At 42.0% G+C, this 72,089-nt stretch overlaps 3 protein-coding genes across 4 annotated transcripts; 2 read left to right on the top strand and 1 right to left on the bottom strand.

Annotated features, from left to right (window-relative positions):
- The first annotated feature begins 27,103 nt into the window (after positions 1–27,103).
- LOC105029938 (cytochrome c1, heme protein, mitochondrial) lies at positions 27,104–39,290 on the top strand. The gene is made up of 7 exons (XM_010903517.4): positions 27,104–27,230; positions 28,694–28,884; positions 30,635–30,761; positions 31,412–31,569; positions 32,066–32,226; positions 35,759–35,859; positions 38,787–39,290. The coding sequence occupies exons 1-7, from the start codon at positions 27,150–27,152 to the stop codon at positions 38,889–38,891; spliced, it is 924 nt and encodes a 307-aa protein (XP_010901819.1). The 5' UTR covers positions 27,104–27,149; the 3' UTR covers positions 38,892–39,290.
- Positions 39,291–40,041: 751 nt separating this feature from the next.
- On the top strand, positions 40,042–65,075 carry ergic3 (ERGIC and golgi 3). Of its 2 annotated transcripts, XM_010903515.4 has the most exons (14): positions 40,042–40,186; positions 40,427–40,497; positions 40,790–40,877; positions 41,136–41,255; positions 41,386–41,479; positions 42,148–42,313; positions 53,932–53,989; positions 61,098–61,112; positions 61,962–61,993; positions 62,079–62,175; positions 63,678–63,742; positions 63,938–64,074; positions 64,181–64,236; positions 64,379–65,075. In XM_010903515.4, the coding sequence occupies exons 1-14, from the start codon at positions 40,099–40,101 to the stop codon at positions 64,456–64,458; spliced, it is 1,167 nt and encodes a 388-aa protein (XP_010901817.1). In that variant the 5' UTR covers positions 40,042–40,098; the 3' UTR covers positions 64,459–65,075. The 2 variants fall into 2 exon arrangements, with proteins under 2 accessions (XP_010901817.1, XP_010901818.1); XM_010903516.4 differs by lacking the exon at positions 61,098–61,112.
- Positions 61,754–63,458, bottom strand: romo1 (reactive oxygen species modulator 1). The gene is made up of 3 exons (XM_010903514.5): positions 63,314–63,458; positions 62,738–62,868; positions 61,754–62,473 (listed from the first exon to the last, which is right to left on the bottom strand). The coding sequence occupies exons 2-3, from the start codon at positions 62,866–62,868 to the stop codon at positions 62,365–62,367; spliced, it is 240 nt and encodes a 79-aa protein (XP_010901816.1). The 5' UTR covers positions 63,314–63,458; the 3' UTR covers positions 61,754–62,364.
- Positions 65,076–72,089: the final 7,014 nt, after the last annotated feature.

The following is a 72,089-nucleotide window of genomic DNA, read 5'->3' as shown; positions in this document are numbered from 1 at the left end:
TTGCTAGTTCCTGTTAGTTAAAATGGTGTAAAGGTACCCAAATTAATATAGTAAAGCATCAAGAAACACAACTTCTGGTGCAGTGGGCATGCCAATCAAACATGCCTCATGGTGGCACAATTGCCTGTGAAATTGGACATTTTAAAGGTTCACCACACCCAGCCCTTTTGACCTAGTCTTGGAAATCAGTCCGTAGCTGTATCTCCTCACTATGAAAATGTTTGCCAACGAGACCCAAATAAATCGCCATCATGGATTTTCAGCCATCTTAGTTATTTTGAAAAACACTTAAAACACTACTCATATGGCAGCAAATTACCAATCTGGATGTAGTTTGACATTTGGTATCTATGTATGAAGATCTTCAAGTGTTGTATAAACCAGACCGGTATGTAATAACACCATTGGACGGGAAAAAACATCCAACATTGGGTTAATGTTTATACACGTATGCAGTTTGTCTTTTACCCTACATACCATGTTGCATACTTTTCATGCTAACTAAATGCTGAAACCCACAAATGCTGCTTGCAGCTTTAATTGAAGTTGGAAATTGTTGGAAAGACAATTGCTTAGTTACAGTAACATATACATTCCAAGGGGTTTCAATGTTTCCTTTTGTCATTACCTGGTCCCCTTAATCGCTGCTTGCAGCTATATTAATAATTAAAGCTGCAAGCAGTGTTTCAGGGGGCCAAGCGGGGCACAGGAAGCATCTCACTGCATGCTCTCATTAGAGAAATGTTTTGCTATTTAAAAATGGCCAATGCCGCTAGTAGTCAGGATGTCCAATCAAAGAAGAGGAAATCAAAACAAAAAAAAGACCTTGAAACCAGAAAAGGAACCAGGCAAACCTAGTTCAGCCGATTAGGAGGGATGAATGTTGTTGTCGTTGGCAGGTTTCAATCCCTGGTTATCTATGTGGCAGACTGTCATTAATCATTACGCTATTTCTCAATCCGCGGAAAAATTGCATACTGTATATTTCTATTCGTAGAATCCGAATGGTTATAGCTATTAACTTTCAGCCTGATCCATCAGTTCAGGACAGTCCACTGAGCTTATTCAAGCTCTTCTTCAGTGACTCTGTGGTCAACACTTTGTGTGAAAACACAAATAAACTGGCTGCGAGGAACATTGAAAGCGGGATAAAGTACAAGTGGACTCCCCTCACCCCCCTGTATTTTTTCAAGTACCTTGGACTTGTTGTTTATATGGCCATCCTCAAGTTGCCTGCTGTAGCTGACTATTGGAGACAAAAACACATGTTCAGTGTCCCTTTTCCAGCCTCACTGATGCCAAGGGACAGCTTCCTTGAGATCTCCTGGAATCTGCACCTGAGTGACCCTGCTGAGGATGTGATCAACGACCGTAAGAAGGGGACACCTGAATATGACACGCTCTTCCATGTGAGGCCACTTATGGATGACATCAAAATAGCATGCAAGTCATTCTACCAACCCCGGCAGAATCTCGGATCAGGGTACCACTTGTATTGTGATAATTTTTTCACCAGCCCACATCTGTTCAGACACCTCAGGTCCTTGAAGTTTGGAGCCTGTGGGACCATCCGTGAAGGAAGAAAGGAGGCTCCAAAAACCAAGGTCAATGCCCTGACCAGGAAGTCCCCAAGAGGATCCCTGAGGTGGATCAGAGACGGCGACCTCCTCTTCACAAAATGGATGGACAGCAGGGAAGTGTCAATGTGCTCCACCATTCATACTGCATACTCAGGTGACACAGTACAGAGAAGGCAGAAGAACAGGGAAGGACACTGGGAGACAAGTCACATTCCAATCCTGACCCCCATCATAGAATACAATAAGTACATGGGGGGTGTTGACTTGTCTGACCAACTCATCCAGTACTACTCCGTGCACCACACAACCAAGAGGTGGTACAGGACCCTCTTCCCCCATTTCCTGGACATTGTTATTACCAATAGCTACATCCTCCACCAGGAGCTGTGCCAGAGTGCACAGAGTCGGCCCCTGACACATAAGGCTTTTGTTGAACAACTTGCAGCTGAGTTGTGTGGGGTGACATTGTTTGCTGCTGCCACACCAAAACAGACCGGACATACCCCTGTGCCTACCAGAGAGACAACTGACAAAGGCATGAGGGCCACAGCTGGACGCCTCATGTGTGAGCTCTGCAAGCGAAATGGTTTGAAGAAAGACACTCCCTGGAAATGCGGTGAATGCGATGTGCCACTCTGTTTGATTTCAGACAGGAACTGCTTCCATCTGTGGCACAGCTAAAATGACAATTTCTGCTTGCTCATTTATTTTTGAGTAAGAACTGATTCATGGGAAATTACCCAAAAAATTTAAATAGTTATTTTTTTTCTTATTTTTTTTTAACAGAACAGTTAGGAACTGCTTCCACCTGTGGCACAGCTACAAAATACATTGTAAATTTTCTGTTTACCTATTTATTTTTGGGTAAAAAAAAGTATCCCAGTAAATGTGCATAATTCTATTTCTTTATTGTTATTTGTGTTAGAAACAAAACCTCATGGAGATTTTCAGTTCTTGTATTTATGGATAATAAAAACCACAAAAAGATGCACGTGTGTTTTGCATTCATTCCATATATACAGTATAATGAGTTTTTCAGAAGGCTGTTATGATGTAGTTTTTTGGGGGATTATATCTAGACATATTCGTGAAGCAATCCGTTTGTGGATAAACAAAATGAACGTTTTTCCCTACGGGAATAAACAGCCAAACAGACTCCACAGAATGGTTGCCAACCAAAGCGCATATCGTAGGCTACATTTCCATAAGTATCCTGAAAAATTATCGACAGGATCTTATGGCAGGCTTTTGCTAATATCTAGGCATCCTAACGAAGCGACTGGAAAAGAGTTTGTATACATATGGATAATAGAGTCCGCCTGGTAGATATGGACCAAACCGGTCACCATTACGCATTGAATTAGCCAAGTCTTCCTATGTTTATTTGTCGCCCGAATCACAAATAGCCCTTGTACCATACTTGTTCTAGGGGAAACATGATCTCTGCAACCTAGTAATGATGCGACGTCATAGAAGTCACTTCCATAGAGATGATAAACAACATTGCGAATCTCAATGATCAGTGATCAATAATGTCGATTAGTAGTTTTCGTTCCATTTATGCAAGATAGATCTTTGTTTTCATCCAAAACTTTTAGAACATATTTGAACGTAATCAAGAGGCCGAGGAAGGTTATTCTGTCCAGAAACACTTTCTACCAGGCACGCGCAATGACCAACCAGCTCAGACAGGTGACGCATCCATATTATAAGTGAGTACATCGCTATTTTTGATAAATGCCACCCTATTATGTCGTTTGTATTATAAAAATGATATGAAAATGTTCTTTTGTCAACATAGTATGAGTATGTTCATAGGTTTTTGGGAAAAGTTGGTAATATTTCTGATTTCATAAAGTCTGAACTATCTAACGGTCTCGTGCTGCCATCTGGTGGCCGTTTGGCGTCATCACAGGAAAATGGGGTGAAAAAAAGTGTTTTTTTCTAAATAATTTTATAATATCATTTCTAGGTACAAGAGCCAAATTTTTTGGGGTGCCTATATTTTTTACCTTGTATTATTTGTTTTATTCATTCGTTTCAACTCAATGCAATGTAATATGACAGTAAAGGCATGGAACTATCAGGGAATACCATTGAAACAAAACTTCATAAGGGTTTCAATCAAATTTTATCATCCTGAATGGCAGAAATGTTTTCCGAATTTTTTTTATTTTTTTGCCTTTCCAACAGATGATTTTTCTAAATGGTGATCCAGTAGTCTGTTTTTATGTGTTATTATTGTAGCTGAGGGTGTGGTGAATACCAGGATTTGCAATTATCCATGGTATCTGTTACAGAAATGAATCTAGGACCCAAAATGTCCAAGTAGTGAAATCCGGCCGGAATTCCCTCCGACCACTTAGATAATTTAGAAAGTCAGCATTCAAATACATACACATTTTGTCGAAATGACTACCTAGTTAGTAGCACTGTTTCTTTTTCAATGTACTGTGGTAGGTCACTTGTAGAACTGGCCATTGTTTTAAGTTTGCTACTCTAGCTATACAGCTCTGGAATAAATGACGAGACCATGGCACCGTATTCTTTCCTTTCCAAAAAAAAAGTTGAAAAGCAAAGTTTGAGTGAGAGACAGAAGCGTGCCATTTGCAGTGGTCTCTTAATTTTAAGCCTTCTGTTCCTCACTCAAAACCTTCCTTTCCACCCTTTTTGGAAAGGAAATTAAAGGTGCAGTGGTCTCTTCATTTTTCCCAGGGCTGTACTGTAGCTAGCTACTGTAGCTACCTATAGTACTTTAGCTACACATTGTTTATAACGAAAGTTATGTAGGTAGTTTAGGGGTACACGATATATTGAACCAATACCGTTATCGCAACATTATATTGTGCAAAATAGAAAATGTTGTGCTAAGTATGCGATATTACGTTTATTTGGTGGCGAGATGGGTCCGTTTGCTGTGTGGCTTAGTTGTGTTTGATTTAGAGGCCGCTTGAAACCGTTATAGAATGATCATGTTTCATTGAACAGTTTCCCTGTCACATGCAGATGTCAGCACAACGGGTGTACTACACGAACATACCCTATCGAGCATACCACGTGATGTGTGTGCATGTGAAGAGAAACCCTCCGTGCATACCGTCCACTCGCTCAGCTTGCAAATCACTCAATCCCTGGCGAGCTGTTCGGTGAGCCAAAACTAGCGTGCACACTGCCCGCTCGGGCAGGGCGTATCTTCCTAAACTATGCCAGCGACAACCAGTATAGGGAAACATCTGTCTCAGAAAATATTAATAAGTATACTACTAAAAATGTATTACGAGGATACCAAGACAATGATTTGTCAATGTTAAAATAGAAATTGACTTTGTTTTACGTTATAAATATCATTCACCCGTGATCCCAATGATCTCTGAAACCTTCCATGCATCGTTTAAAAATATATATATATATCTCTGCATGAATATATCTCATCATAAATAATGGGAGAACCAGACACCGCAAATATACGTTTCTCTCTCATCAATTTATTTAAGCTAGCAAGTGAGTTTTTAGCTAACGAGTAGAAAAGAGAAGGGACTTCAAGATGCAGAGAACATCTGCCCTGCCGTTGATAGTTGCCGAACTCGCTGGAAATGAGCATAAAGTTGAACATGGCCCAATCCCAATGTCCACACTCACAGACTCTCAGACTTTGAAGCGCATTCTCGCTAAGTCTGTGAGGGCTTAGGGCTGTCCCACTGTCAAATCGTCAGGTGCGCAAGGGCTATTTCGCAGAGATTTTGAGCCCTTTATGCACCCTTTTCTTAAGTCTGCATTTCTGCAGACTTTGCCTGAGAGAAACACTGGGGTTAACAGTGGAAGCCCGGATGCGAGAGAAAAATCCCGGCAAACCCGCTTTATAAGAGAACAACAGTAAATTCAGCTAAATCAACATGGATTTAAGATGGCACATAGAACACATGAAATCAGATGAATGTAATCACCTTATTACAAACCAAGTATATTCAGTTTAGTTTTTGCTTAACAATACTGTTTTGACCAAAAATAAGTGCATTGATTATTGACAAATATAGATTGTTATTGACAATTACTTCTTGTCCTCTCTGTAGGGCAAGAGCCTGCAAGGCATATAAATCAGGCAGTCGGTCTATTAAGTGCCTTGGCCGCAAAGAAAGTAAAAAACGTTAAAAAAAAAGGCCCAAACCCACAATAGTGTGCAACACGTTTCAGTGTCGTCAAGGTAACATAATAAAGTTGCCAAATGCTGTCCCATTACTATTTATAGCATTTAGAGGCCTTGGAGCCTCTTGCACTCAATTAATTACCAGGTGACGTCAGTGAGGGTTTAGGGGGGGACATTGGGCCCATATCTCAACTCTCAACTGTTGCTGGGTGATTTTGTCTCAGAGAAGCTCCGCCCGCTGTCGCCATGATTCGCTAGCTCTCGTTGGAAATGAATTAGCCACGTTTCCACCGCAGAAACTATACCCACGAACTTTACAAGGAACTGGCTGCGTTTCCACCGTCTAGAACCAGGAACTGCATTTTACCTGCAAAACAGTCCCTGCTCGGGAGGTAGGACTTTCCCCGACTACCAGAACTTTTGGGGTGGGGCTTGCGGTGCTGAACATTTCTGATTGGTCGAGTAGTAGTAGAGTTTACTCACAAGTTTTCAACCGCCATTTTAAAATTTCAGCAGCCGTTCTCAGCATAGTAAAGGAGTTAATTGTGCTTACAAACATAATTACTTTTTTATGGAGAAGAAATCGAACGATAGATGGACTGACGACAAAGTCCAGGCCTTATTGTGTTTATGCTGAGGACCAAATATAGAGGGAATTGGAAACTGCAATCCGTAATTATAAGGTGTTCGCGAAAATACCCTGCAAGTTATGCTATCTGAAAATGTTTCACACCGGGAAACAGTGCCGGGGGAAGGTTAAAAATGAAAACAAGATTAGAAGAAGATCGAGGATCACAATAACAGAAGTGACTCTGACCGGCGGAGCAAGTGGTTTGACCATCTAGATGCGTTGCTGGGTCATAGGCCAGCCTTCTCTGGCGCTGCGGCAACGATTGATTCGGCTGCTGCACATTTTAGAGTGACCTTTTATTGTGGCCAGCCTAAGGCACACCTGTGCAATAATCATGCTGTCTAATCAGCATCTTGATATGCCACACCTGTGCGGTGGATGGATTATCTAGGCAAAGGAGAAGTGCTCACTAACACAGATTTAGACAGATTTGTGAACAGTTTAGCTCGTACAAAATGGGGGCAAAAACAAAAGTTTTGCTTTCATCATTCTGTTCAGTTTATTATCTGGTTACAGTCCTAACCTGCTCATCTGTCAAGTATCCTACTTAACAATAATGATTAGTAACTTCAGCACGATGGACCCATAGCTAATAATTCTAGCATGTATGGCTGCCTAATCCTATGGGCTATTAAGCTATTGTCATTCGACATAAACCATTACATATTCACAGTAACAATGGAATAAAGAGATTTAACAAGAGGCTTATAACACTAGTAATTACGGATACCTGAATAAATGGCGAATGAAACCAGGGATGCAAGGTGGGAGGTTGGTTCCTCCCAATTTCCATGTTTTCCCGATAAAGGCTTTTCCAGTAAATCTGCCAACAAATCAATTTCTTCACCTCCATTGTGTGCTAAAAAACAACAAGGCTCAGTACAAATCTAAACAAAAAATCTAATGCAAAGCACTACATCTTACAATCTAAACCTCACTAAAGAAAGTTTAAATAAATCTTAGATATTCCTACATTACGTCCTAACTATTTTTATCTCAGTTAGATAGCTGGCTCTCCAATCAAACCACCTGAAAAATTAGCACGTAGGCAACTAGGTGAGCTAGAAGGCTGCTACGTGCCAAAGAACAGGCTCATTATGGCCAACTTGAAATCTGATTGGTTGAAGAATATGACAATCAACAACCTCCTCCCCATTTACTTTAACAGAAGATGGGATTCACTCAAAATTCTATAGGTCTAAGGATGGATTTTCACCCGGCGATAGCACATGTGGACAATCTGATTGGATAAAAGCTCTGATTTATCTGAGCTGCACTGGAAACAGCACAACCGAGGGAGAGAGAAGCAATGATACCATGTCAGTTGAGTGATGGGAACGAACTTTGTAAAATACAGTTAGCGTTAATGAAAATCTAATTCTGATTCTGACATCGCTATGCCAGCAAAAAAGGCTTCTGGTTAGCAGCAGTTTCGAAAAATATCTGCTTGTATACCAAATAATAACTTTATCAAGTCGACAATGTTTTGTAATTATTAGTGACATAAAATGTTAACTAGAGTGTCATTTCTGATATTTCCAATGTAGTTAAAAAATACAACTCCATTCCCAATTATCGTTGATCTTCCTATTTTGTTCAATTGCATTATATATATATTTTTTGATATATTTTATGTTTTTATTGATGTTGCAAATGACAGACTAGAGTGTTTTACCTACCTTACTTGCCTTTCCGGTAAATTACATGATGTTTTGTCCGTCGCACATATGGTATTTCACAATTTGTAACTTGTCTGCTAAAGATTGTTTATCATATATATATATATATATATATATATATATATATATATATATATATATAAATAAATGTGACAAGATGAGTGACTCAGAGACAGGAAGGTACTCCAGATTTGAACATCTGGTCAGATTGGTGAATCGTCTTGTTCAACCATGTTTGATCACAAATATTTGGTCCCAAGAATTCAGTCGAAGAAAAACAAAAATGGCTGCGCATGTAAACAGTAATTAGCCAAACAAACTCAACATAACTTTCATAAAGGTGTTTTTCACTGATCGTATTTGTCCATAACTAAATATGATAGAATCGGAATTCATTATTTTTCAACATCTATAGTGAAATAGTGAATAATCATGTAAATAAAGGCACTATTAACACACAAAAAATTGTCTGCTGGTTAGCATATGTTTTATTGATAAGACAAGTGGAGTGATCCTCAGGAAAATAACACTTCTTATATGGTTGCTCAATAAATATTCAATATACTCTTTAACAGTACTACTGCCCTAAATAGTTTCAAAATATAATTTTAACCAGCTGAAATCAGAATACTGCACCAGATCTAATAAGCAACATGGTGTTTATGGGCTGCTGTAGTGGCCAGATTTGTTGTCATAATATAAAATCCTGGAATTGTCAGTGCATACTGACATTTTTAAATGTACTTGTGAGAAGGTTTAAATCTGTCATTTGATGCTACAGAAGTAGCATATGAAGCATTTTTCACAAATTCTGAATTGCTGAAAAACCATGACGCCCAATTGCAAATATGTTCCTTGGGAGGAGATGGACTTATATACCTCTTTTAAAGATTTTATTTTAAACATGGTGAACATGGTGAGCTTGCAAATGTGAAAAACCTCAATAGCACCACTGTGTGGCTGATAAAATACCTTTGCAGTCATTTTTTCCATATGGTCCTTGTCAACATACGTACCAATGTGAGTTATTATAGCATTATCATTGTAGGAGATGTCTATATATGTGCAAAACCACGCCCCTTCACATGTTCATTGCTCAATAGCATCCATGTTTTTTGACATAATGATCTGGCTGATATAGCTTTTGAAGACCATGGTCCCTAGATGCCAAATATCAAAGTATGTGAAGATTGGATGTTTGGTGCCAGAGGAGTTAACCTTTCCACGCGTGAGTTTCAAATATGCCTTAAAGGCCCCCCAGCGTGAGTTTTTTTGCGCGTGAGCTCAGTACTCACTCAGAGTTCCAGAATTTGATTATGATGTCACAATACATTTAATCCGCAGCTTCCCAAAAACACCACACTGCTTACTAGTTATGCATCAACTTTATTATTTCAACTATATTACCAAATCTCTACCGGTAGTAACTGTTAAAATGTATGACTAATCTCATCTTCATCCGCTTATCTGGTATCGGGTCGCGGGGGCAGAAGCTCCAGCAGGGGACCCCAAACTTCCTTTTCCCGAGCCACATTTGCCAGCTCTGACTGGGGGATCCCGAGGCGTTCCCAGGCCAGTGTCGAAATATAATCCCTCCACCTGGTCCTGGGCCTACCTCGAGGTCTCCTCCCAGCTGGAAGTGCCTGGAACACCTCCCTAGGGAGACGTCCTGGGGGCATCCTTACCAGATGCCCGAACCACCTCAACTGGCTCCTTTCGATGCAAAGGAGCAGCGGCTCTACTCAGAGTTCCTCACGGGTGGCTGAGTTTCTCACCCTATCCCTAAGGGAGAAGCCAGCCACCCTTCTGAGAAAACCCATTTCAGCCGCATGTACTCGCGATCTTGTTCTTTCAGTCATGACCCAGCCTTCATGACCATAGGTGAGGGTAGGAAGGAAAATTGACCGGTATATCGAAAGCTTTGCCTTCCGGCTCAGCTCTCTTTTCGTCCCAACAGTGCGGTAAAGCGAATGCAATACCACCCCCGCTGCTCCGATTCTCCGGCCAATCTCCCACTCCATTGTCCCCTCACTCGCGAACAAGACCCTGAGATACTTGAACTCTTTTACTTGGGGTAATGCCTCATTCCCTACCCGGAGGAGGCACTCCATTGGTTTCCTGCTGAGAACCATGGCCACAGATTTAGAGGTGCTAATCCTCATCCCAACAGCTTCGCACTCGGCTGCGAACTGGTCCAGTGAGTGCTGAAGGTCACAGACCAATGATCTCATCAGGACCACATCATCCGCAAAAATCAGCGATGAGATCCCTAGCCCACCGAACTCCAACCCCTCCCCACCCCGACTACGCCTCGATATCCTGTCCATAAAAGTTACAAACAGGATTGGTGACAAAGCGCAGCCCTGGTGGAGGCCAACCCCCACCTGGAACAAGTCTGACTTACTACCAAGAACCTGAACACAGCTCTCACTTTGGACGTACAGGGATTGCATAGCCCTCAGAAGGGACCTCCTCACCCCATACTCCCGCTGCACCTCCCACAGTATGTCCCAGGGGACCCGGTCATATGCCTTCTCCAGATCCACAAAACACATGTAGACAGGATGGGCATATTCCCAGGCTCCCTCCAGGATCCTTGCAAGAGTAAAGAGCTGGTCGATTGTTCTGCGACCAGGACGGAATCCGCATTGTTTCTCTTCAATCTGAGGTTTGACTATCTGCAGAACCCTCCTTTCCAGTACCTTTAAGTAGACTTTCCCAGAGAGGCTGAGAAGTGTGATACCCCTGTAATTGGCATACACCCTCTGGTCCCCCTTTTTGAACAGGGGACCACCACCCCGGTCCGCCACTCCTTAGGCACTTTCCCCCTACTCCCACGCAATGTTAAAATGTATATTGAATAATTATTTATCAATCTTAAAAATGCTGTCCTTTTTTTAAAGATTGCATCGTGAAAGATACTGACACGATTCATTTGTTGTATCAATAAAACATACGCTATCTATCAGGCAATGGGTGGTGTGTCAATCATTTATTTACATAATTATTCAGAAGCTCTCAAAAGTTTGACAAATTATGAATTCCGATTTATGCATTTAGTAATGGACAAATGCGATCAGTGAAAAAGAAGATTTTTTAAGATTACGTAGAGCTTTTTTCTCAACAAAAGTAGTGCTGTAATACTGTTTTTGTTTGCTCCATCGGTTTGCTACTAGATCTGCCAATTGAGGTATTGTGTGTGAACCCTACCAAAACAAACTGACTGGATTAACCCCACGTTAGCTACATGCATTGAGTGCTGTTGAGACGGTTGATATGAACAGTCACCTTGCTAGGTAAGGAACACTACATACACTCCATTGCAAGCTTCTCTCATTGACTCAAATTTAAAGAGCTGCAAAAGCTGGTGGATGTGTAAATGTAGCTTGCTAGCAAACGTCAGCTAACCTCTAGCTAACAAAGTGTGACCTGTAATTCAGTGCAGCGAAAAAGAAGATGGGTGACGGTTCTAAATGAGTCTAATTGTATTGAGCTGTAGAAGTAAAAAAATAAAAATCTAACATATCCTTTGTTTGAACTAGTTACTGAAAGTCAGCCACCAACAACAGACTCCCTCAGATTTCCAAACACGAACTGTAGTTATTTCTGCATGATGTGTCACTGCTGAGCACTGGATTGAACTATTGTGAGGCAAAGGGCTGTGGGTCGCAATAATTTTAAACTTAAAAATGCCTATATCTATTTTCAGCACAAGTGCTTTCATTGCATGTTATTAAGATTATTGAAATTATAGGTATTTTTACAGTGATATATTGGGACAAATCATAGTTGTCCCAGGATGGCAAATCTGTCCGAAACTGGCAAATGTAAATCTTACTCAACTTTCTGGCAACTGCAGATATGTTCCTTATGAGGAGATGGACTTATGTTCGTCTGTTTAAGGGTGTATCTCAACTGGGGTGAGCATGGTGACCCTACTAATGTGAAAAAACCTCAATAGTACCACCGTGTTGTTGATAAAAAATCCCTGCAGTAATTTTTTCTATATGGTCCTTGTCAACATCCATACCAAGTACAATTATTATAACATTTTCCTTATAGGAGATGTGTCTATATATGTGCAAAACCACGCCCCCTTACATTGTCATTGGTCAATGGCATCCATGTTTTTTGACATAATGGTCAAGCTGATAAAACTTTTGAAGACCATGGTCCCTAGGTGCCAAGTATCAAAGTATATAAAGATCGGACATTTGGTGCCAGAGGAGTAAATATTTTAGTGTTTTTCAAGAAATCCAAAATGGCAGAAAATCCATCATGGCGGACTTTATGGGTCCCAATGCCAAAAATGTTAATCATGAGGAGATATACCTATGTACCAATTTTCAAGACTCTAGGTCACAAGGGGTGGGCACGGTGAGCTTGCAAAAAGTGCAACTTTGGAGGCTTGTGACAGTGCCACCATAAGACATGCATGCCACTGCACCAGAAGTTGCGACCTTTGGCCCTTTACTAGCAGAAACATTTGGGTCCCTTTAAGCCATTTAATCTCACGGGAATTTACAAAAAAACTAACAATTTAGGCGAATAATCATAATAATTAAAGCTGTAAGCAGCATTTAGCAGGTTTCAGCATTAAGGTGTTTGTGGCCAGATTGCAGATTTTCCAATAGGACACAAATCCAACTCATGTCTGTTAGCTGTAAACAATATTACATGTATGGTTTTTCCTTTTCACTAGTATCCCCATGTGGCCAAATGGAAACATCTTTCATATAAGTAGAATTATGATTAATTAATCATTATCCTTATAGGAGATGTGTCTAGATACGTGCAAAACCACACCCCTGCACATGTTTTTCCACATAATGGCCTGATTAACCTAACTTTGAAATGATGACATTTGGTGCTAGAGGAGTTTTCATTATGCCCAAACAGTTATTAGGAATAGGGAGTAAAAAAACTATAATTAATCTCCAAATAGTTTTCAGTTTGGGAGTTTTGAATTCTGATGACGGAACAATTTATGCTACACCTGTTTAGGAAAAGTCATGAAAGAAGGGTGTAACTTTCAAAATGGTAATTTCCAAATCAATTGAATTGACAAATAAATAAAAGTTACACTACAACAGTCAGGTACAGTAGGCCTGACAATTTTATTTAGATGAAATAATGAAAAAAACTATATAAAAATCCAAATGTTAAATACATTTTTAAAATAATGCCCCAAAATTTCACAACATTTGTCACGGTATGGTGAGCAGGCAGCGCCACCGTTCCGTGCACCCTCAGTTCCCATCACTCATGAACACATCCCGGACTTGTTTTGTGTCACATGTCTTTAATCATGCACACCAGGTCCCTATAACATCATTTCTAAGTGTTTAAATGTTTCCCCTCTGCTCCCCGCATTTGTGGATCATTGCTGTGTTTGATGTCGTGGTATGTTAGTGTCTTTAGAACCGTTGTGTACAGTCGTTTTGCTGCTTAAGTCAGCCCTTTTCTTTGTTGTTTGGTCGTGCGGGGTATTTGTTTAATTAAAAACCAAAACCGACCGCATTCCGCCTGCGCCTGGTTCCTTACTCCCGCAACCCGATGACAACATTATTATTTAAAAGACAATTATATTTCAGTCGCTTATTTGTCTTATCAAGTTGCCCAAAATGGCTGTTAAAATTCCAGAGTTCCAGACATATGTTTTAAAAAGGCCTTTTTTGTAAAATACCCTATACTTAAAACAGCAATAAAACAATATTTAATCCAACAAATATTTATTTAGTCAGCAAAATGAACTCTTCACAATCTCTGAACTGATTGTGAAGATCAGTTCACAGATCCTAGCTGTCGCCAGACTGCTGAACAGATTTGCATGCCGTTTGGTGTGAAGGACCTTTGAATTCTTATCTTTAAAAGTTCTATAAGAAAAGTTGATACCTTAAATAGTATGGCCGAAATCAGCAAATTGGTGGCGCTGTAGCACTTAGTCAAATGTTGAAGGTTTTAGCATGCATATCTCATTAACCGAATGTCGTAGAGTCATGCAGCCAAGTTCCATACATGCCCCTTCTCATGCTGACCAAATAAGTGTTTTTATTAACGGCAAAATTATGGGTGATATTTATAGCTCCCCCAAGAGGTATTTCTTTATGGGACTTTTTCTGTCCATTCCTGACAGACACATTTACGTGTATGTTTCGTTTCATAGCTGTTGGATGTGCCATTTGGGATTAATGGACTTCTAAAGTCATAGACCCACCCAGCTCATATTTGCTGATTTCGGCCATACTATTTAAGATATCAACTTTCCTTATAGAACTTTTAAAGCTAATGGTTCAAAGGTCCCCTCCAAGAACTGCCACCTTAACGTGGTGGAGGGGTTTGAGTACCCGAGTGACCCTAGGAGCTATGTTGTCTGGGGCTATATGCCCCTGGTAGGGTCTCCCAAGGCAAACAGGTCTTAGGCGACGGGTCAGACTAAGAGCGGTTCAAACCCCCCTTAATGAAGAACAACATTATGAGTACCGTGACGTCGCCCGGTATGGCGCAGCCGGGGCCCCACCCTGGAGCCAGGCCCGGGGTTGGGGCTCGTATGCGAGCGCCTGGTGGCCGGGCCTTCCCCCATGGGGCCCGGCCGGGCTCAACCCGAACGGGCGACGTGGGGCCGCCCTCCCGTGGGCTCACCACCCACAGGAGGGACCATAAGGGGCCGGTGCAAAGAGGATCGGGCGGCAGTCGAAGGCAGGGGCCTAGGCAACCCGATCTCTGGACACGGAAACTAGCTCTAGGGACGTGGAATGTCACCTCGCTGGCGGGGAAGGAGCCTGAGTTAGTGCGTGAGGTTGAGAGGTTCCGATTAGAGGTAGTCGGGATCACCTCTACGCACGGCTTGGGCTCTGGAACCACACTCCTTGAGAGAGGATGGACTCTTCACCACTCTGGAGTTGCCCATGGTGAGAGGCGGCGGGCTGGTGTGGGTTTGCTTATAGCTCCCCAGCTCTGCCGCCATGTGTTGGAGTTTACCCCGGTGAACGAGAGGGTCGTTTCCCTGCGCCTACGGGTCGGGGATAGGTCTCTCACTGTTGTTTGTGCCTACGGGCCGAACGGCAGTGCAGAGTACCCGACCTTCTTGGAGTCTCTGGGAGGGGTGCTGGAAAGTGCTCCGACTGGGGACTCTATTGTTCTACTGGGGGACTTCAACGCCCACGTGGGCAACGACAGTGACACCTGGGCTAGTCACAGTTTCTGTGCTAGTCACAGTGCTAGTCACAGTTTGTCCATAACGAACACCATGTTCAAGCATAAGGGTGTCCATCAGTGCACGTGGCACCAGGACACCCTAGGCCGCAGGTCGATGATCGACTTTGTTGTCGTCTCATCTGACCTGCGGTCGTATGTCTTGGACACTCGGGTGAAGAGAGGGGCGGAGCTGTCAACTGATCACCACCTGGTGGTGAGTTGGATCCGATGGCGGGAGAGGAAGCTGGACAGACTCGGCAGGCCCAAGCGTACTGTAAGGGTCTGCTGGGAACGTCTGGCCGAGTCTCCTGTCAGAGAGATCTTTAACTCCCACCTCCGGCAGAGCTTCGACTGGATCCCGAGGGAGGCTGGAGATATTGAGTCCGAGTGGACCATGTTCTCCACCGCCATTGTCGAAGCGGCCGCTCGGAGCTGTGGCCGTAAGGTCTCCGGTGCCTGTCGAGGCGGCAATCCCCGAACCCGGTGGTGGACACCGGAAGTAAGGGATGCCGTCAAGCTGAAGAAGGAGTCCTATCAGGCCTGGTTGGCTTGTGGGACTCCTGACGCAGCTGACGGGTACCGACAGGCCAAGCGGGCTGCAGCCCGGGTGGTTGTGGAAGCAAAAACTCGGGCCTGGGAGGAGTTCGGTGAGGCCATGGAGAAGGACTATCGGCTGGCCTCGAAGAGATTCTGGCAAACCATCCGGCGCCTCAGGAGAGGGAAACAGTGCCCAACCAACGCTGTTTACAGTAGAGGTGGGCAGCTGTTGACCTCAACTGAGGATGTCGTCGGGCGGTGGAAGGAGTACTTCGAGGATCTCTTCAATCCCGCTGTCACTTCTTCCATTGAGGAAGCAGAGGATGAGGGCTCAGAGGTGGACTCGTCCATCACCCGGGCTGAAGTCACTGAGGTGGTCAAGAAACTCCTCGGTGGCAAGGCACCGGGGGTTGATGAGATCCGCCCTGAGTACCTCAAGTCTCTGGATGTTGTGGGGCTGTCTTGGTTGACACGCCTGTGCAACATCGCGTGGCGGTCGGGGACAGTGCCTCTGGGATGGCAGACCGGGGTGGTGGTCCCTCTTTTTAAGAAGGGGGACCGGAGGGTGTGTTCCAACTATAGGGGGATCACACTTCTCATCCTCCCCGGGAAAGTCTATGCCAGGGTTCTGGAGAGGAGAATACGGCCGATAGTAGAACCTCGGATTCAGGAGGAACAGTGTGGTTTTCGTCCGGGCCGTGGAACACTGGACCAGCTCTATACCCTCTACGGGGTGTTGGAGGGTTCATGGGAGTTTGCCCAACCAATCCACATGTGTTTTGTGGATTTGGAGAAGGCATTTGACTGTGTCCCTCGCGGCATCTTGTGGAGGGTGCTTGGGGAATATGGGGTCCTGGGTCCTTTGCTAAGGGCTGTCAGGTCCCTGTACAACCGAAGCAGGAGCTTGGTCCGCATTGCCGGCAGTAAGTCAGACTTGTTCCCAGTGCATGTTGGACTCCGGCAGGGCTGCCCTTTGTCACCGGTTCTGTTTGTAATTTTTATGGACAGAATTTCTAGGCGCAGCCAGGGGCGTCAGGTTTGGGGACCACACAATTTCGTCACTGCTCTTTGCAGATGATGTTGTCGTGTTGGCCTCTTCTAACCAGGACCTTCAGCATGCGCTGGGACGGTTTGCAGCCGAGTGTGAAGCAGTGGGGATGAAAATCAGTACCTCCAAATCCGAGGCCATGGTCCTCAGTCGGAAAAGGGTGGCTTGCCCACTTCAGGTTGGTGGAGAGTGCCTGCCTCAAGTGGAGGAGTTTAAGTATCTAGGGGTCTTGTTCACGAGTGAGGGAAGGATGGAACGGGAGATTGACAGACGGATCGGTGCAGCTTCTGCAGTAATGCAGTCGATGTATCGGTCTGTCGTGGTGAAGAAAGAGCTGAGCCGCAAGGCGAAGCTCTCGATTTACCAGTCAATCTATGTTCCTACTCTCACCTATGGTCATGAGCTTTGGGTCATGACCGAAAGTACAAGATCCCGGATACAGGCGGCCGAAATGAGCTTTCTCCGCAGGGTGGCCGGGCGATCCCTTAGAGATAGGGTGAGAAGCTCGGTCACCCGGGAGGAGCTCAGAGTAGAGCCGCTGCTCCTCCACATCGAGAGGGGTCAGCTGAGGTGGCTTGGGCATCTTTTTCGGATGCCTCCGGAACGCCTTCCTGGGAAGGTGTTCCGGTCCCGTCCCACCGGGAGGAGACCCCGGGGAAGACCTAGGACACGCTGGAGGGACTATGTCTCCCGGCTGGCCTGGGAACGCCTCGGTGTCCCCCCGGAAGAGCTAGAGGAAGTGTCTGGGGAGAGGGAGGTCTGGGCATCCCTGCTTAGACTGCTGCCCCCGCGACCCGGCCCCGGATGAAGCGGAAGAAGATGGTATGGTATGGTATGGTTCAAAGGTCCTTCACACCAACTGGCATGCAAATCCGTTCAGCAGTCTCGGAGGAGATGTCGTTAACAAGTTTTTCACCAAATTCTAAATGGAGGAAAATCCAAGGGGCGAATTTGAAAGACCCCAGAGACTTAAGTTTAGCAATTTTCTTACCGGTGTCAATTTGTGCATCAGCGTCTTGTGAGCAAGCGTGCCGCACAAGCCCTGAAAAGTGAAGCCAAAACGTCTCGATCGCCCCCTGGTGAGTGGTCCCAGTATAGGTCATAAACCCCGCCCTCCCCAAGTTATTCCATGGGACGCGAGACCAACTAAACAATTAAATTACCCTTCAAATATCTTTTTTCCAAAGCTGGTTTCTGTCATTTACTGTAGTTTGTATCACGCTAATGTAAATTCAAGAGTTTGTTTTTAAAATAAGTTGGTTTTTAGTTAGTTATTTAATGCTCTAAAAACGGTGGTGTGACGTCGTGATTCACAGCAGTGATTGACAGCTATCTGAGCCAAGGAGCCACTGAAGCGACATCAGGCTTTTTTTGCGATCTTCGGAGGACTGAGGAGATTGGAGCTTTACATTTAATCTCTAAATTTCTATAATTGATATAATTTCACACAGACATAATGGGTTGTTCTGCAGTACATTGTGCTAAACGATCTGGCATTTCCAATCGATCTTTGAATTTTTATTTTTTTTGAAGTTAAATTTATATTTATTTATAAGTTAGGCTATAACATATCGGCTAGGTTTAACAAGCAATGGTTGTACTGTACTTGGACTTGCGATTGATTACGGTATGCGCATTCTGCGAGGAAGAGTGAGGGCGGGGCACAGGGGTGGGGCCGTTGATTTCGCGGCTTTACGGCTTTACTTCCTGCTCGCTACTGCGCATAACTACTGCGCAGAACTGGTCCCAAGATCGCTATCTGCGCAGACGCAAGTCCAAGATGTCAGCGCAGTATCGGGACACTGGCGGCTTCAGTTTTCACCAATGGAAAAGAGCGAAAGGGCGTCATCCATTTTTTTTACAGTCTATGCTTGTTAGCAACATTAAAGAAAAACTTCCGGGTCACGAAAATCTGGAATTTCTCAAAATAAAAGAGACCAATGAATTAATTAAAAACGGAGAAATTGAGTTTATTAATTGTTTGAAAACATGTACCTCTCAAAACATTGACAACAATTCAAATATGATCATATTTAAGAGAAATTTTTATAAAAAGTTGGTGTTAAAACACGTTCAAGGGTAAAATTCAGTCAATGCCAATGACACAATATGGAATACATATTGCTTCATAGCTCATAAACTATTGAATATTCCACAGAGAAAGCAGTGTAGGAAATGTCCAGGAGAATGTGTAGAGTAAGACAAATCTGTCTAATCATGGGGAACGGTGTGCTACATCTAGCAACACAATATTTCAACACCCTCTTTTTCCACAATGTAACTTAATGGATATGAAATACATATTGACTCATACAGAAAAAACTATTCTATACGCCGCAGTGAATGTATTGTAGGAAATGTTCAGGAGACTCTAAAGAATGATTATATGCAAAAAAAATCAAGGGGCACTGTGTATTTGCAATTGTTGCTGGTGTTTTACTCCGCCCACCCCATTGGCCATAATGTAACTCAATGCATATTAAATATATATTGGCCTATAAAAAAAAACAGTTCTATACGCCTCGGTGAATGTATTGTAGGAAATGTTCAGGAGAGTGGATAGAGTAATTATATGCAAAGAAATCAAGGGGCACTCTGTATTTGCAATTGTTGCTGGCATTTTACTGCGCTCATCCCATTGGCCACAATGCAACTCAATGGATATGAAATACATATTGGCCTATAAAAAAATACTATTCTATACGCCGCAGTGAATGTATTGTAGGAAATGTTCAGGAGACTTTATAGAATGATTATATGCAAAAAAAATCAAGGGGCACTGTGTATTTGCAATTGTTGCTGGTGTTTTACTCCGCCCATCCCATTGGCCATAATGTAACTCAATGCATATTAAATATATATTGGCCTATAAAAAAAATATATATATTCTATACACCGCGTTGAATGTATTGTAGGAAATGGTCAGGAGAGTGGATAAAGTAATTATATGCAAAAAAATCAAGGGGCACTCTGTATTTGCAATTGTTGCTGCCATTTTACTGCGCTCATCCCATTGGCCACATTACAAATTGCTGAATAGCCTTTAGATCCATTATTCCTTTTGTTAATGGAGGTGATTATCACCACTTGGTGATTACCTAACAATTCAGCCAATGATCTAATGTTGTTGTCAACGATATATATTAACTGGTCATTAGCCTGTTGTACCACCTTTAGAGATGTAGGTGAGTCCAAAAGACCATTTACAGTTTTATACCTTTTAGATTAGCAAAATAATTTTTACAACAGAGTCAAATCATAACCAATATCCAACTATTACATACTAGAATAAGTTCAACTTCATCAACTATATTAGAAGGATATATTTTATTGCAACTACATTCCAGCCTTAGCTTAATTTGTGAAAAGAATATGTTTTAATTGAGACGTATGAAGGCTTGTATTGTACAGTGAGGGAAAAAAATATTTCATCCCCTGCTGATTTTGTACAAAAGACACCTGTCCACAGAAGCAATCAATCAGATTCCAAACTCTCCACCATGGCCAAGACCAAAGAGCTGTCCAAGGATGTCATGGACAAGATTGTAGACCTACACAAGGCTGTAATGGGCTACAAGACCATCACCAAGCAGCTTGGTGGGGAAGGTGACAACAGTTGGTGCGATTATTCACAAATGGAAGAAACACAAAAGAACTGTCAATCTCCCTCGGTCTAGGGCTCCATGCAAGATCTCACCTCGTGGAGTTGCAATGATCAGGAGAACAGTGAGGAATCAGCCCAGAACTACACGGGAGGATCTTGTCAATGATCTCAAGGCAGCTGGGACCATAGTCACCAAGAAAACAATTGGTAACACACTACGCCGTGTAGAACTGAAATCCTGCAGCAACCCCAAGGCCCCCCTGCTCAAGAAAGCATATGTACAGGCCTGTCTGAAGTTTGCCAATGAACATCTGAATGATTCAGAGGAGAACTGGGTGAAAGTGTTGTGGTCAGATGAGACCAAAATCGAGCTCTTTGGCATCAACTCAACTTGCTGTGTTTGGAGGAGGAGGAATGTTGCCTATGACCCCAAAACACCATCCCCATCGTCAAACATGGAGGTGGAAACCTTATGTTATGGGGGTGTTTTTCTGCTAAGGGGACAGGACAACTTCACCGCATCACAGGGACGATAGATGGGGCCATGTACCGTCAAATCGTGGGTGAGAACCTCCTTCTCTCAGCCAGGGCATTGAAAATGGGTCTTGGCTGGGTATTCCAGCATGACAATTACCCAAAACACATGGCCAAGGCAACAAAGGAGTGGCTCAAGAAGAAGCAGATTAAGGTCCTGGAGTGGCCTAGCCAGTCTCCAGACCTTAATCCCATAGAAAATCTGTGAAAGGAGCTGAAGGTTTGAGTTGCCAAATGTCAGCCTCGAAACCTTAATGACTTGGAGAAGATCTGCAAAGAGGAGTTTGAACCCCAGCACAACGAGGTCTAGTTGTATCGATTACCTGTATTTCCTTAAACAAAGTGTCCTTGATGAGGGTAGCCATAATTGGCGTCTCAAAATAATTGCTCAAATGAATCTTTTTAGCCACTGCTAATAGGGCCTAGAAGTTAGAGATTTATCCCAATAATTACGTTTTTTTTTAAATATATATATATTTTATGTGCACATCCTAAAACCTTCATAGTAAATTCTGAATGTGGGCTGTTAGGTTTTATCTAAATACAACTAATATGGGAAATTACAACTCCAAACTTACATCAAACAACATGCAATATAAAAGATGATGTACTAAATTATAACAGGATAGGGTACACAGTACATACAGTTAATCAAACCAGTTACTCAACTTTCTACCCAAGTTGATCTCCTTCCGTCTTGGCTGTCTTAGAGTTTATGAAGCTTAGGATGGGCATTGTATTACGAATGTGGCCAATTCTTTGCAGTCATGACATTCCTGTCATGAATGAAAAGTCAATATTATTTCCGGCTGTCTAGAACGAGAACATTTGCTTGGAGACAAATATATTACACGACTGCAAAATGTTGGTCCTGGAAGGGCAAAACACTTTTCTGTTTTGTTTCTTAGAGGAAGTTAGCACTCAGACCAACTCAACTGTACTCAGATGGTATCCCCGTCAGTAATGTGAGAATGAAGACCTGGGTTTTGGCCCTACGCGACCAACATTCAGGGCAGACATATGCTATAAATTTGTTAACATAGAGATGTCCATGGTGCTTTAAAGACCTCTCTGGGAATATTGCTATGAATACTTTTTAAGAGTTTCATTGTAAATAATCTAAATAAGCCAATAAGGAGAAGCTGTGTGTATTGATTTGCTGTCTCTACATTTGGCTATAAAAATCATTCAATCAATCAGAATTTTGCTCAGGCAAATGAAATTAACAACACATACATACCAACATGAATCAAACAGCAAAACCAACAAATTGAGAAGAAATGTCCAACCTGATGAAGAAACTAAGCTTCTTAAAAAAATTTAACAGTGATTCAGTATAAATGTAAGCTGATCCAAGCAGAGTCCAAACAAGGACTGTCTGCAAATGGGGTTGGTCCTACTAACCTGGTTATATATTACAGGCCTATCAAATGAGAGATTTGTGAACGAGATGCTACCTGGCAACTGAAAGAACGATTGGGATAACTATAGCACAAGTTCATTTTATAGTCGCTGGGCAACACAGTCTTTCAACTCCCTCCAAAGATTTTCTATGGGGTTGAGATCTGGAGACTGGCTAGGCCACTCCAGGACCTTGAAATGCTTCTTACGAAACCACTCCTTGCCCGGACAGTGTGTTTGGGATCATTGTCATGCTGAAAGACCCAGCCATGTTTCATCTTCAATGCCCTTGCTGATGGAAGGAGGTTTTCACTCAAAATCTCCCGATTCATTCTTTCCTTTACACGAATCAGTCATCCTGGTCCCTTTGCAGAAAAACAGCCCTAAAGCATGATGTTTCCACCCCCATGCTTCACAGTAGGTATGGTGTTCTTTGGGTGCAACTCAGCATTCTTTCTCCTCCAAACACAAGTAGAGTTTCTACCAAAAAGTTATATTTTGGTTTCATCTGACCATATGACATTCTCCCAATCCTCTTCTGGATCATCCATGCTCTCTAGCAAACCTCAGACGGGCCTGGACATGTACTGGCTTAAGCAGGGGAACACATCTGGCACTGCAGGATTTGAGTCCCTGGCGGTGTAGTGTGTTACTGATGGTAGCCTTTGTTACTTTGGTCCCAACTCTCAGCAGGTCATTCACTAGGTCCCCCCGTGTGGTTCTGGGATTTTTGCTCACTTTCTTGTGATCATTTTGACCCCACGGGGTGAGATCTTGCGTGGAGCCCCGGATCGAGGGAGAATATCAGTGGTCTTTTATGTCTTCCATTTTCTTATAATTGCTCCCACAGTTGATTTCTTCACACCAAGTTGCTTACCTATTGCAGATTCAGTCTTCCCAGCCTGGTGCAGGTCTACAATTTTGTTTCTGGTGTCCTTTGACAGTTCTTTGGTCTTGGCCATAGTGGAGTTTGGAGTGTGACTGTTTGAGGTTGTGGACAGATGTCTTTTATACTGATAACAAGTTCAAACAAGTGCCATTAATACAGGTAACGAGTGGAGGACAGAGGAGCCTCTTAAAGAAGAAGTTACAGGTCTGTAAGAGCCAGAAATCTTGTTTGTTTGTAGGAGACCAAAAACTTATTTTACAGAGGAATTTACCAATAAATTCATTCAAAATCCTGCAATGTGATTTTCTGGATTTCTTTTTCTCATTCTGTTTCTCATAGTTTAAGTATACCTATGATGAAAATTACAGGCCTCTCTCGTCTTTTTAAAGTTGGAAAACTGGAACAATTGGTGGCTGACTAAATACTTTTTTGCTCCAATGTAATTACATGTTGGTGTTTTCAGTTCTGATGGAGCTAAAAACTGGAACAAAAATTTCTTACAGAGAAAGTATGCAAACATACCCTTTCTTTTCAGTATCACATTCACACATTAATTTTATATTATTACAGATAAAATCCTACATCTACATCTCTAAAGGTGATACAGCAGGCTAATGGCCAGTTAATATAAGTAACTACATTAGATCATTGGCTGAATTGTTAATTAATCACCAAGTGGTGATAATCACCTCCATTAACAAAAGGAATAATGGATCTAAAGGCTATTCAGCAATTTGGAATGTGGCCAATGGGGTGGATGGAGTAAAACACCAGCAACAATTGTAAATACACAGTGCCCCTTGATTTTTTTGCATATAATCATTCTATAGAGTCTCCTGAACATTTCCTACAATACATTCACTGTGGCGTATAGAATAGTATTTTTTTATAGGCCAATATGTATTTCATATCCATTGAGTTGCATTGTGGCCAATGGGATGAGCGCAATAAAATGCCAGTAACAATTGCAAATACACAGTGCCCCTTGATTTTTTTGCATATAATTACTCTATTCACCTTCCTTGACATTTCCTACAATACATTCACTGCGGCGTATAAAACAGTTTTTTTTTTTTATAGGCGGGGGAGGAAGCTGGACAGACTCGGCAGGCCCAAGCGTACTGGAAGGATCTGCTGGGAACGTCTGGCCGAGTCTCCTGTCAGAGAGATCTTTAACTCCCACCTCCGGCAGAGCTTCGACTGGATCCCGAGGGAGGCTGGAGATATTGAGCCCGAGTGGACCATGTTCTCCACCACCATTGTCGAAGCGGCCGCTCGGAGCTGTGGCCGTAAGGTCTCCGGTGCCTGTCGAGGCGGGCAATCCCCGAACCCGGTGACAGGTACCAGCAGGCCAAGCGGACTGCAGCCCGGGTGGTTGTGGAGGCAAAACCTTCGGTGAGGCCATGGAGAAGGACTATCGGCTGGCCTCGAAGAGATTCTGGCAAACCGTCCGGCGCCTCAGGAGAGGGAAACAGTGCCCTACCAACACTGTTTACAGTAGAGGTGGGCAGCTGTTGACCTCAACTGGGGATGTTGTCATGCGGTGGAAGGAGTACTTCGAGGATCTCCTCAATCCCGCCGTCACGTCTTCCATTGAGGAAGCAGTGGATGAGGGCTCAGAGGTGGACTCGTCCATCCCCCGGGCTGAAGTCACTGAGGTGGTCAAGAAACTCCTCGGTGGCAAGGCACCGGGGTGGATGAGATCCGCCCTGAGTACCTCAAGTCTCTGGATGTTGTGGGGCTGTCTTGGTTGACACACCTGAGCAACATTGCGTGGCGGTCGGGGACAGTGCCTCTGGGATGGCAGACCGGGGTGGTGGTCCCTCTTTTTAAGAAGGGGGACCGGAGGGTGTGTTCCAACTATGGGGGGGATCACACTTCTCAGCCTCCCCGGGAAAGTCTATGCCAGGGTTCTGGAGAGGAGAATACAGCCGATGGTAGAACCTCGGATTCAGGAGGAGCAGTGTGGTTTTAGTCCAGGCCGTGGAACACTGGACCAGCTCTATACCCTCTATGGGGTGTTGGAGGGTTCATGGGAATTTGCCCAACCAATCCACATGTGTTTTGTGGATTTGGAGAAGGCATTCGACGGTGTCCCTTGCGGCATCCTGTGGAGAGTTCTTCAGGAATATGGGGTCCTGGGTCCTTTGCTAAGGGCTGTCAGGTCCCTGTAGGACCGAAGCAGGAGCTTAGTCCGCATTGCCGGCAGTAAGTCAGACTTGTTCCCAGTGCATGTTGGACTCCGGCAGGGCTGCCCTTTGTCGCCGGTTCTGTTCATCATTTTTATGGACAGAATTTCTAGGCGCAGCCAGGGGCCGGAGGGTGTCAGATTTGGGGACCACACGATTTCGTCTCTGCTCTTTGCGGATGATGTTGTCGTGTTGGCCCCTTCAAACCAGGACCTTCAGCATACACTGGAACGGTTTGCAGCCGAGTGTGAAGCGGTGGGGATGAGAATCAGTACCTCCAAATCCGAGGCCATGGTCCTCAGTCGGAAAAGGGTGGCTTGCCCACTTCAGGTTGGTGGAGAGTGCCTGCCTCAAATGGTGGAGTTTAAGTTTCTAGGGGTCTTGTTCACGAGTGAGGGAAGGATGGAACGGGAGATTGACAGACGGATCGGTGCAGCTTCTGCAGTAATGCGGTCGATGTATCGGTCTGTCGTGGTGAAGAAAGAGCTGAGCCGCAAGGCGAAGCTCTCGATTTACCGGTCAATCTACGTTCCTACTCTCACCTATGGTCATGAGCTTTGGGTCATGACCGAAAGGACAAGATCCCGGATACAGGCAGCCGAAATGAGCTTTCTCCGCAGGGTGGCTGGGTGATCCCTTAGAGATAGGGTGAGAAGATCGGTCACCCGGGAGGAGCTCAGAGTAGAGCCGCTGCTCCTCCACATCGAGAGGGGTCAGCTGAGGTGGCTTGGGCATCTGTTTCGGATGCCTCCGGAACGCCTTCCCGGGAAGGTGTTCCGGTCCCGTCCCACCGGGAGGAGACCCCGGGGAAGACCTAGGACACGCTGGAGGGACTATGTCTCCCGGCTGGCCTGTGAACGCCTCGGTGTCCCCCCGGAAGAGCTGGAGGAAGTGTCTGGGGAGAGGGAAGTCTGGGCATCTCTGCTTAGACTGCTGCCCCCGCGACCCGGCCCCGGATAAGCGGAAGATGATGGATGGATAATTATTCTATAGAGTCTCCTGAACATTTCCTACAATACATTCACTGCGGCGTATAGAACAGTTTTTTTTCTATAGGGCAATATATATTTCATATCCATTGAGTTACATTGTGGCCAATAGGATCTAGGATGGGTGGAGTAAAACGCCAGCAACAATTGCAAATACACAGTGCCCCTTGATTTCTTTGCATATAATTATTCTACCCACTCTCCTGAACATTTGCTGGAGTAAATTTTTACAAAATACACTAAGCAAAGTGTCAAAATCGATACATTTAATATTATTAAAATCGCGTTTTACCGCAGATTTCTATTTTGAAGGCAAAATCCGAAAACCGGAAGTCTTATTGTTGCTACGGAATCTCTAATGTTGCCACCATGACGCTAAATTTTTTTACGTAAGACTGAAAATTAAATGACGAAACGGAAGTACGAGTTTTAGACAGCAGAGTCTGTGGGGATGCAGCTAGATGCCTCTCCAAGTATTTGGAAAGTGATACTCCGACCAATAGGTGTCGCCTTTTTATTTTGACTGTCCTAACATATAAAATATCAACTCGAAATAAAGTTTGGTGTTCAAAATATTTCGTTCGCTTGTGCAGTGAATAATTTTTGTAGACTTTGTCAATTGTTAAACAATTTTTTAAAATTATTGTTGCGTAATTTGGTGTACGGGAGGGGGAGAGAGAGCACTCCTTTACCACCTTCCGCTGTCTTTCGAGGTAAAAAAGACAAGATGGCGGCGCTTCGGGTGGTCGTGCTATCAGGGACTGGACGAGCCCTTTTATGCATGCCCAAAACGATCAAGGCCCCTCGGGTATGACTATGTGCATGTGCGCTTAATGTTGATTTAGAACATGTTTGTTTTTGCGTATTACTTGTTTGGAAATAATACTTTCAAAGCTATCCGACCTGACAACAAGCCGGGTAGCTAGCATAGGCAAGGTCATAGCTAAAATGTAATGTAATGCCAATGTGAGCAAGCTTCAATAGCTAACTTGCAACTGAACACTGTACGTGTTATAGCTCCACTCGGTTTTTGGTCTTTACTAGTTAGCTATATTTTAAACAATACTGTAGATGTTTGAAAATAGTAATGTGTGTCTTAGCAATTTGTCTTCGAGTTGGATGAATGTCTGTTCTTTGGTTAACTAGCTAGTTACCTAATATACCTACGGTACCTTTTAAGCCAACTATTGATACAGTAGTCCTAAATATATTTTGTCGCCGTGTCTTCAGGGTGAACAGAACAATGCAGTACTTTAACATCAGTCTAGTAGCTGCTTGCAAGCTTGCTTGAAAGTAAAAGTCTTAACATTATTTGGTAGTACAGTACCTAGATACCTAGTACTATCTACCTAACTAGACATCTAACACAAACCTGTGAATTGACAAAACGTTACTGTACACGTACAGCAACTCTATCTGACCGTTTTGCTAGGTCGTGGGCCTTCATGCAGGTGTCATTATCGTTGGAGAAAGTTATTTGTTGTGTAGCAAATACGTGCTGTCATCTGGGCATTTAATTACTATCTAAACTTGATGCTTACACACAATTTTACAAGTTAAATTATTACCGCTTGAGTAAATGAGGTATTTAAATAAGCCTCTTAACTCCGGGAAATCCTTAACATTCAACTGCTCTCCTTTCATTGAAGGGTAGGACCAAGTATCCTATTGTCAATAAATATTTACCAGTCATCACTTCCTACCATACCGTTTGGATAGGTTCTCTAATTTTGCTACTAATGTTTGCTATTTCTTCCTTTCTCTAAAGTTGGCTCAACCAATGGTTTGCTGGGAGCACCTGCTGTGTCATTAGTTCTTGAGAAGTCTGTAGCAGATGGTCATTGTTAATGTTGGGATGTAAAATTCGTATCTAGTTTGCTGTTACTTAAGGGGGATTTTGCCAAGTTAAGGAAAATAGTTCTCTTTTGTCTTGGCCCATTGACTTCATTCAAGGTAAAGATATGTCATACATCAAGTGGGGAGAAAGTCTGTCTATTTTTAAGACACTGTGATTGCTTATTATGGTGGTTACCTGTATGTTGTTGTTTTTCAAATGAAATGCAGAAAGTCCCACCAAGGATGCACACTTGGTGATGGTGGGCCTATAACAGATAAGCAGGTACACTAGTGTTTACAGCATCTGACCCGTTACTGAAAGGTTGCTAGATCAAATCCCAAGCCTTTAATGTGAACAGTATTTGTCTATAACTGGATGGGATTATAAACAAAAGTTAAAGTACTTACATCTCCTTGTCAACTCTCCCTCAACAGGCCAGCATGTCGTTTGCCAGTCTACCCAGGTCGAAGAAAGTTGCCCTGACAGCATTTGGTGTGTTGACGACTGGTGCGACCGGGCTAGCTCTTATGCTGCAGCAGTCCGTTAAGGCCTCCGACCTGGAGCTCCACCCCCCAAACTTCCCCTGGACCCACAATGGCATGCTATCATCCCTCGACCACAGCAGGTACTAACTTCTAACCAAGGTCAAACAATTACTTACTGTCATATGTTGTGTAGTTGGTTGTTACACTGTTATCAGAGTTGGGGAATAACACATTACAAAAAAAACTGTAACTGTAATCCGTTACATTACCAACTAAAATATCGGATTACAAAATGTTACTTTTGGATTACTTCAATTGAAAAAGACTAGGTGCGCAAAATAATTGACACGCTGCATGCTTGTTTTCTTTATTTAATGTTTTAAAAACATCGTTATTTGAACCAAAATAACAGTTGAGCGACTCAGCTGTTGTGTGTGTGATCATGTGTGCTAACGTGGACGAGCATAAGTAGTTTAGTGACTGATGAAGCGCGATTTGCATGGGTAAAAAACAGTGTGTATCTATATTAGCCGACTCATTTAAAGGTGATTTAGTTATCTACTCAGCGCTTCTTTCTCTGAACAGTGATAGGCGATAGGTCTACCTAGTGTTATATATTATGTAGTTCCATTTTCAAGGTTTATTTGTCAAATGCACCGAACAGCTGAGATGCGTTGCACTGAAAATCTCAGAGAGGAAATGTTTTTGTTAGATAGCTGTAACATGGGCTGTCTTCATGATTAAACATTCGATGGAATTAATCACGATATTTAAGGAGAAAAGGTGTGTTAGGAAGCACTCTGCCGAAGGATGATAAGTATTTGACGCATCCACCTCAAATCCGTCCATACAGGTAGGCAATGTGATTCTGTTTACTTTGCATCTCCGAATATTGCATAAATTGTTTATAATTGGCTGCTGACGACATTGACTTAAAGCTAAGAGTGCAGATGTGTTTTTACAGTTTATTTCTATCATTTGCGATTTTAAAATCAATTGCTGGTGGCCCTAATAATCATGTTACTTTCGTGAGAATAAAACACATTTGTGCAGGTGTTCACAATTGCAAACGTGTGTTTGCATGCCTAGGGTTTCTGCAGCTTTTTGACAATGTAAGTCGTTGTGGAGCAAAACATCAGACTACTGTAGATTAATGTACGTGCAAAAATCTTAATTTTTATATACAACAATGTAAATACCCTTTTTGAGAATTTGCCATTTATTTTTCAACAATGTTTTGAAGCAATTCGAAAAATGAATAAAACAAATAACAGAAAAGGTTAACAAATGCTTCAGTTTTGGGTTATGTTCAGAAAAACAGATTCTGGTAGATCAAGGGTTATTGGATAAATTGGAACGACTGAATGTCTGACAGACCTTGAGCGTGTAGAGATGTCGCCCAATCATATTGAAGTAGAAAGCAATGGTTTAGAAACCCTTTCCCAAGGCTCTGTACAAAACCCATATGTTCAAATACAAATTCAGTTTCTGGCCAGCTATGTGAACTCTAACACTGAATTATCCCGCAAAGGGTGTTCAGCTGGTTATAGTCTATTCCTATTTGTTTTCAAATGCCTCTTAATATGAATGTATTCTAAAAGTAATTCAAAGTACTCAGATTACATTACTGATTTTTAGTAATCTAAAAGTTCTGTTACTGATTACAAATGTGGACGGGTAACTTGTAACTGTTACGGATTACATTTAAAAAGTAACCTACCCAACCCTGCTGTTATAAACAAGGCATTATGCTGACTTTGAACTTAGTTTATGTTCATTTTGGCGTAATATCTTAGAAAGTTAATCATGTTTTTAGATCATATTTATCTAACAAGCAGCACTCAACAAAAAATTGTAGTAACTTTGCTTTTTGTTTCCTTTATTTTGCAGCATCCGCCGTGGTTATCAGGTTTACAAGCAAGTGTGCGCGGCATGTCACAGTATGGAGTACCTTGCATTCCGTAATTTGGTCGGCGTGTCACACACAGAGTCTGAAGTGAAAGCTTTGGCAGAGGAGGTATTGCTGGTGGGGGGTGTGACAATTTCAAGTCTTGCCACAGATTCTCTATTCTCTAATAACGTTTTGCCATGTCATTGCTTTGTCCTCCATGTGCAATATGACAAAAATCCAGTCAGTGACAGGTTTTCAACAATGGCTTTCTCCACACCGCTCTCTTTCTGTAAATAGTTTATGTACAGACTGTCCCATCCTTGCTGTGGAACTCTAGCTCCTTCGGAGTTACTTTTGACCTCAACTTTTTTTAAATAATGGATTTAACTCCGCTGTGGTGGATTTTGATGTTCAGGATTTTTTTTGTAGGTCATATACAATCCCCTTTGTATTGGAGTTAACATCCTTTCAAGCATATACTCACGTGTTCACCCCACCATAATGTAAAATACCTTATATTTAGGCACATTGTGATGTGCTGCAACCACGATTTTGTATCATTCCCACACAGGGATGTGTGTATGGCCATTATCTCTATCCACAATGAGATCCATTGATGAGATCATTAACTCTGCCTAAAATTTGCCCATAGGTACAGTTCTAGTATCAACAATCCCTACTCCTAACCTTCACCATCATGAGTAAAAGCAGAAAGCCGGCATTTTGTCTACTTATGAGATTAATCCAAGTCACTTGCCATTATGTTCTCCTCTCAGATCGAGGTGGTGGATGGCCCAGACGAGTCAGGGGAGATGTTTACTCGTCCAGGAAAGCTCTCCGACTACTTCCCCAAGCCATACCCCAACCCAGAGGCAGCCCGTGCAGCCAATGGCGGAGCTTTACCCCCAGACCTCAGCTACATTGTCAATGCCAGGTAATGTGTCACTATCACCAGATAATCTAGAGTTATGGCTTACCATTAGCAACTAAATGTTAGTTTAGTAAGGCTTCTTCCTGACTACGATATGTTTCCGACTGGGATTTGACTGGAAGTTTTCTAGTCATAATAAAAATAATTCCCATAAATAGTGTGTTTTAATCCAACCAAGTTGTTTGAGATTTTAAGGTAGGGATGCACCAGCAATGTATAGGCCAGCAATCGGTATCAGCCAATTATAGGTAAATCCTGTAATTGCTATCTGCTGATTGCTTTGAAATGTCAGTTTCTGACTGTTTCTGGTTTTTGTCCTATTATTTTTTTCATTGTAACATAAACAACCATCTAGTGAACTGAATGTGGTCAGCGCTACTATGAAGCAGGATGATCATTTTATAAATCCACCAGACGTGACACTACTTGTGAAAATATATTGTACCTTTGCTTGCCTTGCATGTGCTCTGTGCTAAGTTGTTTTTTTCTATTGCTTCAGACATGGAGGTGAAGACTATGTGTTCTCCCTGCTGACTGGCTACTGTGAGCCCCCTGCAGGAGTGGAGGTGAGAGAGGGCCTCTACTACAACCCATACTTCCCTGGCCAGTCCATTGGTATGGCTCCCCCGATCTACAATGAAGTTCTGGAGTTCGAGGACGGTCAGTAGATGGTCTCCGTATCATTTAATTTATTTTAAATAATTATATTGATTATTTTTGTTAATACATTGTGTTAGTAGGACTCCATTTTGTCCATATGCTCTGTTGTCTGTATAGACTGATAGGATATATCTATATATATATATGATATAGAAATATCTACTTGATTTATCTATGTAGAATTGTTTAATATCGAAGTAACTATGTATAATGTTTTTGTAAAATGCACTGCAGTCAGGGGCTGCCTCACACTTAGGCTAAATTGAACTTTCAGACTAGAGACAAATGTCCACCAATGTGCATTGCAAAAACCATGCATTTTTGTGCAATTTCGTTAGTTTTCACTTCAACACAACATTGTTATAAATCTGTACATTAGGCTAGCTATGCTGTGTAGTTGTTGATTTTATGTTAATTTCCTGAGGCAAGATAAGTAACTTGAAAGTACAAAATTTACCGGGGGTTGTTAATTAATGTTGCCAAACGTAAATGCTCTGACGTTCACCTGATTATGTTAATGGAACAAAGCAGTGTTGGGAGGGAGGAAGGGAAAAACAATTTTATTGTGGTTAGCTGAGTGAAATACAATGTTAAACCTCTTAGTTGCTAACACAGGCCGTTTGCCTCAAAGGATATGCTCACATGTAGCACTTAGCCATGAGCATGGCATGCTCTGTTACGGTGGGAACAACACAATTTGAGACACATTTTCGGTATTAGAGACTGAATCAAGCAAAGTGTTAACAAACTACATAAAGATTTTTAACTGCACTCCTGCTCTTATTTATCGACTATTCCAGTTGCACCAGCGCAAACCTAAAAATGGTGAATGCTGAGACCATAGGATTAGGGTTGAGCGATGTCTACCAAATTGGCATCAGAAGATGTCTACAGTGAAACATTGTGATGGACAATGGTATCGTCCAGGGGGATTTTTCATTTATATTTAGAATTAAATGCTGTATATTTTGTAACATTTATTTTAAATGCATATTTTTGTAATGACTTTATAAAAGTATTGATTAATTATATTATTTGCACATTTTATTCCTCTTTACTCACCTGGTCTTTCCTTACTTTTCCTCAGTATAGCCTATATGCGTACTAGTCAGGATCTAATAATGGCGTCCTTAAAAAAAAAAGTACCACTTCGCCTATCTGGCAGTACTTTGGGTTTAGGCCTAATGAAAGAGGACAACCTGAGGGGATACCTAGTGGTTCACATGAAGCCACCCGAGCTAAGTGCCATAAAAACAGAACTGGTAGCAGAGATGGTGGCAGCAGCAGCAACACGCACAAGTCCGACACCCGGTCCCATGCAAGTGAGAGAAGAGGAATCAGGTGCCTGCACCGTGCCTAAGAAGAAAAAATTATTCACTGGGCAGCTTTCTTGGGAAAAGAGCCAGTGCAGCGGCCATGCTCACTGCTAATCATAAAGCTTAAGCAAAGAAGACCCACTAACTCGGTGGAAAGCTAACCAGGGACGGTTCCCGCTCATGACCGCAAACATTTGTGCATATGTGTTATGAGTGTGCCATCTGAATGTGTGTTCAGGACAGTGGGTGGTAGTGTTGTTACTCCACTCCGGAGTCTATGAATGCCAGAGAAGTTGAACATGTTGGCATTTCAGGCCAGAAACCTTGAGATTTAAACTTGTTTTGAGTTCTAAAACCTTATTTTCTGAGGGAGAAGTTAGGCTATATTTAAAAATAATTATGTTTGCGTGGAAATGACGTGTTCACTGAGTGGCATAGTGTGATTAACTAAAATGTTCTTGTTTGCTGGAGCGGGTGTGTTGAATCACGATGCCTGCTCAATGTTGTGATGGTTGTCAGCCATCTGTGATGGACAATGGCATCGTCTATTGGCCCAACCCTAATAGGAATATTTTATCACACGTGTAGCCTAGTATTCTAATTAGTTTCAATAGAGGTCATTCTTTGAAAAAAACACGCTCCCTCTCAATTGAACTTATGCTAAAGACTCTTTGCTTGGTTTATTGGCATTATAGCAAACAAGATAAGGAATGACCACAGATCAATTTCCTTGTCTCCTTACATATTTCTCCCCGAACAAATGAGACACAGGCCCTAAGGTAGGGGAAATTGCCTTTTTTAGTGATTTGCCATTAATTATAATTATTTATTTTTAGTAACGCTCTGCAGTGTGCGAACTATATGCTTGCCCCCTTGCAAACAGCTGTCATGCAGAACACTGAAGTAATCGGGTTCAATCTGCCACAACTACTTTTTAAATGCATTAACAAATATATTTTTTGGGAATACCTGATAGTTATACATCTACCTCATTCTTCATTTAAACCACGTGTTTACAAGTCTAAAACATGTCAGCAATTGCCTCTTATTATGAATGAGTGGCTTCTATGTAGAATCATTGAGTTTTCAGTTAAAAAAAAAGATTAACTGGGGGAAAAGATTAACTGTACAGCAGCAACTGCAAAAGCCAATGTCGCCTGATTTAATACTATACCATTAAATCACGGAATTATGCATGAATTTAAGTGATATTCTGACTTTGGTAAGTGTTACTACTAATCTAAAAGACAGGTTCACATTATTGACTGGTGTGCTGTCTTACAGTGCTGTTTGAAGGTATGTGATCCCCTTATGCAATTATAGACTTAGTTAGTGATCACCATGAAAATAAGTTGTGTTGTAGAAAAACATTCAGTAGTAATTTAGAAGGTGCAAAAATAAGTGCACCCCATGTTGCATTACTTCAATCAAGTAGGTAGAATCAGGTGGGTAAATAAAAAGGATGCAACAACTCGCCAAAAAGGATGCAACAACTCAAAGTTGGAATAACTCGGGAGTTTGTGTATTCAAATTTAGACTTTAATGAGCAATCATAAAAGCTGAGTGGACCTGCAGGAACAACTTTCTTGCCAATTCAGGACACATTTATACAGTGATATCTTGCATTACCTTCCTGGCCATCCCCTTAAGCTAATTCCTAAGCGGATCTTTCTCCCCATCCGCCACCATTGTTTCGCAACCTTCCAAGATCCGTTCCCTGTTAAATATTGGTATATATAAAAATAATAGAGCCATTAAGATTCCATTAAGCTGATCCCATTACATAATGTACGTTTTACAGGAGTGGCAGTCCCAATCTAGAGCAGAAGATTCATGGCAATTTTTTTGAAAACCTTAAACTTTCGTTGTTTTCCTTTCTAGTTACTTATTATATTATGGATTGTGCCAACAATTGTTTTAGAAAGTCAGGATTGTGTCTGCGCTTCATTTACCCTTAAGGTGAGGATTTCATTTGTTTTACAAAAGAGTAATTCACTATTAAACAGTTTTGATGTCTGGATTATGAAATAATTGATTGTCTCAGAAATTAGCTTAGTGCAAACCCATCTAGTGCCAGGGAATTCTACTTTTACCCTATGAGGTCCAGAGTGGAATGTTTAGGTGGAACTGACCTGGGGTCAAGAGTTAAGTTGCAGTGACTGATATTGACCACATGAGTCATTGAAAGTAAAACCTTTGTTCTATTTTGATGACAGGAACCCCAGCCACCATGAGCCAGGTGGCCAAGGATGTGTGCACCTTTCTCCGGTGGGCAGCGGAGCCTGAGCATGACCAGCGCAAACGCATGGGCCTAAAGGTACGCTGGCAAGGGGTGTCCGTATCTGGCTTATGCCATTAGAAATATATTCTCAACCTGAGGTGTATTCATCACTAAACACGACAACGGAAAAAGTTTTCCTTTACAAACACAATGCTTATTTTACAATTCTAAATTTTTTCTACTATTTTAAATTCTGTTTTCTGACATTTTGTTTGCAGTAAATACACCAGTATTTCAGACTTTGTTTCTGTTATGATTGAATTACTTTAGACTTGAATATTCATAGGGCTATGTGGAGAATTGTTTTGAATAAATACAGTACCAGTCAAAAGTTTGGACACCTACTCATTCAATGGTATTTCTTAATTTTTACCAGTTTTCACATTGTAGAATAATGAAGAGATCTAAATTAGGAAATAACACATGGATTCATGTAGTAACTGAAAGTGATTAAACAAATCAAAATACGTTTATAGTTTGCCTTGATGACAGCTTTGCACACTCATGGCATTCTCTCAACCAGCTTCATGGGTTAGTCACCTGGAATGCTTTTTCAACCGTCTTGAAAGTGTTCCCACATATGCTTTTCCTTCTGTCTGTGGTCCAACTCATCCAAAACCAAATCAATTGGATTGAGGATGGGTGATTGTGGAGGCCAGGTCATCTGATCCAGCGCCATTACTCAACTCCTTGGTGAAATAGCTCTTACACAGAATGGGGGTGTGATTTGGGTCGTTGTCATGTTGAAAAACAAATTATAGTCCCATTAAGCGCAAACCAGATGGAATGGCAGAACGCTGTGGTAGCCATGCTGGTTGAGTGTGCCTTGAATTCTTAATAAATGAGTGTCACCAGTAACTGAGGCCCACACCATCAAACGGCCTCATCCATGCTTCACAGCAGGACCACACATGCAGAGATCATTTGTTCAACTGCTTTGTGACTCACAACGACACAGTCTTTGGAACGAAAAATCTGATTTGGGCTCTTCAGTATTTCCTCCGGTCTAATGTCCATTTCTCAAGGGTCTTACCTCAAGCAAGTTTTTTCTCATTGGTGTCCTTGAGTAGTATTTCCCTTTGCAGCAATGTGACCGTAAAGGCCTGATTAACGCATTCTCGTCTGAACAGTGCAGTTTTCTGAGGCTGGCAACTCTAACTTATCTTTTGTAGCAGAGGTAACTCTGAAGCTGGTTGAAAGAATGCAAAGAGTACGCATAGCCGTCAAGGCAAAGGGCGGCTATATAAATTCATCTACAATATGAAATATAATTTTTTTGGTCATTCAATGTGTTATTTCATAGTTTCTATGTCTTCACTGTTATTCTAAAACGTGGAAAATGGTACAAATATAGAAATATCCTTGAATGATTAGGTGTCCAAACTATTGTCAAACTTTTGACTATAGAAATGAAAGAATTAAAGATTCAAGTCTTTTTGGCCACTGGTTGTAAAATAGCTGTCAAGCTTATGGGGTCCCTATGTACAGTTCTCAGTGCTCAAAAGTTTGCATACCCTTGGTGAATTGGTAATATATGTACCATTTGTAAAGAAAACATGAGTGAGCAGGCAAAACACGTCTTTTATTTCTTATGAGATTCACATTCAACTGTAGGTCATAACCGAATCGCACAATCATAAAACATGGCAACAAAGGAAAACATTTACTGACCCCTGTTCAAAAGGCTGCATGGCCTTAGTTCTTAATACTATGTATTTCCCCTCTTTAGCATCAATGACAGCGTGCAGTCTTTTGTAATAGTTGTCTATGAGTCCCCAAATTATTGCAGGCGGTATAGCTGCCTATTCATCTTGGCAAAATGCCTCCAGGTCAGGCAAAGTCTTTGCTTGTCTTGCATGAACTGGACGTTTGAGATCTCCCCAGAGTGACTCAATGAGAGGCTGTGATGGCCAGTCCAGAACCTTCACATTTTTCTGCTGTAACCACTGCAGGGTCACTGTGGGCATGTGCTTAGGGTCATTGTTGTGCTGGACAGTCCAAGAGCTTCCCATGCGCAGCTTTCTTGCAGAAGACTACAAATTGAAGGCCAGTCTTTTTTAATAACCTGCTGCATTCATCTTGCCATCAATTTTCACAAGATTCCCTGTGCCTTTAGAGCTCACACAACTGTATCATGGTTCGCAGTGGGGATGGTATTCTGTTCACTTTAGGCCTTGTTGACCACTCTCTAAACATAGCGTTTATGGTTGTGACCATAAAGCTCTTTTGAGATCTCATCACTCCATATTACAGTGTGCCAGAAGCTGTGAGGAGTGTCAAGGTGTTGTTGGGCATATTGTCACCAAGCTTTTTTGTGGCATTGGTGCAATAAGGGCTTCTTTCTGGCAACTCCACCATGCAGCTCATTTTTGTTCAAGTATCATTGTATTGTGCTCATTGAAACAACCACACTGTCTTTTTCCAAAGGTTGCCTTTGGGTTTTTCTTTGTATCCCAAACTATTCTTCTGGCAGTTTTGGCAGAAATCTTTCTTGGTCTACATGACCGTGGCTTGGTATCAAGAGATCCCTGAATTTTCGAACAAACGTGTGTGCGCGCTTGCGTGCGCGCTCGCGTGCGTGTGAGACAAGGCCACACATTCAAGGGTATGTACATTTTGATCCGGGCCATTTGGGTGATTTTGTTTTTTCATTATGATTTAAAAAGGAGCCAAACAACTGTGATAATTAATGGCTTCTCTATGATCACTATCCTTTTTTTTTCATAACCAGTCATATTTTCCAAAATCAATGTCACAATTTCTGCCAGGGTATGCAAACTTAGGAGCACAACTGTATGATGTGCTATGTCATGTATGTGCCCTATGTCATTAAAACTACTATCTCAAACTTAGAATTTAATGGCTGGTATATGATTCAACTCATAGTTTATGCACATATTAAGACATTACACATCCAGTCCTCTTCAAAAGATCTAATTCACTCAAGCTTTTTCTTCCACCAGCTGCTCATGGGTTCCGCCATCTTGATTCCCCTGGTCTACTACATGAAGAGGCACCGGTGGTCGGTGCTCAAGAGCAGGAAGATTGCCTACCGGCCCCCTAAGTGAAAACATGGGCCGTTGCTTTCTACCTGGTTATGTGGCTGGTCGGCTCAAACGTGGACCCTTCTGATTTGTGATTGTCCCATCTTTTAAAAACCGCACATGCATTTAAGATTTGGTTGCCCTAATTTACTTGCTGGTTATCCTCTCAAAATGAGTTCTTCTCTTCCAATGGAGTTGAATGTAAACAAAAACCGAACTGTTTTATTGTATAAAATAAATTATCAAAAACAAATGTCCAGGTTGTGGTTTAGTGGTGGTTAACTTTGATGGGGTTCACCACAGGAGTCATCGTACATTCTTGCAACCTTCTTGTGCTTTTGTGAGTTTGTCAATGTCATAGGTTCTCTACACTTTGTTGTGTAAATATTTAATAAACACTGGTGTATTGAATAAACCATGCTATATCATGATATGTCAATGTTCTACAATGCACATACCCTACATGTTCTTCCCAGATTAGGTTCATACTCGTTGGATGTTTTGCTTAGTAATCTAAATGGGCTTTAGTATTTTAATTTGGTGAGAGAAATTGTGGTCATACTGGACATAACAAATAATTAAATAATTGCATAGTTCCGAAGCAGTCTTTTGGGGTGCGTTTTCCTTATTTTCCAAAGACCATTGGGAAGGAGCTGGATTCACGTTAAAGCTGCATCTGCGTGGATCCCATGGCTTACATCACTGAATACCTTAGGTCGCCGGAATATTTCAACTATTTTGCCTCATGAATTGGTATAGTATGGTTACCACAAACAAATCTAATACATTTAGGGAATTAACTCAGTATTGCATTTAGAATGATGTTACATTAGAATTAGAAATCACTTCAACTCTGTTCAAGTTCCATTTCCTACGATTCGAGGACGTTTTGCAACTGAACTTGGCCAGCCCATGGTGTTTTCATGTAACGAACCATGAAGTTGTTTCTTCAGTAGAACAAGGAAAAGAAAGCGGGATGAATCATTTCGTCAAACAGATTTTCCATTGGACCACATGCATGCTGAAGTGTCGTTCTGCGTTTTAGATAAACGTTTTGCAACATTCTTTTGAGGAATGAATTCATCCCAGTCATGTTGACGCACCGGTCTGTGTCGCCACGAAATCGGCGCTGATTGGTTCAGTTCGCATGCTTTGTGTACCGGAAGTAAACGTCGAGGACTGATGTGGGGAGTTCTTAGTGGAGTTCTTTCAGCCGACAGAGGGAACGAAGATGGACACGTTAAATAAACTGAAACAGTTTGATGCATATCCGAAAACGCTTGAGGATTTCCGAATTAAAACATGCAGCGGAGCTACGGGTTAGTGTTTTGAAGCAGAAGTTAGTTCATAACATTAATGTACAAGCATACACTATTCTCTGTCTCTTGTTGCTATCAGTTGCTAGCTAATTTAAGAGTACATACAGGCGGTATGAGGGTTAGCATTCTACAACTGTCAAATATGTAACTACTCTGGGGAAAACAAAGATAGCTAGGTTGTGAAAGTTTAGTGGAATTTGTTTTATATACTGACATGCACTTTTCTCTTCCCCCTTTTAGTTACAATCATAAGTGGTCTCATCATGTTGATTCTGTTCTTCTCCGAGTTGCAGTATTATCTTACGAAGGAGGTGGGTTCATGTGATTTATCTGAAAACAGCCCAGTGTCATAAGTCGATATGCCCGCCAGGTATGTGATTTATGATGCTTGCTTTGTGAGGACCACGCTTGCAAACCGAAGATTTATTCAAATGGAGAAGTGGAAACTGTGTTGACAATCAGGAACTAGCGGCTTGCCACTTGTGTGTATGTCCACGCATAGCGTATGCTGAAATACTATTACTGTCCTATCTAAGAATAATATTAAATACCATATATTACCACATTATTTATTCATATGCATATATATTTTTTCTGATACAGGTCCATCCTGAACTGTTTGTAGACACATCACGAGGAGACAAACTAAAAATCAATATTGATGTGACATTTCCTAACATGCCATGTGCTTGTAAGTAGCTCTAAAAAATGTATTACATAAAACACTGGGTGAGATTTCTTAGCAGCATCATCATCAGTCATAAGCGCAATAAAACCCATATGTTTGTGTTTTCCTGGGATATTTGAAACTGCCAGATTCATAAATATTATATGTGAACAAGGAAACATGAAATATTGACTGATTATTTTGTGGTATAGTGTACCTGAAGAAATATTGTGACTGCACGCTTGAAATATATGGCTTTTGTAACTCCATCTTGTCCTCAAGATCTTAGCATTGATGCCATGGATGTTGCTGGGGAGCAGCAGTTGGATGTGGAACACAACCTGTTCAAGCAAAGACTTGACAAGGATGGGAATCCTGTCACAACAGAAGCAGAGAAGCACGGTAGCCATCTGGTTAATAACTTTCCAGTACTTTTGCTCTATTCCTTGAAATTAATTGAAAAAATGTCATATAAATTTCATTCATCAATGTTTACACTGGGTCATGAATGTTGTTTTATTGTTTCATGTAGATCTGGGACAAGAAGAAGGTGAAATATTTGACCCCAGTAAGCTAGATCCTGAGAGATGTGAAAGCTGCTACGGAGCAGAGACGGAGGATTTGAAGTGGGTTTCCATGATTGAAGCCAGTGTTTCTCTCATTAAGTTCAACTGAGTGTGAAATTTGACTTTAATTGTGGCAAATGTGTATACCAGGCTGTCCATTACCAGTGACGCTATGCGGGACAGGTTGCCCGTGACGCTATGCGGGACAGGTTGCCCGTGACGCTATGCGGGACAGGTTGCCCGTGACGCTATGCGGGACAGGTTGCCCGTGACGCTATGCGGGACAGGTTGCCCGTGACGCTATGCGGGACAGGTTGCCCGTGACGCTATGCGGGACAGGTTGCCCGTGACGCTATGCGGGACAGGTTGCCCGTGACGCTATGCGGGACGTTATGCGTGACTGGTCATCCGTGACTGTATGCGTAACTGGTCGTCTGTGACTGTATGCGTAACTGGTCGTCTATGAAGGTTTGCGTGACATGTTGTCTATGAAGGTTTGCGTGACATGTTGTCCATGATGGTATTTGTGACAGGTTGTCCAAGACGGCAGATTGTCCATGACGGTATGCGTGACTGGTCGTCCGTGACTGACTGGTCGTCCGTGACTGACTGGTCGTCCGTGACTGTATGCGTAACTGGTTGTCCATGATGGTATTTGTGACAGGTTGTCCAAGACGGCAGATTGTCCATGACGGTATGCTTGACAGGTGGTCCATGTTTTTCTGTAGGTGCTGTAACACCTGTGATGATGTTCGTGAGGCCTACCGCCGGCGGGGCTGGGCTTTCAAGAACCCTGACACCATCGAGCAGTGCAAAAGAGAGGGCTTCAGCCAAAAGATGCAAGAGCAGAAATATGAGGGCTGCCAGATCTATGGCTTTCTGGAGGTCAACAAGGTAAATAGTAGGGCTGCAACTAATAACTTTTGATAATCGATTTATGTCGATTACTATTTAAATTAATCAGATAGGAAAAAATACATACATTTCTGAATTAAATGTGTTTTAATTACAGGGTATCCACTGGTCCTTGAAAAGACCCTTAACCCATTACAGTCGTGCTTCCGTGCCATTTAAGATATGCTTCGCAGATTTTTCTGTGTTTTTGCAACACACCATTTTTGTTCATTTTTTAAATGTAGAGGTCCTGATGTTCGTTGACACACATATTTTTATTTTCAACGTTATCCGTACAAAAAATGGCAGACGGGATTGTGCGATTCTTAGTGAACATTTTGAAAAATAGCTATCTAAAAGACAATATGAACAGTTTCCTATAACAATTGCAGATCATTTTCTTGTTTTAATGAAGGGAGATGTGATTGTTGCAAATGTGTCCAAATATTTAACCAGAAAAGGAACTAGGCAAGCCTTGTTCAGGCAGCCTGTGATTAGAAGGGATGAATGTTGATGTCCCTGGCTGGTGTCGATACGCAGTTTTCTAAATACTGTGTCTTTTAACCGTTACGCTATTTAAACAGCAGGAATGTTACTTTTACCTCAGCCATTACATTTTTCCTAACTAAAGTGTACTCTTGTATAAAGATTACTGTAGATGGCTAGCAAATATCTATACAGTACATATAATGAAAACAATCCCTCCAATCACTCGATGGCTGGTTTGTTTCTTTAGAAAACTATTGGTCCTCCAATATGGTGAGGATAGGAAAATGGTCTGGTAGGGTACACTCACACTGTATGCACCAATCAGCCATAACATTATGAACATTGATAGGTGAAGTGAATAACACCGATCATCTCGTTATCATGTCAATCTCTCATAATATTGTTATTATACAGCAAGTGAACATTCTGTCCTCAGAGTTGATGTGTTTGACTCTGGGCAAGCGTAAGGATCTGAGTGACTTTGACAAGGGCCAACTTGTGATGGCTAGCTAGATGACTGGGTCAGAGCATCTCCAAAACTGAAGCTCTTTTGGGTGTTCCCAGTCTGCAGTACCTATCAAAAGTGGTCCAAGGAAGGAAAAGCGGAGAACCGGCGACAGGGTCATGAGGGGCCAAGGCTCATTGATGCACCGGGGGAGCGAAGGCTGGACCGTGTGATCCGATCCAACAGATTAGCTACTGTAGCTCAAATTGTTGAAAAAGTTAATGCTGGTACTGATAGAAAGGTGTCAGAACGCACAGGGCATCGCAGTTTGTTGCTTATGGGGCTGCGTAGCCGCAGACCAGTCAGGGTGCCCATGCTGAACCCTGTCCACTGCTGAAAGCGCCTACAATGGGCATGTGAGCATCAGAACTGGACCACGGAGCAATGGAAGAAGGTCTAGTCTGATGAATCCTGTTTTCTTTTACATCACATGAATGGCTGGGTGCGTGTGTGTCGCTTACCTGGAGGACACATGACACCAGGATGCACTATGTGAAGGAGGCAAACTGGCGGAAGCAGTGTGATGCTTTGGGCAATGTTCTGCTGAAAACCTTGGGTCCTGCCATTCATGTGGATGTTACTTTGATACGTACCAACTACTTAAGCAGTGTTGCAGTCCATGTGCACCCTTTCATAGAAACGGTATTCCCTGATGGCATTTGCCTCTTTGGGCAGGATAATGTGCCCTGCCACAAAGCAAAATGGTTCAGAAGAGGACTGGTCACCCCTCTGAGCCTGAGTCCTCTCTAGGTTTCTTCCTAAATTTTGGCCTTCTTAGGGAGTTTTTCCTAGCCACTGAAATTCAACACTACTGTTGTTTGCTCCTTGGGTTTAAGGCCGTTTTTTTTTTTTTTGTAGAAGCTTTATAAAAGTTTGTTCAAACCCCCCTTAATGATGAAAAAAATATTGAGTACCGTGACGTCGCCCGGTATGGCGCAGCCGGGGCCCCACCCTGGAGCCAGGCCCGGGGTTGGGGCTCGTATGCGAGCGCCTGGTGGCCGGGCCTTCCCCCATGGGGCCCGGCCGGGCTCAGCCCGAACGGGCGACGTGGGGCCGCCCTCCCGTGGGCTCACCACCCACAGGAGGGACCATAAGGGGCCGGTGCGAAGAGGATCGGGCGGCAGTCGAAGGCAGGGGCCTAGACAACCCGATCTCTGGACACGGAAACTAGCTCTAGGGACGTGGAATGTCACCTCGCTGGCGGGGAAGGAGCCTGAGCTAGTGCGTGAGGTTGAGAGGTTCCGATTAGAGGTAGTCGGGATCACCTCTACGCACGGCTTGGGCTCTGGAACCACACTCCTTGAGAGAGGATGGACTCTTCACCACTCTGGAGTTGCCCATGGTGAGAGGCGGCGGGCTGGTGTGGGTTTGCTTATAGCTCCCCAGCTCTGCCGCCATGTGTTGGAGTTTACCCCGGTGAACGAGAGGGTCGTTTCCCTGCGCCTACGGGTCGGGGATAGGTCTCTCACTGTTGTTTGTGCCTACGGGCCGAACGGCAGTGCAGAGTACCCGACCTTCTTGGAGTCTCTGGGAGGGGTGCTGGAAAGTGCTCCGACTGGGGACTCTATTGTTCTACTGGGGGACTTCAACGCCCACGTGGGCAACGACAGTGACACCTGGAGGGGCGTGATTGGGAGGAACGGCCCCCCTGATCTGAACCCGAGTGGTGTTCAGTTATTGGACTTCTGTGCTAGTCACAGTTTGTCCATAACGAACACCATGTTCAAGCATAAGGGTGTCCATCAGTGCACGTGGCACCAGGACACCCTAGGCCGCAGGTCGATGATCGACTTTGTTGTCGTCTCATCTGACCTGCGGCCGTATGTCTTGGACACTCGGGTGAAGAGAGGGGCGGAGCTGTCAACTGATCACCACCTGGTGGTGAGTTGGATCCGATGGCGGGGGAGAAAGCTGGACAGACTCGGCAGGCCCAAGCGTACTGTAAGGGTCTGCTGGGAACGTCTGGCCGAGTCTCTTGTCAGAGAGATCTTTAACTCCCACCTCCGGCAGAGCTTCGACTGGATCCCGAGGGAGGTTGGAGATATTGAGTCCGAGTGGACCATGTTCTCCACCGCCATTGTCGAAGCGGCCGCTCGGAGCTGTGGCCGTAAGGTCTCCGGTGCCTGTCGAGGCGGCAATCCCCGAACCCGGTGGTGGACACCGGAAGTAAGGGATGCCGTCAAGCTGAAGAAGGAGTCCTATCAGGCCTGGTTGGCTTGTGGGACTCCTGACGCAGCTGACGGGTACCGACAGGCCAAGCGGGCTGCAGCCCGGGTGGTTGTGGAGGCAAAAACTCGGGCCTGGGAGGAGTTCGGTGAGGCCATGGAGAAGGACTATCGGCTGGCCTCGAAGAGATTCTGGCAAACCATCCGGCGCCTCAGGAGAGGGAAACAGTGCCCTACCAACGCTGTTTACAGTAGAGGTGGGCAGCTGTTGACCTCAACTGAGGATGTCGTCGGGCGGTGGAAGGAATACTTCGAGGATCTCCTCAATCCCGCCGTCACGTCTTCCATTGAGGAAGCAGAGGATGAGGGCTCAGAGGTGGACTCGTCCATCACCCGGGCTGAAGTCACCGAGGTGGTTAAGAAACTCCTCGGTGGCAAGGCACCGGGGGTGGATGAGATCCGCCCTGAGTACCTCAAGTCTCTGGATGTTGTGGGGCTGTCTTGGCTGACACGCCTGTGCAACATCGCGTGGCAGTCGGGGACAGTGCCTCTGGGATGGCAGACCGGGGTGGTGGTCCCTCTTTATAAGAAGGGGGACCGGAGGGTGTGTTCCAACTATAGGGGGATCACACTTCTCAGCCTCCCCGGGAAAGTCTATGCCAGGGTTCTGGAGAGGAGAATACGGCCGATAGTAGAACCTCGGATTCAGGAGGAACAGTGTGGTTTTCGTCCGGGCCGCGGAACACTGGACCAGCTCTATACCCTCTACAGGGTGATGGAGGGTTCATGGGAGTTTGCCCAACCAGTCCACATGTGTTTTGTGGATTTGGAGAAGGCATTCGACTGTGTCCCTCGTGGCATCCTGTGGAGGGTGCTTCGGGAATATGGGGTCCTGGGTCCTTTGCTAAGGGCTGCCAGGTCCCTGTACGACGTAAGCAGGAGCTTGGTCCGCATTGCCGGCAGTAAGTCAGACTTGTTCCCTGTGCATGTTGGACTCCGGCAGGGCTGCCCTTTGTCACCGGTTCTGTTCGTAATTTTTATGGACAGAATTTCTAGGCGCAGCCAGGGGCCGGAGGGTGTCAGGTTTGGGGACCACACGATTTCGTCTCTGCTCTTTGCGGATGATGTTGTCGTGTTGGCCCCTTCAAGCCAGGACCTTCAGCATGCACTTGGACGGTTTGCAGCCGAGTGTGAAGCGGTGGGGATGAAAATCAGTACCTCCAAATCCGAGGCCATGGTCATCAGTCGGAAAAGGGTGGCTTGCCCACTTCAGGTTGGTGGAGAGTGCCTGCCTCAAGTGGAGGAGTTTAAGTATCTAGGGGTCTTGTTCACGAGTGAGGGAAGGATGGAACGGGAGATTGACAGACGGATCGGTGCAGCTTCTGCAGTAATGCGGTCGATGTATCTGTCTGTCGTGGTGAAGAAAGAGCTGAGCCGTAAGGCGAAGCTCTCGATTTACTGGTCAATCTACGTTCCTACTCTCACCTATGGTCATGAGCTTTGGGTCATGACCGAAAGGACAAGATCCCGGATACAGGCGGCCGAAATGAGCTTTCTCCGCAGGGTGGCTGGGCGATCCCTTAGAGATAGGGTGAGAAGCTCGGTCACCCGGGAGGAGCTCAGAGTAGAGCCGCTGCTCCTCCACATCGAGAGGGGTCAGCTGAGGTGGCTTGGGCATCTGTTTCGGATGCCTCCGGGACGCCTTCCTGGGAAGGTGTTCCGGTCCCGTCCCACCGGGAAGAGACCCCGGGGAAGACCTAGGACACGCTGGAGGGACTATGTCTCCCGGCTGGCCTGGGAACGCCTCGGTGTCCCCCCGGAAGAGCTGGAGGAAGTGTCTGGGGAGAGGGAAGTCTGGGCATCCCTGCTTAGACTGCTGCCCCCGCGACCCGGCCCCGGATTAAGCGGAAGATGATGCGATGCTTTATAAATGTGATTGATTGATTGGTTTGAGGAGCACAACAACAAGTTCAAGGTGTTGACTTGGCCTCCAAATTCTCCAGATCTCAATCCAATCGAGCATTGTTGGGATGTGCTGGACAAGCAGGTCCGATCCATGGAGGCCCCACCTTGCAACTTACAGGACTTAAAGGATCTGCTGCTTACGTGTTTGTGCCAGATACCACACCGCACCTTCAGAGGTCTAGTGGAGTCCATGCCTCGATGGGTCAGGGCTGTTTCAGCAAATAAAGGGGAACCTACACAATATTAGGCAGGTGGTCATAATGTTATGGTTGATTGGTGTATCTGTATAGTCATATAGATCTCTGACTCAACAGTCCACTGTCTAAGATGTGTGTGTGCCTGTGTATGTGTCAAAGAGAGAGACTGCATAGAAGCATATCGATTATATACAAAGTACTGCCATATATTGTCAATATGGTAAGTATAAGAAAATATTCAGGTAGCAGGGACATTGGTGTCCATTTGTGTGGTCATAGACCTCTGAGTCCACAGATTACTGCCTAAGACAATAGACAGACAAGTATTGAGAGTGAAAGAGGCAGTGGTAAGGCAGTGCTATGTCTATGGGTTATTGCTGCAAGTGTATTCATGAGAGGGAATGGTATTTTGAGCAAAAGCTAACAATGAGACTGTCAGATATACATTGAGGGCAAGATGTTTTTGTGAAGCATTGTATTATTGACAATGTAGATGTCATTGTTCAGCATATTCTTCCGGATCACACTATATGGGGAGATGAGCATAGAGGGAAGATATTTATTAAACAATTAAATAATGAAAACAACAGGAAGTAAAACACTGTATAAACTGTACAAAAAAAGAGTAAAAATGTGTATGAAACAATGAAACCGAATAACAACAACAGGAAGTAGAACACAGTAGAAACTATATGAACAATTCTAAAAATCTATGGATGAAACAAAATTAAAACAACAGGAATAAAAATATATTACAAACCAAAGAGAAGTGGTTCAAATAACAAACAGGGAATAGTGTAAGGAGTGAATTGGAGTAGAGAAGTGCAAAAACTAAGATGGGGCAAAAAAATAAACGACAGGAAGAACAAACGAAAGATCTGCAGAGTAACCACCAAATGGTGAAGTGAATGTAAGTAATTCAGCAAAAGATGTTGGCAAACAAACAATATAAAAAGGTAATATGAAACTAGAGCAGTTCATTTCCTGAAGAAAATGTGTGCTTGCTAGCTGTTAAAAAAGTATTTATGGTTCAAAATATTGTTTACCTATCAAAAGGTTTAAGATTTAGGAGATACTGTTGGTGTGGGCAATTAGCATAGATGACATAATTAAAGTTTAATAAAAGTGTTATCAATGACAGGTCTCGTGTCTGTAGCTCGATTGGTTCAAAAGATACAGCCCAATAGTTAATTAACACTTATTACGCTAATTAACATGCGTAAAATCAATAACCATTTCATATTTTGCAGTAGGGATTGCTTAAACATGTAAAACAATGTTGGTTTCCTGACTGTAGCTCGAATGGTTCTAAAGATATAGCCTGATAGTTAAGTAACGCTATTGTTCATTAGAGTTAGCATAAAGGGCTAACTTTGTGAAGTCATAGTTCTGTTGATTTTTGACATAGCAATTAGTTTAATTGTCAGCCCTGTTCGGAAGTATGAGGCCTAGAGTCTGGACATATTTTTGCGAGTAAATCTGGTGTACGGTTCACGAGAAACTGTTTAAGGCATTTATTAGCTTGTGTTGAAAATTAACAGAATTCTGTCAGCTGCCATTTTGCCGTCTTTTGAGATCTCAACAAACCAAGGCACATGGTCTTATATGGGGGTGGTATCTGGTTGCACAATGAATATGAAGTACATAGGTTATTGTTGCAATAAAGAATTGCATGCATCCACATTGTGAATACCTATATTGTACAGTAATCAGCCATTTTGTCCGCCATTTTGCAAGTTATATCTTATTTCTGAAAATATTTTAGAGGGGCATGTATAAGAAGTGTATGCCAAAGGACAAGTCAATTGGATTTAAGGTTCATGCGAAGATTATAGTTTTGGACATATTTTAATTTTACAGAAAAATTAATCATGGCAGACTTTATGGGTTCTTGGGGCTTTTTTGTTCATCATGAGAAATGAGGCAGGTGCAAGCAAAATCAGCACTGTAGGTCGAACGGGGTGGAAATGGTATAATTTAGAAATTAGCAAATTGAATCGTGTAATGTAGCGCCCCTTGGTGGAGGAATTGGGGTAGGGGTCTGTATGGTTGTGATGAATCAAGCTTCACTATATGGCAGTCTGATGGACAAATCTGGATGTAAAGTTTGGTAGAGGAGGGATAATGGTCTCCAACCTCTCCACAAAGGCCAAGACCAGAGAGCTGTGTAAGGACATTGTAGACCTGCACAAGGCTGGGATGGGCTACAGGACAATAGGCAAGCAGATTGACCGTCATATTGGAAGAAGTTCAAGATGACGGTCAATCTCCCTCGGTCTGGGGCTCCATGCAAGATCTCACTTCGTGGGGCATCAATGATCATGATGAAGGTGAGGGATCAGCCCAGAACTACACTGCAGGACCTGGTCAATGACCTGAAGAGAGCTGGGACCACAGTCTCAAAGAAAACCAGTAGTAACTCACTATGCTGTCATGGATTAAAATCCTGCAGCGCACACCAGGTCCCCCTGCTCAAGCCAGTGCATGTCCAGGCCAGTCTGAAGTTTGCCAATGACCTTCTGGATGATCCAGAGGAGGAATGGGAGAAGGTCTTGTGGTCTGATGAGACAAAAATATAGCTTTTTGGTCTAAACTCCACTCGCCGTGTTTGGATGAAGAAGAAGGAGGAGTACAACCCCAAGAACACCATCCCAACCGTGAAAACATCATTCTTTGGGGATGCTTTTCTGCAATGGGGACAAGATGACTGCACCGTATTGAGGGGAGGATGGATGGGGCCATGTATCGCGAGATCTTGGCCAACAACCTTCTTCCCTCAGTAAGAGCATTGAAGATGGGACGTGGCTGGGTCTTCCAGCATGACAACGACCCGAAACATACAGCCAGGGCAACTAAGGAGTGGCTCCGTAAGAAGCATCTCAAGGTCCTGGAGTGGCCTAGCCAGTCTGCAGACCTGAACCCAATAGAAAATCTTTGGAGGTAGCTGAAAGTCCATATTGCCCAGTGACAGCCCAGAAACCTGAAGGATCTGGAGGTCTGTATGGAGGAGTGGGACAAAATCTCTGCTGCAGTGTGTGCAAACCTGTTCAAGAACTACAGGAAACATATGATCTCTGTAATTGCAAAGAAAGGTTTCTGTACCAAATATTAAGTTCTGGTTTTCTGATGTTTCAAATACTTATGTCATGCAATAAAATGCTAATTAATTACTTAAATCATATAATGTGATTGTCTGGATTTTTGTTTTAGATTCCATCACTCACAGTTGAAGAGTACCTATGATAACAATTACAGATTTCTACATGTTTTGTAAGTGGGAAAACCTGCACAATCGGCAGTGTATCAAATATTTGTTCTGCCCACTGTATAGTTTTGAAAGTGAAATGTATTCCCATTTCTGCTTGATATAGGATTGCAGCCGCTCAACAGTCCAGGGTCTGCTTTGCTATATTTTGTAACGGTTTACTTCACTCTTAGCGTGGGGTTTGGTTAGGGGTGCCAGGTAGGGAAAATCCTACAGGAGAAACTGGTTAGCTTGTCCTTTTATATTCTGTCCATCTGAGGCGTTTAAACAATTACGTATGGACTAATGGTGCCTGACTCTAGCTATGCGTTGCTAAACACGTTCTCATTAACCCATCCATGCATAATAACCAAATCACACAGTACATGCTTTCTCAAAAGTATAACAATGTAATTTCAAGGGAATTGAAACAGAGAAATTGAGAATACACCCAAAAGTAATTGCACCCAGTTCTACCCAAAACGGAAAATGTTTCAAAAGTACTAATACAAACAATACTTAGAAACTGATACAAATATGCTCAGTCGTTTGTGTTCCATTTAGGCCAGTTAAAATATAGTTTTTGCGACTTTCTTACCAAAACATTTAAGTAATGACAGCGCTATAGTGGAAAGAGAGTAAAGCCAATGTGCTATCCAGTAGAAATGTAGGTTATGTACCAAAAACTGTACCTGCACAAACAACCTATTTTGAATCAATCTGGAACATGTTGGGTGGCTGGCACAAACAAATATTTTAATGGCACAAAAAAACGAGACTATTTCGGGTGAATTTGAAGTATGTCAGGGGGCTGATCTCAGAATGACCAGTGAAATATTCTTCAAATGTCCCAAAAAAAATTATAGCAGCACAAACAAATTTGAACAGGACAAACCAGCACAAATGGACCACGAACGATTGAGCCTATTTTGTGTCAGTTTGGAGTTGGGTGGTTGGGTGACGTCTTCACCTCTAATCAGACATCTAATCTTAAAAACACCAATGCAGCACGAACAAAACTTTTAACTGCACAAACCAGCACAAATGAAGCACAAACGAATGAGCCTGTTTTGACTCAATTTGGAGCATGTTGGGTGGGCTGAGTGACATCACCAATAATTAAATGTCTAATATATAAAATACCAAAGCAGCACAAACGAAAATTTTAACGGCACAAACGTAAGCACAAACAAGTGAGACTATTTTGATTGATTTTGGAGGATGTTCTGAGTGACCTCAGAATGACCTACACTACTTTATTTAATATCTAAAAAATGACAGCAGCACAAATGAAACTTTTAACAGCACAAACAGGGAGCACAAATAACTGAGCCTATTTTGCTGAACATTTGCGTTTGATGGGGGGCCAACTTCACGCAGGTGTCTGCCGAGTCCAGTCCACTTGTGATTTCTTTAAGGATTCAGTAGGCTCCCACTCCCTCAATTCTTTGGGGATGTAGCACATCTGATGAAGGCACCGTCACAGTTTATCATTTCATAATTTGCCAAATGTTTTCAAAAGCAGTCAGGTCTGGACTGCAGGCAGCCCAGTTTAGCATTCTGACTCTTACTACAGAGCCATGCTGTTGTGATACATGCAGAATGTGGTTTGGCATTGTCCTGCTAAAATAAGCAAGGCCGTGCTTGAAAAAGACGTCTAGATGGCAGCATATGTTGCTCCAAAACCTGTATATATTGTTCTGCATTTATGGTGCCTTCACAGATGTGCAAGTCACCCATGCCATTTGCACTAATGCACCCCCATACCATAATGGATGTTGGCTTTTGCACTGTGCGCTGATAACAAGCTGGATGGTCCCTCTCCTCTTTAGCCTAGAGAACGCAGCGTCCATGATTACCGAAAATAATCTACAATTTTGATTCGTCAGACCACATGACAGTTTTTCACTTCGCCTCAGTCCATCTAAAATGAACTTGAGCCTTATGAAGGTGCCGGCGTTTCTGGATGTGGTTTATGTACGGTTTCTTCTTTGCATGGTAGAGTTTTAACTTGCATTTGTGGATGCTGCAATGTACTCTGTTCACAGACAATGGTTTTCAGAAGTGTTCATGAGCCTCTGCAGTGATGTCCACTGTAGAATTCTGTCTGTTTTTAATGCATTGCGGCCTTAGGGCACGAAGATCACAGCCATCCAATATTGTTTTTCAGCCTTGATTACTCTAGATTCTCTGAATCTTTTAATGATATTGTGTACTGTAGATGATGAGATCCCCCAAATCTTTGCAATTTTACTTTTACTTTGATACGTTATTCTTTAATTCTTGCACTATTTGCCCACACATTCTTTCACACAGTGGTGAACCCCTCACCATCCTCACTTCTGACAGGCCTATCCTCTCTGGAATGATCTTTTAATACCCTACCATTTTACTCACCTGTTGCCAGTTGATCTTAGTTGTGATATTCCACCAGGTTTAGTTTTTTAGCATTACACAAATGTTCCTGTATTTTGGCGCCTCTCCCAGTTTTTTTGAAACGTGTTGCTGGCATTAAATTCAATGTGAGCATGTTTCAAGAAACAATGACGTTTCCCAGATTCAGCATTTGATATGTTGTCTTTACTATTTTCTATTGAATATAGGGTTTAAATGATTTGCGCATCATTGCATTCGGTTTTTCTTTACATTTTACACAGCTTCGCAACTTTTTTGCGAATGGGGTTGTAATTAAATTAAAATGTTTTTTATTCTCTTATTGTATGTGTTTTTTTTTGTCAGATAGCAGATAAAACAAATAAATACAGCCTCAAATCAGGTACAATGGATTGCATAATTGTTCACCTACCTTTTCAGATTGTTGCTAAGTGCGATGGATCTACGAAAATATTTGATATAGAAAATATCACCTTTTAATCTGATCAATTTAACTGAGACTGAAAAAGTATTCTTTCATTTGTAACCATGAGTTTTTATATTTGTTCGGATAAATGTATGTTCGGATTTTATTGTAGCCCTATTCATATAAGCCAATAACATAGATTTTGAGGGGTATCCTAACTCATGTTTTGGTCTTAAACTTTATTTTTTTTTAGGTGGCAGGAAATTTTCACTTTGCCCCTGGAAAAAGTTTCCAACAGTCGCATGTTCATGGTAAGGCCTGCATTTTATTGTCATTTAAAATGCATACCATTAGGTCTAAATTATGTTCATTCAGACCCCTTTGCAGTATAGTTTCAAAATGGCACATAATTGAAACAAAATAAATGTTTACCGGTAAGTCCAGTAGCATTCTTTTGTTGCAAGTCTCTAGGCCAGTAAAGGCAGTGTTACTGTATGGATTACTAAAGTTTCTGGGAAAACACTTTATGGTAAATTTTCTCCATAATTCCTTTTATTTAACTTGTGATTGTCTGCTTACGTTTTTCCCTTCAGAGTAATGTATATACTCAGCATTAAAGGTAGACTCAGTGAACTGACTATACCAAAAGCAGCACCACATGTACTGAAATGCAAGAAGTGATCTGCCCATGTACACTGGTTTGCTTTTTGGAGACCTTTTTTGGACCTTTTCTGTTTGGCACTTCATTGCTCTTAGTTGTTTTGGAAATTGACCCCCTTTGCTGTTTACTTTCTGCATCTATGTCATTTCGCTGAATTAACCTTTTTAATTATCTTTTTTTTTTTTTTGAAACATCTGAGGCTTTGTCTTTTTGCAGAGGTGAAAATGTTTGTGGTACACTAAGTTGCTGTCTATGAGTATGTAGATTGCTGACTCGCTTTGTCATGCATGTTACATATAACAATAACATACTTATCAGGTTATTCTGCAATCACACTTACTTTGTATTGAAAGTGAAATGACATGACATTTATGCATTTGTTTGGCAAACTGATAAAAGTAGCAATTGATTTTCCAAAGTAACTAGATAACTTAATTAATCTCCTAGGGGTAATGTGTAGTGTTACAACAGCCCCTTACATTAAAGCAATATTGTACAACACAGTCAAAAGATATAAACAGTATATACTTATAAACCAGCACTATACATGCTCTAGTATACAATAAATATCAAAACATATACATAGTGTAGGTGTACAGTAGGCACTTAGTACCTGGCTATACCCCTGAACTAGCCGTTGAACTGATGACCAATGTACAGGATGATTCAGTATACAGTCTTATGTCTACTGGTAAGAATGACCTTCTGTAGCGTTCTGGGGCACATTGCGGCCAGACAAAATACTGAAGATGCTCCTTTAGCCTGGGTGTCATGGAGTGGGTAAATGTAATCTTGATGGGCTTTACAGAAGTCTAAATTGCACTTCAGCTTCAACCATCAGAACAAATCTCAAGTTACTATAAAGTATCACTGATCAACCCTTTTTTACTGTGTGTAAAATAAACCTGTAATTAACTGAAAGTTTGTATCTCATGTACAGCTCCGGAGAAAATGAAGAGACCACTGCACCTTTTTCTTTTGTTTTCAAAAAAGTTGAAAAGGAAGGTTTTGAGTGAGGAACTGAAGGGTTAACATTAAGACCACTTCAAATTTGACGCTTCTGGTCCTCACTCAAAACCTTCCTTTTCAACTTTTTGAAGGTGCAGTGTTCTCTTCATTTTTTCCGGAGCTGTATTATTGAAAATGGGGATGTGTAACTTTTTCAAGTTGCTAATCTTAATAGTAACAGCATTTTAAATATACAGTATCTGGTCCTGTGTAGGTTCATTTGGTAGGGCATGATGCTTTCAAACACCAGGGTGTTTATACATGTGTGCACTCACTACTAAGTCAATCTGGAAGTGTCTGCTAAATTACTTAAATGAATGTAACTACCACAGCTCAAAACAATTAAGGGAACACTTAAATCACACATCGGGTCTTGATGAGCAAAATGTATTAAATATCAAAATCTTTACTGTACATTGTGTAATTCGTTGACAATAAAATTACGTAACAACGGTCACTGGAAACCAAAATCACCATCTGATTGAGGACTGGATTCAAACTCACACAGAAAACCAAAGTAAACAACTGAAATCACAGGCTGTTCCAACTCGTGTGAATTTCATCACGGCAACTCATAATGTGACTCAGTAGTGTGTATGGCCCCCACGTGCCTGTTTATACTCCCAACAACATCTAGGCATGCTCCTGATGACATTGCAGATGGTGTCCTAGGTGACCTCCTCCCAGACCTGGATCAGGGCAGTGAGCTCCTGGCGCTACTTGGTGGCATAAAGTCCCAGGGGTTCTAAATTGGATTCAGGTCTCAGGAACGTGAGGGCCAGTCAATGGCGTCAATGCCTTCGTCATCCAGGAACTACCTACAGTGAGGGGGGACAAGTACTTGATCCCCTGCTGATTTTGTACGTTTGCCCACTGACACAGATATGATCAGTCTATAATTTTAATGGTAAGTTTATTTTGAACAATGAGAGACCGAATAACAACAAAAGAATCCAGAAAAACGTCAAACATTTTATAAATTGATTTGCATTTTAATAAGTGAAATAAGTATTTGATCCCCTCTCAATCAGAAAGATTTCTGGCTCCCAGGTGTCTTTTATACAGGTAACGAGCTGAGATTAGGAGCACACTCTTAAAGGGAGTGCTCCTAATCTCAGTTTGTTAACTGTATAAAAGACACCTGTCCACAGAATCAATCAATCAGATTCCAAACTCTCCACCATGGCCAAGACCAAAGAGCTATCCAAGGATGTCAGGGACAGAATTGTAGACCTATACAAGGCTAGAATGGGCTACAAGACCATCGCCAAGCAGCTTGTTGAGAAGGTGACAACAGTTGGTACAGTTATTCACAAATGGAAGAAACTCAAAAGAACTGTCAATCTCAGAACTGTCAATCTCCCTTGGTCTGGGGCTCCATGCAAGATCTCGCCTCGTGGAGTTGCAATGATCAAGATAACGGTGAGGAATCAGCCCAGAACTACACAGGAGGATTTTGTCAATGATCTCAAGGCAGCTGGGACCATAGTCACCAAGAAAACTATGGGTAACGCACTACGCCGCGAAGGACTGAAATCCTGCAGTGCCCACAAGGTCCCCCTGCTCAAGAAAGCACATGTACAGGCCCGTTTGTAGTTTGCCAATGAACACCTGAATGATTCAGAGGAGATCTGTGTGAAAGTTGTGGTGAGATGAGTCCAAAATCGAGCTCTTTGGCCTCAACTCGCCTTGTTTGGAGGAGGAATGCTGCCTATGACCCCAAAAACACCATCCCCACCGTCAAACATGGAGGTGGAAACATTGTTTTGGGGGTGTTTTTCTGCTAAGGGGACAGGACAACTTCACCACAACATAGGGATGATGGATGGGGCCATGTAACGCCAAATCTTGGGTGAGAACCTTCTTCCCTCAGCCAGGGCATTGAAGTGGGTTGTGGATGGGTATTCCAGCATGACAATGACCCAAAACACACAGCCAAAGCAAAAAAGGAGTGGCTCAAGAAGGAGTACATTAAGGTCCTGGAGTGGCCTAGCCAGTCTCTAGACCTTCATCTTATAGAAAATCTGTAGAGGGAGCTGAAGGTTTGAGTTACCAAATGTCAGACCTGGTGGCCAACTACAAGAAACATCTGACCTCTGATTGCCAACAAGGGTTTTGCCACCATGTACTAAGTCATGTTTTGCAGAGGGGTCGAATACTTATTTCACTCATTAAAATGCAAATCAATTTACAAAATTTTTGACGTGTTTTTCTGGATTTTTTGTTTGTTATTCTGTCTCTCACTGTTCAAATAAACCTACCATTATTTGTCAGTGGGCAAACGTACAAAATCAGCAGGGGATCAAATACTTTTTCTCTTCACTGTACACACTTTGGCCACATGAGGCTGGGAATTGTCCTGCATCAGGAGGAACCCAGGGCACACTGCACTACCATATGGTCTGAAGATGAGTCTGAGGATTTCATCCCAGTACCTAACAGCAGACAGGGTACCGTTGGCTTTGGGGAGGTCTGTATAACCCTCCCCAAACCATTACTGACCCACCGCCAAACCGGTCATGCTGGATGATGTTGCAGGCAGCATAACGTCCACCACGTCGTCTCCAGACTCTTTCATGTCTTTCATGTGCAAAGTGTGAACTTGCACTCCTGTGAAGAGAACGGGGCACCAGTGGCGGACCTGCCAATTCTGGTGTTCTCTGGCGAATGCCAGTGGAGCTGCACGGTGCTGGGCTGTGAGCACAGGTCCCACTAGAGGACGTTGGACCCTCATGCCACCCTCATGTAGTTGGGTGCTCGGTTGATGCCTTTCCATGGCCCTGTCTAGCTCTCCTTGTGTAGCAGCCCATCTCCTGGTATCTCCGCCATGCTCTTGAGACTGTACTGGGAGACACCTTCTTGAAACCTTGCAACGGCATGTATGGATGTGCCATCCTGAATAGGCTGCATGTGCAACCTCATGCTACCAGTGGTAACAAGGACACTAGCAAAACTAGAGAAGAATCAGTCAAAACTAGAGAAGGCAATTCTGTGGCCACCACCTGCAATACCATTCACTTTTTGGGGGTTGTCTTGCTGTTTCCTCTGCAGTGCATCTATTGTCACTTGCATCTGCACCAAAACAGGTGACATTGATTCACAATCGCTTATGCTTCAAAACTGGACAGATTAATATCCCTAAAATGTAATTGACTTGGTATTATACTGTATACTGATAATGTGTTCCCTTAATTTTTTTGAGCAGTGTATATTTTTAAGTTTCAGGTACCACACTATTAATGGAAAAACTATTTCTAAATGTTTTCATAAAGTGCAAATGGGCTAATGTCAATATTAAGACTATTTTAAGTAAGTGCATTGTTTAATTCTAACATTTATTCATAAAAATAAAATAGCGAAATAGCCTTGGAACTTTATAAAGACCTATTTCGGATAGCATTTTGACACATTTTCCTAGATTCAAAATATGAAAAATGTATAAAGAAAGCATTGTCCTTTAGGTATAGCAAAGCATAGTATGTTCATGTTGAAGCATATTGCATTACAGTGATTCTGTTATTTCTTTCAGAATACGGGCTAAAGCCAGGGCTTAGCCATCACGAAGTTGACAAGTCACTGACTGAGTAAATAGTAAATAAATGAGTAAATAAATAGTTCCCCTATAAAAATAAAGAATATGGAAAACTACATTAAAAACTACAAAAATATGGAAAACTCAAACATTATTTTGGCACTCCGATGATGGGTAATATTAGACAAATTGGACAGGGTTGTTTTTCAGGGTTGACAAAATCTTCAATGGTTTTATGACTCTGAAACCCAATTAAATTAATTTAGGTCTGGAAATAATCTGCCACTTACACAAGTTTTGTTGTTTTGTCTGTTTACAAAAATATTGTCAAGTTACTGTTAAGTAATGTTATATGGGATTAAATCTTTATTTTGAGGGTATTCACATCCAAATTGGAGGAAGGGTTTAGGAATTACAGCTCTTTAATATGTAGCCCCCTCTTTTTCAATGGACCAAAAGTAATTGGACAATTGACTCAAAAGCTGTTTCATGGACAGGTGTGGGCAATTCCTTCATTATTTCTTCATCAGTTAAGCAGGTAAAAGGTTTAGAGTTGATTCCAGGTGTGGCATTCGCATTTGGAAGTTGTTCCTGTGAACCCACAACCTGGGGTCAAATGAGCTCTCAATGCATGTGACGCAGGCCATCTTTAGGCTGTAAAAAAAAATCCAGCAGAGAGATAGTAGGAACATTATGAGTTGCCAAATTAAAAAATAAATGCACTGGTGAGCTCTGCGTCACAAAAAGTCCTGGACAACAGTGGTGGATGATCATAGGATGCTTTCCATAGTAAAGAAAAACCCCTTTGCAACATCCATGTGAAAAGCATTATCCAGGAGGTAGGCATATCATTATCCAAGTCTACCATTAAGAGATGACTTCACGAGACCAAATACAGAGGGTTCACCACAAGGAGCAATCCATTCATAAGCCTCAAGGACTGAATAGCCAGATTAGACTTTGCCAAAAAACATCTAAAAGAGCCAGCCCATTTCTGGCCTAGTAGCATACTTTGGACAGATTAAATTTAGATCAACCTCTACCAGAATGATGGGAAGGAAAAAGTATGGAGAAGACTTGGAACGGCTCATGATCTTAAGCATACCCCATATCATCTGTAAAACATGGTGGAGGCAGTGTGATGGCATGGCCATGCATGGCTTTCAATGGCATTTGATCACTACATCATATTGATGATGTGACAGAAGACAGAAGCCACCAGATTAACTCTGAAGTGTATAGGGATATGTTTTGAGGCAAACAAGTGGTCTCATCACCTGATCTCCACCCAATTGAGCATGCATTTCACTTGCTAAAGACAACTTAAGGCAGAAAGACCCACGAACAACTGAAGACAGCTGCAGTAAAGGCCTCGCAAAGCATCACAAAGGAGGAAACCCAGCGTTTGGTGATGTCCATGTGTTCCAGACTTCAAGCAGTCATTGCCTGCAAAGGATTCTCGACAAAGTATAATATATATATAAAAATGGGTGCAATTCCTAAACGTTTCCTACAAAAAATGTTGTTCATCCCCTTGAATTAAAGCTGATAGTCTGCAATTCAATTGCATTTCAAATCCATTGTAGTGGCGTAGTGTTCCAAAATTATGAAAATGGTGTCAGTGTCCAAATATTTCCAGAACTAACTGTACATCCAAAAGAAATAATCCCCCCTTATCTATCAGGGAGATGGAATTGACAGTGTTATAACTTTTTTTTGTATATGGTTTGTTTAAATCTAGCAGAATCTAGCTTACAGACCATGAGTGGTCTTGGTGCACTACATGTGATGAGGACCTTGCGGTTTTGCCGATTCTGTTCATTCCTGATATATTCGAACATGTTTGTCAAATCTTACACCGTTGATGTTTTCTCCAGACAAATCCTGTGGGAAGCAGGAAAATTATTTTACTTAGGGTAAATAAGGGTAAGAAAATAACTAATAAACACATTATACAGAAAGGTAGAGCTGAAATATATTTACCAGCTGAATGTGGATTTAATTTTTTTATTAAAAATTGCTACAGCCCCAGTCTGCTTAAAGGCAGAAAAAAGAGACAAGAATCCCCTTCTGATAAGAATTTGGCCATGAAATAAAATACCAGATGTGGTGAACCTCCTTCATAGGCTTATTGCCTTTATCCAGCCACTGAGGACTGTGGCTGTTCTGTGTAGCCCAATATGCGTCATATAGTGACTCTTCTCTCTTCTTTCTGCAGTGCACGCTGTGGAAAGTAAGTCCATCTTTTTTAGCTTTTATTTTTGTAGCAAATACCCCAACCATCCACCCACCAACATAGCACCCCACCCACCCAACCACTCACCCACCCAGGACCCCAGCCTCCCACCATACCACCCAGGATACCAGCCTCCCACCCACCAACCCAGGTCCCCTGCCGTACTCCCACCCACCCAGATCCCCAGCCAGCCACCCACCCACCCAGAGTTTAATTATGAGTAGGCATGATATTGCAGACCATTTGTTCAGTCAAATATCAAACTTTGTGTTTTATGAAGTTGCTTGAAAAGGTAGTTTACCCAAATTTCTAAATGACACTGTATCCATTCTTTTGTGGTTTCCCTGGCACTGTTTCTAAAGGCAAATGTCTTAGAATAGTAGCACACACACAAGTTCTAATGACAGTATTATACATTTTTGTAATATGTTCAAATCAGCCAAAGGTTTAACAAAGTCACTTGATTTGAACCTGATGAATAACTAATGCTGACATTAGTAACATGACTTTAAAGCTATTGGTGTCACAAATGCATTAGCAGAGAGATTTGGTGAGCTATTCCCTTAAAACTATTAGTGACAGAACCATAGTTGCTTCTAACTTTCCTGATTTGAAACTGATTGGCTTAATAATCATTGTATGATCATTACCTTAATCTTTATTGGAGGTGGTAAAAGCAGTAATTAAGAACATGACATTTCAGAGAACTGGGCTCAACAATAATTGAACTTAATATGGAAAGTTTTACATTTGATGAGAAAATGAAACTCAGTCTAGGTATATAAACAGAACATAACTGATGACATCAAATCACAGCATTTCTAACATGTCTCATTTTATTTTCAGTTCATGATCTTCAGAGTTTCGGACTAGACAATGTAAGTATATTTCACAAGTTTTGTTTTCCCACAGCAATCTTTTCCATACCCAGGAGCACTTATTCATACTTCTTTTGTCCTAAAGATCAACATGACTCACTTGATCAAGCATCTGTCCTTTGGAAGAGATTACCCTGGTATCGTTAATCCTTTGGATGGAACTGATGTTGCAGCACCACAAGGTTAGCCATTTCCCCTTTATCAAAAGCCCCACTCCAAACATTTGGCTTAGTACCAGCAATTGAAATAACAGCCTTTATTGATATACTTTGTCCCAGAACTACAGAAATAATGGCATGAGAAATTAGGTTTCACAAAATTCCCACTGGGTAATTATAAGTGCGGTAGAGGTGGTCTCAGTAGAGGTGGTCTCAGCAGCGGATGCCCATCCCAATCGACATGAATGTACCAAACGTGCCTCCGCTCTGCATCATAGTCTTCCCAACTCCTCCCATCAGCTCTCTGCCTCTCATACCAACCCTGAGAAGAGCAGTGTTTGAAAGTCACATGGTTATTAACACCCTTGAGAATGGGTTCTTTTTAAATACAGTAGTACATTTAACATTGAATTTTATAAACTATAACATGCATTTTAAAGGCTAAGGCTGCAACAAACATTTGTGTAGAAACGAAAATACTAAAATCATTGATGCCAATGTACAAACTGAGGCATACTTCATTGGTCTCATATTCAGTCTACGTTTAGGCCTTATTTTAAGTAAGAAATAAGTTAATATGGCAAACCTTAAACAGGAAAAGGTTCCAAACATGGCACCAGCTGCCATGCCAACTGCAAAACCCATCATGAATCCCATTTTTACTCTGTCAAAGCAGTTTGGCTGTTGCTGGCCATAGGGTCCTACTGCCACTGGCATCTGTATTGAAAGAAAGCAACAATCAATACGTAACAAGGCGTGAGTCTTCGGGCGCAAACCTATGTCAGACATCCTTCTAGCATAATGTATCAAGTCAGTCAGTTACAGTAGCGTTACTAACCAGGTACACCATAAAGCCTGTATAACGCAGTATACTTTTATAGCTAGGACCGAGGGTCCTAGCTATAAAACATTTTGATATGTAGCTCAGTTAACTAACTTGTTGTCACGTCCACCTGCATGCAAATTCGAACTTTGTCTAGATTTTCTCAAGCCTTTGCTTACAACGCTAATGCTACTATTACTGTAGCTCGCTATTGACATTTCAACTGGTTAGCAATAACGTAATCTAGGTCTGGCCATAATTATTTATTTTTTTGATGGTTCTGACGCACGACTACAGAATCCTATCAAGTCACTATCATTCGCCCAGTAAAACACTTACCTTGGTCAAGAGGTGATGTCGTTTTATTAATCACTTGAGAACACGTTTTTTTCTTTTTATGAGGCTAGCTAGCTAAGTTTTCTAACAGCATACAGCCATTACTTGAAAGTCAACGTAGCATGTTAGTTCTTAGCAGAGGGTTGTTCAGCTAGCTGATGGTGGTTAAGGAATCTATAGCGCCTCCAAGCGATCAGGCGGAGTGGACCTTTGGATTTCTGCAAAGTATATGGACTCAGCGCCAATTCCCACAGAAGGCCTTTTTGACTTGCCGATCTGCATTGTAAAATAATAAAACTACAATTTGTTCTTTATTGACATGCCTGATTAAATAAAAAGTATAAAGCAATCGCTTGTTTTATTCCAGCATCCATGATGTATCAGTACTTTGTGAAGATTGTCCCAACCATTTATGTGAAATGGGATGGAGAAGTGAGTATATTAAACATGACAGCTGTAAAGTTAGATGACAGATTTACTAATTGTACATATGACATGAAATTAGTGATTTACTTTTAATAATTCACTGTATATTTTCTTGTATATCGCTATATTTTTGCATGTTTACCAATGTACTTCAGCATCATACTCAAATAAATACATATTTGTTTTGCTTGCCTCTTACAGGTGGTCAAAACAAACCAGTTCTCTGTTACGCGACATGAGAAGGTAGCCAATGGACTGATTGGAGACCAGGGCCTGCCTGGTGTGTTTGTTTTATATGAACTCTCCCCTATGATGGTCAAATTTACAGAGAAGCAAAGGTAGCTAAACATACACAACCCTTACAATAGAACATCCATTTAGCAATGTCATTATTTACCCTGTACCAGTTAATAAGCTGTGTTTTTTGGTTGTTTTTTTTCTCAGATCATTTACACATTTTCTCACAGGAGTGTGTGCCATCGTAGGAGGTGTGTTTACAGGTGGGCACCTCTACATTTCCCCATTGTACAAATACAAACAAATTTGAACTATTTGAATATTTTTTTTTTAATGAGCCATAAGGTTGATTATTATTATGTTGCTTAGTAATTTCTTTCACTCTATCTTCTTTTTTTTTCTCAGTGGCTGGACTTATTGACTCATTGATATATCACTCGGCAAAAGCCATCCAAAAGAAGATTGAACTGGGCAAGGCATCTTAGTGAAGTGTATGGCACAACAGCCATTCAGACAGTTCATCAGTCTCCGGAAGGGCCTATCTGGAAAGGGGAAGTGACTTCAAACTGACTCACGCTTCCCAATGTGGCAAACACTAAGATTCTAAAAAACTCCCCCATTATGGAAAGGAACGTTGGCTGCTGTCTCACTTTTTATATATATATATATCCCCATCCAAGCGATTAATGAAAACTGGGCATCACTGGCCAGCAGAGGGACTTTAGAATATGTTTTGATCGCATTTGATTTAGACCCAGTCGTAACATCTCCCTGGTATTTTCATCAGATTTCATATATGTGCAGTGGTTTCCAGTGCCTATGTATCCTTAATTGTATCCCAAACCTTAATTTCTCCAATTCTTCAATACTGGACCCTTCCTATAGATTGGTATTAGTTTCCCATCACAAATAATTTTATATGAAATGAGACCCAGGCAGTATGAATGTGTTTTCTAACTTCTTTCAAGGGTGTGTTAGAGCAAACAATAGCAAAAATATGCTAATATGCTAACTCCCAATTTCATTCTGTTTTAATATGTTTGGTTTTCAGTGAATACATCCATTAATAAAAACTCTGCCCATTGTTGAGAGGACTGCTTAAGGAGACCAGATGATGCAGTTTTATACATTTTGTTGTGATTGCACATTTTGTGATCCAGTTCAGGGGCTGGGGTTAAGTGGAAATGTGTGTGGGTCTGAATGAAAATCTGTGTGTGCATGTTTTCCTAACCCAAAAACAGCAGTATACTTCAATTGTATTATTTATGAACCACTTAAGTTGTACTTTAGTACCCTAAAAAGTATTTTGTACTACTTAATAGTAAATAGTATTATGTATACTTAAGTGTATTATACATGATTGGAAATACCTTTTTAGTGCACTTGAAATATACTCCAAATTAATGTCTAATATATAGATTATATACATTTTTGACATACATTAGGAGTAAGTTTTCAGTTTACTGCTTTTTTGGCTGGGGTTGTGCTGTGGACAGCCGTGTGTGTGTGTGTGTGCGTGCATGCGAGAGAGAGAATGTGTGTGAGAGAGCGTGTTTGAGATGTGTATTTATATTTTGATTGTCCTGAACTGTTTTTAAAATGACACAAATAAATGTTGAATACACCAGGCTCCATCTTAATTATTTGTCTGACTTTGTCCAATTCCTGTGCTGGGACTAACCAGAGCATTAGAACATTCTTCTGAAAACTGAAAGGTCTTTGTGAAATGTACTTTCCTGTAGCCAAAGAATATATGCTCTTAGCCTGTGGCTTTCTAATGTGGCTGATGCCTCTGATTTTTGAAGAATATGTTGGTGAAGGGGACCATTTAGTTTTTTGGTTCAGTGGTTTGTTATTGAAGACAAATATAAGTATTGTATATAATTTAATATTCCTATTCCTGAGTCTTGATGAACAAACTATATTATTGGAGTACTTGTTTTGGAGATAAAGATAAGTATCCAAGAGAGAGACCTTACTGTCTTTGTTGCCACAGGGCTGTTGCCACAGGGCTGTACTGATCTCTGTGGAATTTAAGTGGTAACAAACGTGTATCCTGCAATAAACTTTCCAGGCTTGTGTGCTACAGCCCACGGATGAGAGGTTACCAACTGAATGATCACAATATGGGATGCCTATGCTCTAGTTTTTAACATTGTCTTTGTCCAAGTGGGCTACTACTAAATGTTTTCAAAAGGGTCTGCAGTTTTATCTTTTACCACATGGGGGAGCTCCAGGGTTTTTCAAATATCCAGTTCACTAGTCACTGGTTATAAAAAGTGAGTGAAATACCATCTGAGACTTCTGAATAACATTCGACTTAACATTACTTCCTGTATATGTGTCATGGACACGTATCTGTGAGCCATCTTGCTCTTGGAAGCTGTCATTCTTTTTTTTTTGCCATGGGCTTCATCTGGACCCAAAATATGCCTGTACAAATTCATTATTCCGTAGCTACACTCAGACAATACTAATTCCCTCGGGAGTCTACAGCTGGTATTGCTTTTTCCGTTGAATGTATTCACTGGAAACTCTGCCTCTCACCCCCACATCCTGCCGACTGGATTGTGATGCAATCATCCACACAACAGTGTGAGGGGTGCTAAGCAAATAGCTTTGAAAAGTTGCGGATGTTTTTTTTTAGCTTAGCTGGGAGCGTATGACCCAGAGTCTGGTGAAAGGAAAGGCCATGTCAGTGAATCTGGTTCATGCCCATCATGGCTGGCCTATTTGGACTGTGACAAGATAATGGTTGTTCTCATCCTTTTTTGGTAACTCAACCACCCCCAATCACGTTTGTTCTCCCCAATTACTTACTCGTGTGCCACTGATATTTCGCCCTTTTGCAGTGTCTGGAGGAATACAGACTTTCAGAATTTAATTCAATTCAAACTATGATTTTGAAAATGAAGAAATACTAGCTGTTGTTTGGCAAGATATACATCTCAATAACAGTTAAACATTTAAATTGAGATATTTTATCTTTTCAATCTATCAAGTTTTGAAATCTGACAAATAGATGTCATAATGCAAAGAATACACACAGTGCAGTCCATAAGTATTTAGTCAGTGAAAAAAGTGTTGCTTGGTATTCCAAAACTAAGACTAAGCTTTAATTTGAAAGTATTTCTCTAGATACATTTTGAGGAAATATACATACATTTACACAGCCCAGATTTAAGGGGACCAAAAGTATTTGGACGATTGGCTTCACAGCTGTCTCTTAGGCCGGTGTATTTGTTTGTGTCATTACTGCACAATTGATTCATCAATTAATTAATGTGCAAGAGAGCTTTGAATGTCTTGATTTATTAGTTTTGTGTTTGGAGTTGGTTGCAGGTGTCTGACAAAAGATGGGCAGAAGAAGTGAAAGTACAGGTTAAGCTGGTCATCATGATGCCGATTAATCAAAACAAACCAGAGAAATTAACAGTTTGGTACTATAATAATAAGAAAGCAAGAACTGATTAGCTCAGCAATAGCAATTGACCTGGTAGATAGCTAAAGAATGCTCATCAAAATGAAGAAAGACAAAACAAAGAACTGTCCTTCAGATCAGGATCAGTGTCTAGGAGGTAGGTTTGGATATGTCTGCCACCAGCATTTTCAGAAGTCTTCAGCAGATTTCAAATATTTAAATTGACTAGAGTAAGACTTAAGTGGAGAAAAAATAGCAAGTGACATTCATTTAACTGTTTACGGTGGAAGGAGTGTTTTGAACATGTATGGCTGCAACTGGAACAAAACCACATGTAGTTGATGATGGAACTGCTGACGGCAGAAGTAGTAGGAATTCTGAAGTGTACTGAAACATCTGGTCTGCTCAGATAGAACAAAATATCTCAAAACTCAATTGAAAAGGATTTCACCATACATTTAGATTTAAAATTGTTTGAAGACCTCAGCATACAGGTCAGATGTAATTAATTTGATTAAGTTCAATTAAAATGAGGTCAGACTATTTCGAGAAATTGGTTCATGCTATGTTGCTGGTGGCACAAAAATGACAAACAATAGTTATCTTTCCGCTTTTGCATTGTTCGCTACACCTGGCCGAGTTCTATTAGGAGCATTTTTTGGTATTTTCACATAGCCCTTAACATTTAGAAATCTTGAAATATGAATGATAGTCCTATAGGATTTAGTTGACTTTGTAATAAGCACATTTTGAGGACATTCATTTCCCTGTCTTCATATGAATTGTTATATTTTCTCTTTCTATGTTCCAGGTGAATGAATGCCCTAATTTCACATGAAATTTACACTAGCCTTAATGTGGCCCCATGTGAATGCATGCATTTGTATAGGTGTTAGTGAATGGGCTTTTTCAGTTAGATGGCTGTATATTCTTTTGTTTTAATTTTAGAAATGTAGCAGATTAGCAGAGCCACAAAGAAAGCTATTATGTATATGCAAAAAATGTGTAATCTAATTCAGTTTTACAATAAAATAAATGTAGGATTTGTCATAAATCCATCATAAAGCATGCATTTGTCTTATGTAAAGGATATGTATTTAGGCGTAGCCAAATCGTTTTGTGAAGTTCATTTTCTCCAAGATAATGTTCAGAATGGAAGTGTATATCACGCTTATACCAGTTACCAACAAACAACAACTTAAGCAAACATTTGCAAGTAGAAATTACAATACAGTTCATTTTGACATGTTGATTAATGAATGTATGCTTTGTAATGTTTTGGTTACTACAGTGACATTATAATATAAAACTAACCAAACAAATGACTGGGTCTTTATCCCTAAGACATCCAAATCTCCTGAATATCATGAATTAATGTGCATTCTCACTTCTAGCCAATCAGAAGGAAATATTCAACACTACTGTGGTGTAAATTCACATATTGTTTACCACATTAATGCAACACATTTGCTCCTGGTAGTACACTACACTGTGATATACTATGGTAAGCGTGAAAACACTGGAACACTGACCAGGTATTTTAAAAAGGACTCATTGTTGCATATCAACTGCTTACATTATTGGAAATCTATTACATGGATTTGGATTCCATGACAAGCGTCGCTATGACAATAGATTTTCCATGGCAATCAAATTGCATTTAAAGTGCTATTTGACTTTGGGCATTGTTGTGATCTGTGACACTAATCATGAATGAATAAATGGGGGAATTTAGATGACCCCACCACAGGTTATGCAGTATTTACCCCCCTATCCTAAACAGAGGGCAGATGGGAAGGAGATAGAAAGGACAGCAAGGTATTAATGGGGGGCAAACATTTGAAAACAGCTTAGGTGCCCCCTAATGCTCACAGCATTCCTCATTGATTGGAATGTTGCCTTGGGGGTCTTTCAGATTTACAAGAGGGCATTCAGGCCAGCAACAGAACGGTGGATGAGACAAAGTTATATTGATTGGCTAATGGATCTGGGTGTGCATATGACTGGAGGAGTGGGGGAGTGGGTATTTCCTGGGTGTGCTTGGGGAGTAGATGATGGTTACTGTGCTTGAGTTCCAAATGACACCAAGTTCCCCATCTACCTTTGTTCAAGGCCAAGAGAGCTCTAGCCTAATGTAGTGCACTATGTTGGGCACAGGGTGCCATTTGGAAAGCATGATCTGCATTCTTTATTTAATATGTTCTCCATTCATTATTTCTGTTTTTTGGACACGCGTAACTCAGCTTTCTATAGGCAAAGAAGGAACATCATTGTTCTCTGTTGATGACCCTCTGCAAACGAACCCCAACAGTAAAAATGACTTTAAGCCATGGTAAAGTCAATTTGACTTTAAGCCATGGTTGCCAAACAATCATGCAACAAAGACCTGCACTAATTAAAATTTGGGCTTTCTCCTCTTATACAACATAGAAATTGAAATGGTAGGAGTCTAGTGGGTCATGAGACTCAGGTGAACTTTCACAACGTTTTCTTGAAGAATTCCCTCAAGCTTTACGTCGGGTGTTGGACGCAATGTATAAATCGGGGAATTTAGATGGGGGAATTTCAACATCAATTCATATTAGAGATTGCAGTCATCATGCGCTGTGCTATCCATCGTTGAAGTTTGTACCACTGCCAAAATAGATTATTTTCTTGATTGCCAATAAATTAGTTTCAAAACTAATTGAGGCTCATACTTCAAAGTTAAATTAGTAAAAAAGCTCCTGTGTCCATTATTTAGTTGACAAGACATTTCAGCAGCACACAGTGTTACAGTTCATGTGACACTAACAGCAGCTGGAGTTTGCCATATAAGACTGGCCCCAGTGTTTCTCAGAACTTTGCCAATGAATAGCTGGGGTTGTGAATGTCGCTGGCACGTGTGGTGTCAGGTTTTGGGTCAAGTGTGCGCGCCAACTGACTAGTATAGGCCTGGCCAGTGCTCTGCCTTACATGGCAAGGACTCGCGTAACACCAGGCAGCTATGTGCCACGCTGAGCATAAGATTCCCCTGGCATCTGGAACAGTTCTATGCTCCCTCCAATTTTGTTTTTTGTTTCCTCCCTCTTCTTTCCATCTTTCTTCGATCTATGTCAGTGCCGTCCTATAAATAAATACTAGTGTATTACTACCAACTATTGAGTTTTTCCACCACTCTCTCCTTCTCTGCCCCCCACCCTCCCTGCAGTCTCCCACCTCTCTCGCCACAGTTGCAGAGTTCTGAGTAATGTTCCCCTTAGGATTCACGGAAGAACCCCTTAACTTGCCAAAACTCCTGCAGCCCTTCCCCCTTTTCTCCCACATCATCACATGTGTATTCCATGTGACCACCCCTGTAGCCATGTCGGTCTGTGTTCCTCCCATTTTCTCCTTTTCTCCCATACTTAAGAAATAGTAATAAAACATCAATATAAATAAAATGCATCCCAAAAATGTGTTTGCAAAGTATCCTCTGATGGGCTTTCCCAGTAAGGAGCATTTTCTTTTTTGAAATTTTTTTTTTTTTTTTTTTTTGTTCCTTACCCAGTTTTGTCATGTACAACTTTATAGACCTTTTGAATCCCAACTCTCAACAGATTGACAGGAGAGTTGAAGATCACAGCAAGCATTCCTCCTAGGCATCTGTACCAAGCCATTCTCCCTTATTTCACGCTTCAAAAAACATACCCAAGTGGGAAAGTTTATTTCCACACTTAAACCAGAGACGCACAAATACAGTGGGGAGAACAAGTATTTGATACACTGGCAATTTTGCAGGTTTTCCCACTTACAAAGCATGCAGAAGTCTGTCATTTTTTATCATAGGTACTCTTCAACTGTGAATGACGGAATCTAAAACAAAAATCCAGAAAATCACATTGTATTGGTTTTTAAATAATTAATTAGCATTTTATTGCATGACATAAGTATTTGATACATCAGAAAAGCAGAACTTAATATTTGGTACAGAAACCTTGGTTTGCAATTACAGAGATCATACGTTTCCTGTAGTTCTTGAACAGGTTTGCTCACACGGCAGCAGGGATTTTGGCCCACTCCTCCATACAGACCTTCTCCAGATCCTTCAGGTTTCTGGGCTGTCGCTGGGCAATACAGACTTTCAGCTCCTTCCAAAGATTTTCTATTGGGTTCAGGTCTGGAGACTGGCTAGGCCACTCCAGGACCTTGAGATGCTTCTTACGGAGCCACTCCTTAGTTGCCCTGGCAGTGTGTTTCGGGTCGTTGTCATGCTGGAAGACCCAGCCACGATCCATCTTCAATGCTCTTACTGAGGGAAGGAGATTGTTGGCCAAGATCTCACGATACATGGCCCCATCCATCCTCCCCTCAATACGGTGCAGTCGTCCTGTGCCCTTTGCAGAAAAGCATCCCAAAAAATTATGTTTCCACCTCCATGCTTCAAGGTTGGGATGGTGTTCTTGGTGTTGTACTCATCCTTCTTCCTCCAAACACGGTGAGTGGAGTTTAGACCAAAAAGCTATATTTTTGTCTCATCAGACCACATGACCTTCTCCCATTCCTCCTCTGGATCATCCAGAAGGTCATTGGCAAACTTCAGACGGGCCTGGACATGCGCTGGCTTGAGCAGGGGGATCTTGCATGTGCTGCAGGATTTTAATCAATGACGGCGTAGTGTGTTACTAATGGTTTTCTTTGAGACTGTGGTCCCAGCTCTCTTCAGGTCATTGACCA

The sequence above is a fragment of the Esox lucius genome, chromosome 17 (genome assembly GCF_011004845.1).
Source record: "Esox lucius isolate fEsoLuc1 chromosome 17, fEsoLuc1.pri, whole genome shotgun sequence".
Taxonomy (NCBI): Eukaryota; Metazoa; Chordata; class Actinopteri; order Esociformes; family Esocidae; genus Esox; species Esox lucius.
This window is presented reverse-complemented; position numbering and strand designations above follow the sequence as displayed.

Coding starts and splice junctions, on each gene's coding strand:
- LOC105029938 (XM_010903517.4), top strand. CDS start 27,150: ATGGCGGCGCTTCGGGTGGTCGTGCTATCAGGGACTGGACGAGCCCTT. Junction 27,231..28,693: donor AAACGATCAAGGCCCCTCGG/GTATGACTATGT, acceptor CTCCCTCAACAG/GCCAGCATGTCGTTTGCCAG. Junction 31,570..32,065: donor AGCTACATTGTCAATGCCAG/GTAATGTGTCAC, acceptor CTATTGCTTCAG/ACATGGAGGTGAAGACTATG.
- ergic3 (XM_010903515.4), top strand. CDS start 40,099: ATGGACACGTTAAATAAACTGAAACAGTTTGATGCATATCCGAAAACG. Junction 40,187..40,426: donor AACATGCAGCGGAGCTACGG/GTTAGTGTTTTG, acceptor TCCCCCTTTTAG/TTACAATCATAAGTGGTCTC. Junction 64,237..64,378: donor CGTAGGAGGTGTGTTTACAG/GTGGGCACCTCT, acceptor TTTTTTTCTCAG/TGGCTGGACTTATTGACTCA.
- romo1 (XM_010903514.5), bottom strand. CDS start 62,868: ATGCCAGTGGCAGTAGGACCCTATGGCCAGCAACAGCCAAACTGCTTT. Junction 62,474..62,737: donor GGAACCTTTTCCTGTTTAAG/GTTTGCCATATT, acceptor TGCTCTTCTCAG/GGTTGGTATGAGAGGCAGAG.